At 44.8% G+C, this 72,089-nt stretch overlaps 2 protein-coding genes across 2 annotated transcripts; both read right to left on the bottom strand.

Annotated features, from left to right (window-relative positions):
• Positions 1-22,480: 22,480 nt before the first annotated feature.
• Positions 22,481-33,587, bottom strand: LOC123078939 (zinc finger protein BRUTUS). The gene is made up of 14 exons (XM_044501595.1): positions 33,146-33,587; positions 31,952-32,161; positions 29,903-30,097; positions 29,465-29,820; positions 28,625-28,850; positions 28,372-28,540; positions 27,034-28,275; positions 26,332-26,503; positions 26,032-26,253; positions 25,337-25,474; positions 24,044-24,278; positions 23,893-23,952; positions 23,049-23,120; positions 22,481-22,974 (listed from the first exon to the last, which is right to left on the bottom strand). Exons 1-14 carry the CDS (start codon positions 33,425-33,427, stop codon positions 22,840-22,842), a joined length of 3,714 nt encoding a protein of 1,237 aa, XP_044357530.1. The 5' UTR covers positions 33,428-33,587; the 3' UTR covers positions 22,481-22,839.
• An 18,327-nt stretch (positions 33,588-51,914) lies between these two features.
• Positions 51,915-60,389, bottom strand: LOC123076306 (uncharacterized). Its single transcript, XM_044498627.1, has 6 exons — positions 60,351-60,389; positions 54,780-55,001; positions 53,606-53,666; positions 53,381-53,499; positions 52,540-52,589; positions 51,915-51,991 (listed from the first exon to the last, which is right to left on the bottom strand). Exons 1-6 carry the CDS (start codon positions 60,387-60,389, stop codon positions 51,949-51,951), a joined length of 534 nt encoding a protein of 177 aa, XP_044354562.1. The 3' UTR covers positions 51,915-51,948.
• Positions 60,390-72,089: the final 11,700 nt, after the last annotated feature.

Below are 72,089 nucleotides of genomic sequence, written 5' to 3'. Positions count from 1 at the left end.
GTGCTGGACCACTTCAGCGGCTTCTGAGCGTCAAACGACGGCTCCGCTGCTGTAATCCCACGCGCCCACTGCTTGAGCTGGCGGTGAGAGGTATGCAGCGAAGCGCCGCCATCGACGCACATGGCCTCTGTAGCCTTCTGGAACCCTTGCCCACCAGACTCGTCGTCCTCGTCGTGGTCATCGTCTTCTTGTTTCTTGTCGCGGCCCCAGGCGGGCCTCTCTTGCTGGCTGTCCTTGCCGGGGCGGCCTCCTCGGCCGCCACGCTTCTTGCCGGATCCCTCAGCACCGTCCTGGTCCTTCTCCTTGTCCCACCTCTCATACTTAGCCTTTTGCTTCTCAGCAAGCAGCTCGACTTCTCGGCAGTTCTGGAGGTCGTGGCCCTTGGTGCGGTGGATCTTGCAGTATTGCTTGCCGGAGCTCCCTGGCTTGTCGGTAGCCACCAAGGCCCGGCAGGCGGCGCACCCGGCAATCTCCTTGTCGGGAGCGCCTTCCTTGACCTTCTTGCCGGTACCGGTGTCGTCAGATCCCTCAACGGCAAGCACGGCCTTGCCCTTGCATTTCCTGTTGCGACGCCGGCCCTTCTTCGTCGGGGTAGCGGCATCCTCATCGGTAGAGTCGGTTTCCGCGCCGGCGTCTTCGCCGGGGTACTTCCTTCCCTCTTCAGCCCGGGCGCATCTATTGGCCAGAACGTAGAGCTCGGCCACATCGTTAACCTTGGTCATCGCCAGCTCCTCGCGCATCTTGCGATTGCGCACGTTCTGGTGGAACGCGCTAATCACAGCGGCGGGATGAACGTCGGGGATGTTGTAATGCACCCGGCTGAATCTCTGGATGTACTTGCGCAGGGTCTCCCCTTCCTTCTGGAGAATGATATGCAGATCACTGGCCTGGCCATGAGCTTGGTGGCCTCCTGTGAAGGCGCCAACGAAATCATGGCACAGATCCGACCAAGAAGAAATGGAATCCACCGGCAAGTGCATCAACCAAGACATCACATTGGTCTTGAGCGCCAGCGGGAAATAGTTGGCAAGCACCTTGTCGTCGTGAGCCCCAGCAGCCTGCATCGTGATGGTGTAGATGTTGAGGAACTCGGACGGATGGGTCTTGCCAGTGTACTTCTCGCCGACGTCGGGCTTGAACGTGCGGTGGGACGGCCACTAGAACTGCCGCAGCTCACGGGTAAAGGCCGGGCATCCCACCTCATAAGGTAGGCCGCCGGAGCCCCCCGATGCGGGGTGATCCATAGCGGGTCCCGCCCTCTTGTCCGACTGGCGACGTGTTTCATGCCGGCGCTCGACGGTGGTTCGAGCGTCTTCGTGAGCTCGTTCCCGAAGGACCTGGCGCTGGTCGCGGAGGGTCCGCAGGTCGGACGACGCTGTGGAGATGTTATCACAAGCGTCGTCACGACGGGCCGACGCCCGCGGCGGCTGGCGAGGAGGAGGAGAGTGCACTGTGGCCGCAACTCCCCCGGTCCTCCCAGCGTCAGCATGCGGTGGCTCGGTGGAGTGCCGACCCGAGGGTCCCGCCGGTCGCGGATCGTCTTTGTTGGCGACGGCAACGAGGCTCCGGATGGTGGCCCTCCACTCGTCAAGCTTCTCCGCGGCAGGAGGGAAGTCGAGGAGCAGCTGCGCGCACGCCAAAGCTTCTGTCGGCGTGGGCGGCGGAGGCAGCTGCGTGGATCGCGGCGCGCTTCGACTTCTAACTACGTTAGAAGGAGCTCCATTACGACCCAGCGGCTGCGTGCCATTTTCGCCAATGCTTCGGCGGGCGTGCTGAACCCCTTCATCATGCGGACGACGCATGGGGCTCTTCCCACGGCGGTGCCCAGGGTCACCAACGCGATGACGCTGCTCGACGCGCACACCATGGGAAGAGCGCGCAGTGGTCGCCGGTGTGGGCGTCCTGGAGGTCGCTGCGCCACCCGAAGATGGCACAACGACACCCCTGGAGGGCCCCGCGCCGCCTGCGGGGGGCCCAGCTCCGTCTTTGGATCCAGCGACGTGTAGCCGGTCGTCTGGTGCGCGAACGACACCGCTCGCCAGGCTCTGACTACCAGGGCGATGCTGGTGCTCGCGGACCGCGGCCCGGGTCCTGTCTGCGACCGGTCCACTGCCCGCCCACACTGGCACGGGTCGTTCGGCTCCCAACGAGCCGACCGCCGTGGCCGTCTTCTTCTTAGGAGCCATGGCGATGAAGAACTGCTAGGCTAACTACTAGACCAGATTCTCACATTTGCGCCCCCTACCTGGCGTGCCAAAGATGCCGGTGTGGAATGACACCTATGGGATCACAAGAATCCCTACTACGGTTGCCGGGGCGCGGGGTTGCGAGAAGAGCAGGGCTAGTAGACGGCACAAGGATCGTTTACCCAGGTTCGGGCCGCGAGGATGCGTAAAACCCTAGTCCTGCTTTGGTGGGTGTATTTCAGAGAGTTCTTGAGCTCTCGAACTAGCTGTGGTCAGTGCGTGGTTCAAAAGAGCCGAATCCCTCTCCAGTATGCCATGGGCCTCCTTCTATAGTCGAAAGGGGCTGCCACAATGGCACACAGGAGGTGGAAAGGTGCACAGTGCCCTGAGCTTATCACTCGTATTACAGGACAAGACGCATTTAATGCGTAGCTTAGGTGTCCCCTTGCTTTATCGGGGACGGGGGCGAGGCCCATCCCGTCCATCGCCGCTCCTCCTTGTTTCGACACGCGCCTTGGCCAGCGATGCGTGCGGCGCCATGTAGGCAGGCAGGCAGCTGAGGTGGCGCGGTGGTGGAGCCTTCACGAAGATCTGCATGCCGCCACGCAGGCGCTCGATGAGTTGGCCTGGGGGCTGCATGTTGCCACGCAGGTGCCCGCCCAGCTGGTTGGGCTGGCAGCTGCATGTGAACGCCGGTGGAAGCTTGGTTGGCGTGGGCCTGGCGATGGCCCTGCTGGCGTCCTTGCTGAGGGCCTTGCCGGGTGGCCCGGCAAGGGTCTTGCCATGGCGCGCTGTCGTCCCCGGCAAGGGCCTTGCCGGGGGTCTGGTGGCCTTCCTCGGCAAGGATGTTACCGAGGATAGTCGTCTTCTAATCCTCATCTGATCTTGAATATGTCTTCACAAAGATCTGCATGCCACCACAGAGGTGCCTTCCCGAGCCCTGGCCCCACGTGGATGATGGCGTTGGGGACCGTGGGCTCAAGGGTGGCTCGCTCTGTTGGTGTGGGGTGGGCTGCCTCGGCAAGGGTCTTGCCGGGGCTGCTGAGGCTGCCCCGGCAAGGGTCTTGCCGGGGGAGCCTGCTTCTTCCCTCTGCTCCTTGTGGTCTCGGCCTTGGTGTTGCTCTGATTATCTTGGGCTTCGGTCTTACCTTGGCTCACCTCCCTGTTCTGCTTGGTGTGACCGTGGGCGCGGCTCCGACTGCCCGTGCACAGGTAAAGGGGTACAAAAGCGTGCCCCTCTTTTTGTACACCGACATTTCTCTAATGTGAATTCTCAAACCACTAAGCACAAGATCAGCCAAATCTCTCTCGGTTATCACCAAACTATAGCACTGGTTTTTGTATCTCTAAATCTCCTGACGTAATCGGAGACCGATTCATCATGCTTTTGTCTAACCAATGTAAGATGTGACAAATTAACCTCATTATCACCACTATAAAAATGATCATGAAACTTTTGTTCCAAGTGAAACCATGTAGTAATAGAACCAGGTGGTAACGCGGAAAACCATGAGAAAGCAGTGCCAGTTAAAGATAAAGGAAAATAACATACTATCCACTCATCGCGTGAACTTGCCTCACCTAATTGTGCCAAGTACTGACTAACATGCTCCCAGGTGGTTTTCGTGCACTCTCCATTAAATAACAAAATCTGGAATTTTATATCCCAGAGGGCATTGAATTGCATCAAAGTATTCTGGATATGGCTTTTGGTAAATACGGTTCCTTGGTAACTCAACTCCAAAATTCTCTCGGAGCATCTTAGCCATCTCCCCTCTAAGATTAGCTAGACCATCATCCACAGTGGACGATGAAGCTTGTGGCAGTAGCATAGGAGGAGTAGGGTTAGTAGTTGCAGGTGTGAATTGTGGCATGTATGCCGAATTGTAATTCGGTAGTGATCTAACAGTGTTTGCTCTTGTAGGTAGGGTTTGGTTCAGCGTCACCACCGAACTTGGCATACTCATGATAGGATTAATGGGTGCAGCAACAATTTGATTTGTGGGGCTAGGATAAAAATTCATCGGCACGGGAGGCGCCGATGAAATAGGTAAAGTTAGACTAGGGATTTCTGCGGTAACAGGCACACCAACATTACCACTAGACGATTGAGGCATACTATTTTTAGCATTACTATTTTCCAAGAAAATTTGGTATAAGAGATTATTGCTATCAGTAATGTGACTATCAATTTCAGCCCATACCTTGGGAGAGAAGGTATTACTCACAGAGGGTTTAACCTGTTCATCATGAAGAGGAGGAAACTTGATTTCTCCAACCGGAGTGATATTGCCTTGGCGATCCTTCTCGAACTTAGCAAGGAACTCCTACATCTCCTTCTCTTCAAGCGCCTTCTTGTACTCCTCATAAGCTTGGCGATGTTCCTCCGATAACTCCTCAAAATTGGGCTTGATTATGTTATCGGCATTGATTTCCGAGGGCTTGGGAATCTTGCCGTTGCCAGACATGATGGATGATGATGATTGATCTTCATTCCCTAGCGGAGTCGCCAAAAAGTGTGTTCGCACATGAACATGCCACGTGTACCCTCGACGCTGGGGTGGTGCACCGCAGCTCACGTCGAAGCAGTCTCACCAGAAGCGCGATTCGCAAGTCGACCGGCGGGAGCTTTTGAGGACCTGAAACCCTACACTCCCGAGAGGGACCCCGTCGGGGAATGCGGCGGCTATGGGCTGCCCTAGGTCGGTCAAGCCGCCCCTAGAGCCTCGCGGTTCGCAGCTCTCCAACACGAAGAATGACGAAGAACGAGGGACAAGACGTAGATGAAAAAGCTATAGATGTGTTTGCGATTGTGTGTTGTTATTCAATCAGCCGTCACCCCTTAGGTATATAAGAGGCGGATGGACTTCCCGTGCAAGGAAAGGTTACAATTCACGTTCAAAACCCTAGTTTGGGTCCAACTCGGAATCAAACTTTCCTAAACGGTTCGGTTTACAACCTGGCTGCACCTTGCGGGTTATGTTTGAGGCAGTAAACGACCTCGGATGGAAACGAGCCCAAAAGCAATCTTGACCTTTCGACGAGACGAACAACTTTCGTGTTGAACGTTTTTTGATCAGAGGCCATCTTGAGGGGGTTTGCGGCTGTTTTCCAAAGTCTGCGGCAGAAAAATTCAAAACCCAGACAAACATACCCGGAGTGTCCGGTTATCCTCGGAGAAATCAAAAACTCGGATGATCATTCCCGGAGTGTCCGGACATCTTGATGCACCCGCGCATTTTCGGCTCTAACTTTTGCATACGAACTCTGATTGAGACGCTTTTTATATTAGAATCAACCGGTTCGACGAGACGCACAACTTTCATGTTGAAACTGTTTCCATTTGAGGAAATTTTAATTGAGTTTCAAGCTATTCTTTAATCTGGTGTCAACATGAGCATCTCTGAACTTGTCATAACTTTTGCATCCGAGCTCCGTTTTAGACCATCTTCATATCCATCTTGATCTTCTCGAAGAGAGCCATCCCATGATGACCTCCAATCATAAGTTTGAATTCATCTTGACATAGCTTAAAGCAACTTCTACCATTGTACCACTTTTGAGCGTCAACACACATCTTACTAAATTGAATGATATAGCCACCCTATTTGCTCATGAGGAAAAAATTTGTTGTTACTATATTCTCAAATTGTTTCCTTTCTTGTTAAAGGGTGATGCTAAGTTATGGTTTAATTCTCTTGCTCCTGTTTGTGTGCGTAGTCCCCAGGATATGATATACTACTTCTCTCAAAAATATTTCTCCGCTCATAAGAAACAAGCTGCCCCAAGGGAAATATTTAACTTTGTGCAAATTGAAGAAGAGAGTCTCCCACAAGATTGGGGGAGGCTTCTCCGATTACTTAATGCTTTGCCTGGTCATCCTCTCAAGAAAAATGAAATACTTGATATCTTTTATAATGGACTAACCGATGCTTCCAGAGACCACCTGGATAGTTGTGCTGGTTGTGTTTTCGGGGAAAGAACAGTTGAGCAAGCTGAATTTCTGTTGAATAATATATTGAGTAATGATAATAATGGGACCCTTCCTGAATCAACTCCTAAACCAACTTCGAAGAGAAGGGGTATTCTATTTCTCATTCTTGAAGATATGCAAGAGGCAAAGAAATCTATCAAAGAAAAAGGTTATTAAAGCTGAAGATGTTAAGAATCTACCACCTATTGAAGAAATACATGGTCTTGATAACCTGACACAGGTAGTAGAGGTAAACTCTCTCCATAGATTTGATGAAGGTGATATTCCTCATAATAAGTCTGCTAGTCAATGCTTAGATGAGTTTGATAATTTTATTGTTAAACAAGAAAACTTCAATGCTTATGTTAGTAGACAATTGAAACGTAATGCTTACATGCTTGACCACTTGGGTGATTATATGAGTAGAACTGTTAATGATCTTAAGCATATTAGTAAACATGCTTCCATGGTTACAACTCAAGTAGAACAAGTACAGGCACAAGATGATTTGCTTAATGAGTTGAATAGTAAGAATAATGATAATGTTGTTAGGGTTATGACTAGAGGTGGTAAAATGACCCAGGAACCTTTGTATCCTGAGGGCCATTCTAAGAGAGTTGAGCAAGTTTCTGAGAGAATTAATACTGATGCACCTAGTCCTAGTAATAAAAAGAAAAAATAAAACTGATAGGACTTTGCATGCTAGTGAACCTGCTATAGACACACCTGAGAATCCCAATGATATTTCTATTTCTGATGCTGAGACACAATCTGGTGATGAACATGAACCTAGTAATAATGTTAATAATGATGTTCATGTTGATGCTCAACCTAGTAATGATAATGATGTAGAGATTGAACCTGTTGTTGATCTTGATAACCCACAATCAAAGAATCAATGTTATGATAAGAGAGACTTCGTTGCTATTAAACATGGTAAAGAAAGAGAACCATGGGTTCAGAAACTCATACCCTTTCCTCCTAAGCCATCCAAGAAAAGGGATGATGAGGATTTTGAGCGCTTTGCTGAAATGATTAGACCTATCTTTTTGCGTATGCGTTTGACTGATATGCTTAAAATGCCTCCTTATGCAAAGTATATGAAAGATATTGTTACAAATAAAAGAAAGATACCAGAAGCTGAAATTTCCACCATGTTTGCTAATTATACTTTTAAGGGTGGAATACCAAAGTAACTTGGAGATCCAGGAGTACCAACTATACCATGCTCCATTAAAAGAAACTATGTTAGAAATGCTTTATGTGATCTTGGAGCCGGTGTTAGTGTTATGCCTTTCTTATCATAGACTTGAATTGAATAAGTTGACACCTACTAAAATTTCTTTGCAAATGGCTGATAAATCAACTGCTATACCCATCGGTATTTGTGAGGATGTGCCTGTAGTGGTTGCAAACGTTACTATCTTAACGGACTTTGTTATTCTTGATATTCCCGAGAAGGACAGTATGTCGATCATCCTTGATAGACCCTTTTTGAATACTGCAGGGGCTATTATTGATTGCAACAAAGGCAATGTCACTCTTCATGTTAATGGTAATGAGCCTACGGTACACTTTCCGAAGAAACAACCTCAAGTTCATAGTATCAATTCTATTGGAAAAGTTTCAAATATTACTATTGGACGTTTTGAATTCCCTCTTCCTACTGTTAAAAAGAAATATGATATTCTTATTGTTGGGTAAATGCATATCCCCGTTGAGGTAACCTAGTGTTATTCGAAAATTCTCCGATTTCATGTCATTCGAAAAAGTTTGTTAATAAGACTTGATCAACCTTGTTAATGGATTCCTTTTGATGAGCATGAGATGGATGAATTTAGAAGGCACAACTCTCTGTACCCATCTTTTACTTTCTGTTATTTAGATTAAATAAAGCAAAAATAGTATTTTATGTCTGTTTTCTGAATTAAAAATGTCCCAAAAATAAAAGTTCTCCAAATGCCCTGAAAATTTAGTATGATTTTTTATAGAATATTTGACAATTTCTGGCACTGAACACAAACCAGGGGCCTCACCAACTGGCCACAAGGGTGGAGGATGCGCCCTAACCTCCCTGGGCATGCCCCCGTCCTTGTGGGCCCCATGTGGGTCCCCTCCACTTATTCCAGCACCCATCCACTTCGTCTTCCTCCAGAAAAATTCACTCCATAGCTCAAACTCGTGTTCTTGCTCATTTTGCTGCCATTTTCGATCTCCTTGCTCAAAGCTCCACTCACAAAACTTCTTTGGGGGATTGTTCTTCGGTATGTGACTCCTCCAATGGTCCAATTAGTTTTTGGTCTAGTGCTTTATTTATTGCAAATTTTTGCTGCTGTGGTGACCTTGTTCTTGAGCTTGCATGTCAAATTTATATGGTCCAAAGTAGTTTTGATGCATGATATAGCCTCTAGGCACTTGTAGGAGTAGTTGCTATCAATTTTGTTGAGTTTGGTACACTTTTATTTTGAGTCACTAAAAATTTCAGAAATTTTTCAGAGGAAGAAAAATGTCTAGGAGAATGTACCAAGGTGGTTCTTCGAGGAAGCAAGCACCGAGGCTCACGATACGCGAACCGGACCTTGAACCACCAAGGGAAGCTCAAGTGCGGCCTTGTGAATGGCCGTTGGATGAATTTATGGTTCGTGCAGGTTTCAAGGATGAGTTCTATACATACGTACAAAATGCCGGCCTTGAAGACTTCTTGTCAGACAAGTGCCTACAATATTATTATCTCACCGATTCCTTTGTGCGGAGGTTTGAGTTTTCATCTAAGCGCAATACTCACACTGTCATGTTTGATCTCTATGATGAATCTTATACCATGGACCTAGAAGACTTTTGTGATGCATGCAAAATTCCACAATGGGGTATTCTTAGTGAGCCTCACAAATCTGAATGGAATGATTTCCTTGCTAGCATCACCGTGGGGGAAACTAGAAATATCACACAAGCCACCATAGGGAACATTCACTTTCCTGCTATACATTATTTTGCTCTCTTTATAGGAAGATGCATTAATAGTAAACATGATCATAGCCACCTTTGCGTTCCAGATCTTAGTGTCATCAAGTGTGCGGTGTTAGGTGATAAGTGATATAGCTTGGGGGCTATTATTGCGAGGAGGTTACATCTTAATGCTAAATATGGAGATTTATTTGGTGGGATTTATGCAACTCGTTTAGCTAATTATTTGGGTGTACCCATAAGATGGTATGATATTGAGTTGCCACCTGCTATTTTGGATTATGATGCTATGGTACGCTACCAGTTTCTTAAGAGGAACGAACATTTCCTCCAGTGCCGACTAATCTTTGATAGACGGCGCGCCGTCCATGTTACTCTTCCTGCTCCTGCCTTCTTTAACTTTCAAGTAAACGGGAGATATTTTATAACTAGAGAGGAGGCAAACGAGTATGAGAGAATAGCGGAGGCTTCTCGCCTCCATGCTGCGGCCCTTCAGGCAGTAGCTGACGCATCTCAGTACAACCCCGACTACAACTTTGGATATCCACCAGGCTAGCCGTGGCCATGGACCAACTTAGGTCAAAAGCCTAAGCTTGGGGGATTACGTATTTCTCACCGACATTACATTCATGTTCATACATTCATTTCAGTTGTCGGTGTTCATACTTTTTCATTGTATTATCCATGTTAGTTTATTTCTTTTTCCCGCTTTCTTCTTGTGTGTTTGAAAAACCTTAAGAAAAACCAAAAAAAATAGTTGTAGTTAGTTTACCTTCTATGCATGCTTAGTTGTAATATTAAAAGAAAACCCAAAAAGATTTCCCGTTCTTCTTTTGCTTGTTGGGAGCTTGTGTGTTTCTTTGAATTTCTTTTCTTTTCTTTGGGGGTCGAGAGGAGAAGACCACGATGAAAACGTTGAGTGGCTCCCATATGCATTATTGTTGATCTAACAAAAGAGTCCATATTACCTTGTCTTCTCCTTTGAATAAATGTGGCAGATTCCAGATTAGTCCAATGCACACGCACTATTATTATTATCCACACCGTTCGGTCGTGCAAGTGAAATGCAATAATGACGATATATCATGAAATGATTGAGATGAGGAAAAGCTTGTATGAAATCGACCTATCTTGTTTTGTAAATATGATTAGTTCATCGTTCCTGATTCATCCTATTATGAATGAAACATGTTTGCAATGACAATTAGAGATTATAGTTACTCATGCCATGCTTAATTAGCTAGGAGTTTATAATGGTTTACCTTGCGTGCCAACATGCTTTTAAAATGGTTGTGATGTAGTATGATAGGATGGTATCGTCCTTTGAATGATTCGAGTGGCTTGACTTGGCACATGTTCACGCCTGTAGTTGAAACAAAATCAACATAGCCTCCACGGTATTTATGTTCATGGTGATTTATATCCTACTCGTGCTTGCACTCAATGTTGGTTACTCTTAATGCATGTTTATGACTGTTGTCGCTCTCTAGTTGGTCGCTTCCCAGTCTCTTTCTAGCCTTCACTTGTACTAAGCGGGAATACTGCTTGTGCATCCACTCCCATAAACCCAATGTTGTTCCATATGAGTCCACCATACCTTCCTATATGCGGTATTTACCTGCCGTTCCAAGTAAATTTGCAAGTGCCAAACTCTAAACCTTCAAATGATAATCTGTTTTGTATGCTCGAATCGCTCATGTACCAACTAGGGCTGTCAACATCTTCCATGCTAGGTGGGTTATTCTCACGGTGAGTGGACTCCGCTCATCATTCACGAGAAAATGGCTGGTAACCGGGATGCCCAGTCCCATGCTCAAATCAAAATATAATTGCAAACAAAACTCCCCCAGGATTGTTGTTAGTTGGACGGTACTCGTTGTTTCGGACCAGCCATGGAGTGTGCTTGTTGGTAATGGGGGGTATAAACTTTACCATTCTGTTTGGGAACCGCCTATAATGTATGTAGCATGGAAGATACCGAGATCTCTTACTTGTTATGTTGACAATGAAAGCATGCCGCTCAAAATATTATTTATCTTTGTTTAAAAAACTCGAGCTCTGGCACCTTTGCAAATCCCTGCTTCCCTCTGAGAAGGGCCTATCTATTTAATTTTATTGCTGAGTCATCATCCTCTTATAAAAAGCACTAGTTAGAGAGCACCACTGTCATTTGTATGCTTTGTTATTAATTTATATTGAGTATGACTGTGACTGGATCTCTTTTACCATGAATTACAATGTCTAGTCAGTCCTTGATCTTCAGGGGTGCTCTGCATTTATGTTTTGCGGTCTCAGAAAGGGCTAGCGAGATACCATCTTGTTATATCATATCATGATTGTTTTGAGAAAGTGTTGTCATCCGAGATTTATTATTATTGCTCGCTAGTTGATTATGCCATTGATATGAGTAAATGTGAGACCTAAACGTTATTGTGAATATGGTTAGTTCATAATCTTTGCTGAAAACTTGAATGCTGGCTTTACATATTTGCCACAACAAGATCAAATAGAGTTTGTAAAAGTTTTTCTTTATCACTTTCAGTTTGTCAACTGAATTGCTTGAGGACAAGCAATGGGTTAAGCTTGGGGGAGTTGATACGTCTCCATCGTATCTACTTTTCCAAACTCTTTTGCCCTTGTTTTGGACTCTAACTTGCATGATTTGAATGAAACTAACCCGGAATGATGTTGTTTTGAGCAGAATTGCCATGGTGTTATTTTTGTGCAGAAATAAAAGTTCTCGGAATGACCTGAAACTTCACGAAGATCAGTTTTGGAATTAATAAAAAATATTGGCGAAAGAATCAACCGAAGGGAGCCCACACCCTGGTCACAAGGGTGGGGGGTGCCCACCCCCTATGGTGCGCCCTCTGTCCTTGTGGGCCCCCTGGACCTCCACCGGCCTCAACTCCAACTCCATATATTCACGTTCGGGGAGAAAAAAATGAGAGAGAAGGATTTGTCGCGTTTTACGATACGGAGCCGCCGCCAAGCCATGTTCTTCCTCGGGAGGGCAGATCTGGAGTCCGTTCGGGGCTCCGAAGAGGGGAGTACGTCGCCATCGTCATCATCAACCATCCTCCATCACCAATTTTATGATGCTCACCGCCGTGCGTGAGTAATCCCATCGTAGGCTTGCTGGACGGTGATGGGTTGGATGAGATTTACCATGTAATCGAGTTAGTTTTGTTAGGGTTTGATCCCTAGTATCCACTATGTTCTAAGACTGATGTTGCTATGACTTTTCTATGCCTAATGCTTGTCACTAGGGCCCGAGTGCCATGATTTCAGATATGAACCTATTATGTTTTCATGAATATATTTGTGTTCTTGATCCTATCTTGCAAGTTATAGTCACCTACTACGTGTTATGATCCGGCAACCCCGGAGTGACAATAGTCGGGACACTTCTCGGTGATGACCGTAGTTTGAGGAGTTCATGTATTCACTAAGTGTTAATGCTTTGGTCTGGTACTCTATTAAAAGGAGGCCTTAATATCCCTTAGTTTCCAATAGGACCCCGCTGCCACGGGAGGGTATGACAAAATATGGCATGCAAGTTCTTTTCCATAAGCACATATGACTATATTCGGAATACATGCCTACATTATAGTGATGAATTGGAGCTAGTTCTGTGTCACCCTATGTTATAACTGTTGCATGATGAATGCTATCCGACATAATTATCCATCATTGATCCATTGCCTACGAGCTCGTTTCATATTGATCTTTGCTAAGTTACTTTTCCGTTGATACTGTTATGATTGCTACAAAACTGCTACTGTCACTTTTGCCACCGTTACCGTTACTTCCATACTACTTTGCTACTAAATACTTTGCTGCAGATATTAAGTCTTTCAGGTGTGGTTGAATTGACAACTCAGTTGCTAATACTTGAGAATATTCTTTGGCTCCCCTTGTGTCGAATCAATAAATTTGGGTTGAATACTCTACCCTCGAAAACTGTTGCGATCCCCTATACTTGTGGGTTATCAGTTTCATATCCGCTCCCTCAACCCAGACCGACAGAGCCAACGCCAAGTCTTCATCACCAGTGCCCATCGATCGAGCTTAGTCTTGAGAGTCGTTAGGACTATTTCTTCATTTTGGTATATTTATGCCAAAGGGGGGAGGGGTCATAGATCTAGACTAGCTTCAAGGCGATTTTTGGGAGCGTTTGAGTGAGTTACATATTGCTTGCTACTTTATTTGGTTCTTGTGTGATGTAAACGCTTATGTCCTATGTGTGATCTTAACTCATATGCTACTGCACTTATGCTACTTGTTTATGCTCTAGTGCATCTTTTGTGGTCACTGACATATTCTTTTGGTTGTCTGTGCATTTCTTTTCATTCATATCTCTTATATGCACTCCACCAAGATCCATGAGTTATAGAAGATTTTTCTCATGTACCTAATGGATTGTGCATTTGAATTCAAACACAAATCTTAAATAATGCACAAATTTAGGGGGGGCTCTTTTATACACATGCTTCTTAAAGCATCATTTTATCATGATTATATATTTTGTCCAAGCTTTGATTTATGTTGTTAGAAATTACCAAAAATGGTGAGATTGAAAGTGCATCTAATCCCCTTGCTAAATTTTGCTAATTAATGGCAACATATCTCAAGGAACTAATGCCTAATATAATATTATTTCAGGAAGTTCCTTGTGTGTGCAACAAAGGAATTGAAGGTGGCCCCTACAAAATTACATGAAGCCAAGTGTTGGTCAAGCTTGAGGATTCTTCATTTTTAGTTTAGTGATCCAAGATCACATTGAGTCCATAGGCATGTCCATACTATCAAAAATGGTTGAGGATGTTGTGATGAGTTTCTTTCTCCATGTGCTTAAAGATCAATCTTCAAAACCCTCAAGTTCCTCCACTGTATCCACCTAAGCTTTCACACTTTCAGAACTTTCGAGCTCTTCCGGTCTGAATTGTCGAACAGTTCACCGTATATTGCAATGCCCCTTTTCATTCCGAGCTGCCAAGAATTCCATTCGGAATCATTGAAGCGTCTGGCAAACCTTCTGCTTTCACGTCAGAATTTCTGAAGCCATCCGATCAGAATTTCTGAAGTGACAACATAGAGTGTGCCACTGTTGAAGTATTCCATTCGGAGCCTCCAAATGCTCTTTGGTCAAACCTTTCAAACTAGCTAAAATTTGCCTCTTTATTCACGTCGGTGCTTCAGAGATGATCACTTTAGAGCCTCCGAGTTGTGTAATAAAGTTGATAACAGTCAGATTTCTGGTCCCTCATATTTATACTTCCACCTATCCCATGTGTTTGATCGAACCAAACTCCACTCTCATCATATGTTCTCAGAGACAACTCTACCTCCTTGTACCGATTTCAAAGGGCTTTCTACTCCAACCATCCAAGCCAGTCCTTTGAGATCAAACCCCCTCTTGCTTTCCACTACTTCTCCAATGCAAAAGCCAAATAATTGAGAGAGTATGAGTGTTGAGGAGATTATCTTTTGAAACACAAGAGCAAGGATTCATCGCCAAGAAACATCTATCTTATTGATTTTAGAGAGTGTGCACCTCAGTTAGGAGCTTGGAAGTCTTCAAGTTCGTGAAGAATCCAAGAAGTTTGTAAGAGCTCATAGATCGTCTACTTCACAAAGATCTACCCTTAATGAGGCTAGTCCTTCGTGGCGTACGCCATGGTGGAATAGGTTGTTTGCTCCTTCATGGACCTTCCATGGGTGAGAGTCCTTGGTGGACCGTCTCTTAGTGGGATCTCTCAACTGTGACCCTTATGATCTTAGGTTCTTCGTGAATTGAAGCGTTCATCAACATGGATTTAAGATAGAGCCAACTATCCAAACCATGGAAAAAATTCACTGAGCCGACCCGTGTTTGCATATCTCTAACTCTACCTTGTTATTTTCGCTTGCATATCTTTGTTTTCCGTTGCTCACACTATTGTAGACTTGCATGTGTAAGGTGCTTGATAGATTGCAAAAAAAGCCTAAAATTTCCTAGAAAACTAAAACATGGGAAAAGAGTCCCTTTTGGCTTAGTAGTCTATTCACCCCCACCCGACATACTTATTCAATCCTACAACATCATGTAGGTTGTGGGCAACCAAGTTGCATTTAGGGAAACTTAATAGCCCGTGGAACTTAAAATTGTTAAAGAAATGAAATAAAAATTGTAGTTGCCTATTCATCCTGTTGAGACTTCTCACGATGGGTAGTACCATAGACAAGTATCATAGTGCATGATACCACTTTAGTTACTCCATTGTCATAGACTATTTATCTTTGACAAAATAACAAGGTTAAGACCTCTAAAAGTGGGTAGTATCATAGTGCATGATACCACTTTAGTTACTACCTAATCATTTGCATAGTATCATAATGTCGCCTTATTTAGTAATTTGTAGATTCAAAATGTGAAGTTGCGTAGTACAAGATTTAAGTCGCGTTAAATTTTTGTAGTTTTGTGTGGTTATCATGGCATGGTACCATGGTCACCTCTCTCATTATTAATTGTAGTGCCACAACATTTTTTTCCTTAGGTCCAATGTATGAATTATGAAATCTTATGACACTTGATACTTCACTCGGACAGGTCTAAGCTTGAAGTGGTAAAGGTAAATATCGGTCCACTAGGGATGAAGAAGTGGTGTATAATTCATGGCGGGATGCTAGTCACCGTTAGAGAGGTATGCGTACCACAAGGTGCAATGCATGATAATCATAGCTAGTTGTTTAAACTTTTGCCGAGTTGACTCTACTTTGATAATGTGCCATGTAGGACTAAACGAAACACTCCAAGTACATAATGATTACACACGTCATGAAATACATGGTGATAAATGATGAAAAAAATGAGACAATTGCATTTTTCCCCTAGTTGGAACCCGCCCACGGGTTTTGCCCTTACTTTTCGACTATGCTCAGTTTTGCCCTTAGATTTTCCCCCGAGGTCGCCGAATGCCCTTTGACCATTTGACCAATACTTTGAAAATTCGTAACAAATTCATATGAACTCAGAAAAATGCAAATAAGATATCAAAATTTTCAGATAAACATTACCTTTACACGCATGTCATTTGCATTCAGGACAAAAGCACCGTTTAAACTACCCAAGGTTATTAATCTTATTAACATAATTAAAAATAAAAAGGTATGAACAATAGACTTTTCATGAATAAAAATTACATGCAAATGTAGGTGATGTTTTCTGAACATCCTGATATCTTATTTGCATTTTTTTGAGTTCATATCAATTTGTTATGAATGTTCAAACAACTTTGACCATTATTTTGAAACTTCATTACAAGTTGATATGAACTCGAAAAAAATGCAAATAAGATATCAGGATGTTCAGAAAACATCAGCTACATCTGCATGTAATTTTTATCCATGAAAATGTATTGTTTATACCTTGTTATTTTTACTAATGTTAATAACATTAATAACCTCCAGTAGTTTAAACGGTACTTTTTTCCTGAATGCAAATAAAATGCACATAAAGGTAATGTTTATCTGAACATTTTGATATCTTATTTGCATTTTTCTGAGTTCATATGAATTTGTTACGAATTTTCAAAGTATTGGTCAAATGGTCGAAGGGCATTTGGGCGACCTCGCAGGCAAATCTAAGGGCAAAACTGAGCAGAGTCAAAAAGTAAGGGCAAAACCCGTGGGTAGGTTCCAATTAGGGGCAAAGATGCATTTGTCCCAATAAAAATTCAATCAAACCATCATATCATCATTGTTGACCAAGCAATTTACTATGAAAATGTTTATGGTGTAGTGCCATAGTTAATTCGTAACTAATGATAATTTGCAGAGTTTATAATTTGCAAAATCTAAGAGAGAAATTAATTACACAATTAAATCTAAATTGGCAATGGTCTAACTAGATCGGTGAGGCATTTGGGTTCGATGGAGTTTTAGGGTTGAATAGATGTAATAAGATCTTGGGATTTCTATTTCTATGCCTCTCATTGCTTAGTCCTCCTCAGTTTTGCCCCAACCAACTCTTTTTGCTCGCTTTTCCCCTCCATCGTGCCACCCACCCTCACCAATGCCCAAACGGGGGTTTGTCGTTGGTCAAGGGAGTTGACTGTTAACTGCTGCTGTTATTGATAAGTGGGACACACCGTGCCACGTGGTGCTCTCAAATCGACCGTGTGCATGCCCGCATGCATGAGTAGTCACATCGTGGTCACGTCCGCGTTTTCACACAAGGGGAGTACGCACCGTACGGTTTCCATACGAGGAGTCATGTCGTCGGCGTACCCGTCATGCGCCTATTAAGGTATTTTATAGTCGTGCGCGGCGCACTGGCGTTCACCCACTCATGTCCCAATCCCCTTTGTTCCCCTTCTCTTCCCTCGCCGGCCCACAGCCTTCTCCATCGTGCGCCTCCACCAAACCCTAGTTGTCTCCCCTTCCGCAGCCGCAACAATGGCCAGCCACGATGGTGGGATGGGAAGCAACAGTCGGGGGGCGACGTCGCGCGGTGTTCATTCCCGGCATGCCTCGCACCCTCAGGGTCGACGAAGCATTGCTCCTCGCCCGCTGCGGTGTCATGGTCTCGCCGGACATGCGCCTGTCAGCCGGATGGCACCTGAGCGTCGGGGGGATCGGTGGAGCCTATCCCCAGCGTCGGCACGCCGGCCCTATCGCGCGCAATATGCACGTTTTAGTAAAGCATGCCACCGGAGGAGCAGTCCAAACCGCGCTATGCGCCTAGCGGCCAGCGGTGGCCACAAATCCTTGGGGAGGTCAATGTCGCCCGCATCCAGCGCCACGACGGAGGCCACTGCCTGCCCTTGTACAACAACATCGATGAGAGGTACGTCTTCTGGGAAGGGCGTACCTTCCCCGATGTCATGGTCGTGTGTCGTGCGCAGCTCAACCTCGAGGAGGACGACCGGATTTTGCTGCCGCGGTCCACGTCTGCGGGAGGCTGTAGCAGTGCCAGCAGCAGTGAGGACCTTTGTGTTCCGAAGCTGGAGCCGGGGACGGGGATGAGCTCCCGCCGTGGCGGCGGCGGCCTGTGCATCCTGAAGCTGGAGCCAAGGATGAGCTCCTGCAACGGCCCCCTGCTAGTCCCAAAGCCTGAGCCTGGGACGACCTCGCGTGTCCTCCTACTCATGCCCAAGCCCGAGCCTGGGACAGGCTCTGGTGGCCCCCTGCTCGTGTTGAAGCCAAAGCCGGAGCTGGAGCTGGCGCTGCTGGCGGAGTACGGGGGGCAGTAGCCGGTGAGCCCGACGACCCTGCGGACCTGACGTGGCTCCTCTAGGCGTTGTGTGAATCAACGAAAGGGCTGCAGTGCTACCCCGATGACCCGGTCGACACGTCGGGGCTGCAACAGGCGGTTGTCGCCTCGGTGGCTGATGTCACCGTCGACCTCATGAGTGACGACGACGACTGCAAGAAGGAGGACGATGAGGACATCTTCGGCGGCGGCAGCGGCTGTGACATGGACGACGATGATCGGTAGCGGCCTCTGTTGAAAAAGGCAGTGCCTAGAAGACGCTTAGGCACGCTTAGGTGATAGGCGATGGCTTAACGCCTCGCCTAGGGCATAAGCGGAAGTCTAGGCAGGGCAAGAAAATGAAATTCTACCCCAAGCGAGAAATCATGCGATATTATACTAATATGCCAAACGTGGCATATTTCAATGGCGGTAGCTTGTAGTTAACTTATTTATATGCCCTGAATTAATATAATACACATATAATAACATAGATACACCCCGGTAGTAAAATCTATATTACTGCCTAGGCCGCGCCAAGGGCGCTTAAGCACCGCCTAGGCACTAGGCGAAGGCCAACCGCCTCACTTACGCCTACCACTTTTTCCAACCACTAGCGGCAGCAGTAGGTTAGGTTTATGAACTAGCGTTATTTTTTCAATAGCTGTGTAGCGTTTATGTTTGTAATAATTGTCATCTTTAAATGAAATTTGTGCATGTTTCAATGAACAATTTCTACCCTGTTGGAATGTCCAATTTTTTTTCCCTGTTTGCATGTCTATGACAAGTGTTGACCCACATTTTATTATTATTTTTAGAATAATTGGTTGTTTTCAAACAAGAAGTGCCAAATTTTCACCAAAACAATCCAAAAGTAGCTTTATGATTTTTTTTCCTAGAAAGTATTGCAAGGCTCAATGCAAAGGGATTTGAATTTTCAAGGCTTTTTCATTTTCTTTGACTTTTTTTCAAAATGGGGTCAAACTTGCAATGCTGACCATTCATACCAAATGGGTTGGAATTTAAACTTTGGTTGTCCCAAGTTCATGCACCACCAACATTAGAGCATAAAATGACTTTTGTCAATTCTCAGGACCAGACTACATCACACAAGTTCGAATTTGGGCAAATTCTGATAATTGACTAGAAGTCCACTAAATGGATGAAATATAGAAATAATGCTCTGACATTAATGACACTTGGTCAGTGGGCATCCAATGTGGCCTACCTTTGATGAAAAATGAAAGGGCCCAATTCTCAAAATTATTGGAGGCACTTCATTCACAAAAAATGCCATTTCTACGACTTGGAAAATGGAAAACTATTTTGAAAACAATAATTCATAATCTCTATGGCAACATTGTAAACAATGGTAATACCCATAGTTGTGCCAAATTTGGGCATGTTATCATGAAATATGCCATGGGTGTGGCCATGGCCATGGGCATATGCCTTGAAATCCATGCAAGTTCCTACTAGATTGGCCATTTTATGAAGGTTTTTTTTTAACTTGTTGTTTTGTAAGTTAATGATTTTTCCCAGAAAGTATTGCACATAAGAAGGCTGAATACAAAGGCATTTGAATTTTCAAGGCTTTTTCATTTTCTTTGATTTTATTTCAAAATAGGGTCAAACTTGCAATGTTGACCATTCAAAACAAATGGGTTGGAATTTGAACTTTGGTTGTCCCAAGTTCATGCACCACCAACGTTACAGCATAAAATTAATTTTTTTGTCAATTTTCAGGACCAAACTACATCCCACTTATAGTTCAAATTTGGGCAAATTCTAATAATTGACTAGAAATCCACTAAATGGATGGAATATAGCAATAATGCTCTGAATTATTGAAACTTTGTTAGTGGGCATCCAATGTGGCCTACTTTTGATGGAAAATGAGAGGGCCTGATTCTCAAAATTATTTGAGGCACTTCATTCACAAAAAATTTCATTTCTGGGACTTGGAAAATGGAAAAATATTTTTTTTTAAAAAAATAATTAATAATTCATATAGCAACATTGTAAAAATGGTAATATCCATAGTTGTGCCAAATTTGGGCATGTTATCATGGAATAGGCCATGGATGTGGCCATTGCCATGAGCATATGCCTTGAAATCCATGCAATTTTTTTGTGAAGTTTTTTTCAAACGTGTTGTATTGCAAGTTTATGATTTTTCACAGAAAGTATTGCACATAAGAAGGCTGAATGCAAACGGGTTTGAATTTTCAAGGCTTTTTCAATTTTTTTGATTTTTTTTCAAAACTGGGTCAAACTTGCAATGTTGTCCATTCATACCAAATGGGTTGGAATTTGAATTTTGGTTGTTCCAAGTTCATGAACCAACAACATTAGAGCATAAAATGAATTTTGTCAATTTTCAGAACCAAACTACATCACACTTGTAGTTTAAATTTGGACAAATTCTGATAATTGCCTAGAAGTCCACTAAGTGGTGGAATATAGCAATAATGCTCTGAAATTATTGAAACTTGGTCAGTGGGCATCCAGTGTGGCCTACTTTTGATGAAAAGTTAAAGGGCCCAATTCTCAAAATTGTTTGAGACACTTCATTCACAAAAAATGTCATTTCTGGGACTTGGAAAATAGATTTTTTTTTAATTCATAATTCCTCTGGCAACATTGTAAACAGTGTTAATACCCATAGTTGTACCAAATTTGGGCATGTTCTCATGGAATATGCCATGGCAATGGGCATATGCCTTGAAATCCATGCAAGTTCCTACTAGATTGGCCATTTTATGAAGGTTTTCTTTTCAAACTTGTTGTATTGTAAGTTTATGATTTTTTCCGAGAAAGTATTGCACATAAGAAGGCTAAATGCAAAGGGATTTGAATTTTCAAGGTTTTTTCCATTTTCTTTGATTCTCTCAAAATGGGGTCAAACTTGCAATGCTGACCATTCATACCAAACGGGTTGGAATTTGAACTTTGGTTGTCCCAAGTTCATGCACCGCCAACATTGGAGCATAAAATGATTTTTGTCAATTTTCAGGAAAAAAAAACTACATCACACTTGTAGTTCAAATTTGGGCAAATTCAGATAATTGACTAGAAGTATCCTAAATGGATGGAATATAGCAATAATGCTCTCAAATGATTTGAAACTTGGTCAGCGGGCATCCAATGTGGCCTACTTTTGATGAAAAATGAAAGGGCCCAATTCTCAAAATTATTTGAGGCACTTCATTCACAAAAAATGTCATTTCTAGGACTTGAAAATGGAAAATTATTTTTAAAAAATAAATAAATCATAATTCCTATGGCAACATAATAGCCATAATTATGCCTAATTTGGGCATGTTATCAAGCAATTTCAAATACTAGATGATAAAACATTCAGACCCCGGCAGTATACCGAACTACTGATAATCGTTGGTTAAAAAACACATGTAGACACACTAGGTCTGGCGCTAGCGTTGCTCTATAAGCGGGTGGTCTCGAGTTTGAGTACCCTTCTTGGCATAATAGGAAGCATCTTTTTTATCGCCCATTTTGCTCTGGGTCCACGTACGACCGTGCAGCCGCTAACAGTGGGTGTCCCACTCGTTAGTAAATTAGCCCACGCACATCCCAGAAAAAACTTAGCCCACATACAACGTTGCGGCTGACAAATGGGCTTGTAGGGCGTGTTCCACACGTCAGTAACTTAGCCCATGTACAAACACGACAGATAGGCCCGTAGGTGGTGTCCTACGTGTCAATAACTGAGCCCACCTACAACCGTTTTGCCGCTGACAGGCGGTGTCCCACGCGTCAATAACCATGCCATGTAACAGTCAAAGCATTTGACCCAACGACAAACCCCTGTTTGGGCTTTTGTAAGGGCAGGCCGCGCGTAGAGGCCAAAAATGAGGACTACAAATGAGCATGGCAAAACTGAGGGCTAAGCAATGAGGGGCATGAAAATAGAAATCCCTAAGATCTTATATTATGGGACGGGCGGAGTATTCTTTATATTTGTATACAGTCAATCATCTTTAGAAAGATGGAATAAAAAGGAAATTTGCTTAGGCAGGATTCTCACCCATCCAAGCAACCGAAATTGAAATATTTTGAAGAGAAGGTTAAAATGATACACATTTCAAATAGCTATGTATATTTTTACATGAAATAGCTGTGTATATTATGAACGTAAGAATCTTGCTCGAAAATGGTCTTTCGGAACCGTTGAACACAGAAGGCAGGACTGTCGGTATTTGTGTACAGGTACACTTGTATACTGTATACTTTGGCATGGATGCTAAGCCTTTAGTGCAGGCAGGATGCACCTGACAGGATGAAGGTCAGGCTCATGTCCATTTTTACAGATTATAGCACCAGACCTAGTAAATTGCACGCTATGCTTGACAAAAATGACTGGCTATGGGATGAAAAAATATGGTAGCTATTCTACACAAGGTTCTGTAAGACTATATTTACAAAAGACAAAAACTAAAAAAGAAAGAATATTCCCCTCGCTAGTTCGGGGTAGAACAATCTGCCGTATCAGTTTTGATAACTCTGGTATTGTAAGAACCACAGGAGCCGCATTTGTGGTACAGCCAATGAAACTGAGATCTCCCTTTTCTTTCACAGTCATTACAAAGAATGTCCTGCATGAATAGTGCAACAGAACATAAATACAACAGCATATGAAAATAATGAAACAAGAACAGAACGTGAATACCTGACACCTATCGCGGTATTCCTCCGGAAGCTCTTCAGCAGCCAACAACGCATCAAGCATGCCAAAGTACACCTGTACATAGACAAATGGAGAAATAAATATTAGTTCAGTAAGAATCATGTACGTGCTTACAAAATTTAGACAAGCAGCTCACAACCCACACTCCAAGGAATAACTAACCACAGAAGAACATCAGGATGTCCATACTATTCTGAGACTACCATGGTAACTTTAAAGTATTGGATAAAATAGTTTCACGGCAGCTAACTGATTGGAAGCTAGATCTCAAACAAGTCAAAACGAAACTGGCAGTTTTCAATTGGCATCTCATATAATGGCAACAATTTAAAATGCTTCCTCTTCTTTTTTCAGATACCAATACCACTGAAGTTTGTCTACCATTACATTCAGTCACTCAACATGACTCGAGCAAAATGTCCAGACTGTGTATTCCCCAAATACCAAAACAGTCTTCATTTTGCATTTTAGGAACGAGTTTAAATAACAAAACCACAAGTAAATTCACCCTCAGGCGTCAGGAATCAGCATTGTATTGTCCCTGGAGAATAATCATACAATACAACTGAAGAGATAAAACATTTGATTGTGTACTCTCGAATGGAGGTACAGGCTTCCGGTATCAAAGTAATGAAAAATGTGTCTGTTTCAAGCTTTATGAAACATCACTTATCAGCTAGTGGAATGCCCTCTAGATGAAGAGCAAAATAGGAGAAATAATAGTTTTCACTAAGACATGAAAACACTCATGGGACTCAAGATGAAGATTAACTTCATTGACATAAATGCAAAGATTTGCAATGCCGTAAAAAGTAATGCAGCTTACCGCCATATCTCCCAAGGATTTGCAGCAGATAGGACAAGTGTAGTGACTGCAAGTGTATGCCTGGGGTTGACAATTGTCAGAAGCATTTGTGACAGCCAGTAGCCAGACATATATTATCAGAAAAACAAATTATTATTTTACTTGCTAATACCTGAAAGCAAGCTGAATGCATGAAGTGACCACAAGGAAGAGCTCTAACTGCCGCGCTTGATGTGAATAGGAAGTCACAGCAGATTGGACAGTTTGTCTCTAGCCCCTTCTCCCGACATTTGTGTTCTGTTAGTTTCATTCCAAGGCAGCAATTGCACTTCATGCAATGGAAGAAATCAACACCAAGACCTTTACCAAGACGACACAGATTACAAAACGGACAATGGTACACAGTCCTGTAAAATATCCCAGCATTAGTAGGGGCCCAATTGCTTGCCATGGAAACCCAATTGCTTGCCATGGAAACGCTATTTCAATGTCCAATGTAAACTATCACACAGCATGGCCACTTGGGAAACCAACAGGTTCTAGCTTGTGTTATTGCATTTGAACAACTGAGCACAGCGTTGGCGAAAATAACCCAAGGTGACATCCAAATATCTAAAAGTTGAGCAAACGCGGCATTGTTTCTTCTTAAGTAAGGGTCTGTTAATGCAATTTTCATGATGAAGCCAATTAGTAAGTATACCTTGTGGAAATCAAAAGCTAGGAGAAACAAACAAAAGTATCTCATTCTCTGACAACTTACAAAAAGTGTGGAAGATTAAAGCAATCATGGACGTCGAATCCCTCAGAGTCATTTCTCCTAACACTGGCCAACTTTTAGCTTAAATTCAAAAGGTAGTACATTCGACAGACTATTTTATTTACCGATGATGACTATTCATTGGTGAATGGAACTGGTTTGCACTAATTGTTCCCTTAAAAGTAATCATGGACATTGAATCCCTCGCTGTCGTTTCTCCTAACACTAATCAACTTTTAGCTTAAATTCAAAAGGTAGTACATTCGACAGATTATTTTGTTTGTTTACCGATGATGACTATCAATTGGTGAACGGAACTGGTTTGCATTAATTATTTCCTGTTGTAAATATCTTATAAAACTAACGACAGTAATGCTGGTTATGCTGCTCTATCAGACGTACAAAACTTTACTCAGATTTGCATGTGGGCTAGATTATTACTGACTACAGATACATACAAGTCTTTTTATATGTACATCCGGTATGTATCAGATATAAATAATGTCAATGGCAGTTTTTGATGTAATCTAATCCGAATTTGAATTTAAATTTGGACGTGGAGGTGGCTACATATCAAAAAAATACATAGAAACTAACACGTAAACAATAATTTGGGACAGTTGTTCGATGGCCCAAAAAATTCGAAATCCCAGTGCCAATTATATAGCAGAGAAAGTATGACCTTTCAATGACGTTGGCTAATGTTACCTTTCGTCATCAAAAAATTTGCAGATATTACAGTAATACTTTGCCATGGATAGTCCATTGCAAGATGGAGTTTGGCAATTCGGACCGACAGGTTGAACCTTCAGGCATAGCATGCACATCATCTCCTGTGTTGCTTTCCTACAGGCAGAAGTAATGTTGGCACATTTACATTTTGATATGATTGCAACCGTCTAGAAAAAAGAACATACACTAGGGAAGTCATTTCTTTCTTTTCAACAACACAAGAAACTATACTCACTAGTCCTCATTTTTATATATTATAGATTGGTGAAGCACTGCCACAGAATTCTGAACGGTAATAGCGATAAATAGAAAGGTCAAGGAACAGAAAACGTATCAACTCAGACAGAACTGATGCGTATTTGTTCATCTGAGCAATGCAACCACATATGAACAAGCAAAGCCAACAAAGCAAGAAAAGGGATAAATAAGAAATCAATTGAAATATGAATGAAATAACCAATCACAAAATGTAGGAACTTTATGCTTTTTATATGAAGACAAAAAACTGCATGTATATCTGTTTCTTACGTATCTTTTTTTTTACTAGAGCTGATTAGCAGTTTGAAATTGGGTTTACAGAAAACAAAAAGCAAAGCACTCTAGTATGATCAAACAATAGAAATACCCTTCAGGGTAACAAGATAAGTGTTTTTGCATAATACAGAATTCACCTTTCCATTGTATGGTCGCTAACTTTATCATGGCAGAATCTGCATGTAAAGAGCTTGTTACAGCAAGCAGCAACAAGCTTACAGTTCCGTTTGTAGTGCTCACAACCGAATATTTGCTTCTCCTGGTCACGATAAGAAGAACAACATCCAGGTATACCGGCACCTTCACTACACTCTTCTGATCTTGGATCCGGTAGCTTTTGCTGAGCAGCTATCCAGCGGCTAAGGTACACATGTGTCAATAAAATTCTATTAATATATTTCTTAACAATTTATTCATTGAAATATCAAGATGACAACCTGGTCATGAGATTTTGGATTAGATAGGCCTTTCGCCTTGGATCAAGTGTTGGATCCCGTGAAACCTTTCGAACCTCTGCCTCAAGTTCACTCTGGTTCATTCGAAATATGTCCTTCCAGCCAGGCTTGAACATCTGGTCATTCTGGTCAAGCTTGTCTTGTGAATGACTGTCTGTAAATGGCAAATTATAGTTGTCAAAGAAAGAATCATTGGAAAGGAAGGAACCCATTGTAGAACTAGTTCTGATCAAGGTTTTTGAGTCGCGACTTGGCGAGTCGCCGCGAGCCCTGCGGCTCAGCGTATAGTCGACGAAAGTCGCTGTATAGTCGCCATAAGTCACTGTATAGTCGCGAGTCGCCCTGATTTTTGGAAAACGACTTGGCGATTAGTCGGCGACTATACAGCGACGCAAAAACCATGGTTCTGATACCGGGAATAAGGGTCAAACATGCATCAAAATGTGTCATCTTGTATTAGAATAACACCGGTTAGGCAACAAACTATTTTCTAAGTATTCTGATAATACTGCAGTTTTTTCAACTACTACCTCCGTCTCGGTTTATTGGTCACCTTCCTATTTTGTGCCAAAATTTTGACCATAGATTAGACTAACAAACATGGTATTAACACATGGGGCGCACTGCAGTTGAAAACATTGTTAATTGTAGAGGGCAAAGCCATAAGAGACCAACAGCACAAACCTTCCGGAATGGGGGATGTCTCTGACGAAGAATCAGATGGTGTTGGAACTCCCTTCCACCACTCATTTAGCCACTCACCGAACATTGTGTTCTTAGTTGCTTGCTTCCATGTATCCAGCATCTTGTTCTGTTCTTCTTGATTAAGCGCTGATGTAACCCAGGGTAGCATTGATTGGAGAACCTCAGCACCTGTTGTACCAATTATACGACCTACAAGCTTATCCTGTTCCTCGACCGAAAAATGTTTATCAAACAATGGCCACAGCTCAAGTTCTTCTCTGTGGACATGATTAGACAAGGCGACCCGGATAGACTTGCACATTCCTTGAAGCTTCGTAGCAAGCTCATTGTACTTTCTAGTCGAATCAATCACATTAGATGAATTCAAATAGTGTTTCTCTGCTTCATTCGCTTCAGTATGTGGCTGGTTCAAGCTCTCATGTAGCTGTGAAAGCTCACAGAGAACATTAGATATATCTTCAAACAATTGCTCTTCCTGCTTGTGGTCAAGAGTGTATGAATGGCTCACATTGTGCAATGGCTCTCGTGATTCTAAAGCAGGAAAGACAATTTCATCCTCAGCATTGCTGTGCGCCCTATAAAGACCCCACAATAAACGAAATCTTCCAATGAACTGGCGAAGGCAGGATTCATCACCATCGATGAGCTTTCCAGATTCAACATCTAAGTACTCCAAATCCTTGCGAATCGCCTTGTGAAATTTGAATATGGTATCAATTGGTCTTGAAATGCCATCAGAACAAGACAATGCTGTATCTGTGTCCCATGAAAAAAGGCTTGAATATAATGAGGGCGCAGAAGAATTGTATGACAGGGAGAGAAAGGACTTTGCAGAAGCCAGTGAACCGATGCCAAGATTGCTGGTGTCTACTCTCAACCCAGGAATACAACAAGGTTTTTTGCTACATGGACGTGCTACAGTGTCAGTAATTTGAGAGCAGTGACTTCCATTAGTACCAGGAACAGATTCTGCATCATTTCCTCGCTTGCCTGGCCTAGAACCATTTTCATTTTCCAGATGAAGAGCAACATCTGCACTGGTACGTGAAGCACATGGGCAGAATGATTGACATTTTTTCAGCTCTTCTACATCATCCAACAGGCATCTTGCTGCTCCTGATGTTAAGCATATATATTCTCCAGAATTGGATTTATCCTCTGAGCGAGCCTTGCATGCCCAACCAGAGAAAAGAGTGACCAATGCGGTGTCACATAATGGTGCTGTTTCACATGAATCTTTCAGCAAACATTGAATTCCCAATGAAAACTTCAAAACATAAAGACAGGAACTTAAAATAATCAGAGTAAGGAGATGACCTGCCAAGCGCATATTCTGAAGAAAAGAAGATGCCTCCTCATCGCTCAGTTTTGACACCAACCATGGTAGAACACGTTCCAATAGCTTCAATGGCATGACACAAAGACTTCTGTATAGAAGTTCCCTTTGCTTCTCAGGAGAGAAAAGAACCCTAGCTTGGGGAAGCACCTAGGTAAATTAAACCAAAGATGACATTCTAACAGACAAAGCAATAATTCTAGTGGCCCAGAAACATCACTATGAAGTACTAACCTTGGTTTCTTCGTTACAGAAGTGTTTCTCAATTGCCTCCATGATCTGATCAGCATGTGAACACAATTCAGAGTAAAACTCTGCTGCAGTTGATTTTGCTCCTGCCATTTGGATTTGCTGAATTAAGCATCTAAAATTGTTAAATCGACGTTCTTCTTCAGCATGCTCCAGCACGAAGGACAGCTCACTATTGACTGCAGGAAATACAACCTGATCCTCGGCGATACTGTAGATAATAATAAAAAATGCAACAGGTGAAATTAAAGAAGGTACATAGTCTACTTTCAGAACGTTCTGTTTTACCGGTGAAAGGTGTCAAAAAAGAACCAGGAGAAAACAAGTTCTAGTACACAACAAGGTGTGACTAGCAGGACACCAGTACATGCACAGAAAAATATACCTTTATGTACAACAAAACAATAATACATATGTGCAGAACTCTTCTCAGTTAAACTGTTCCTAAATTTTAGGAGAATTAGCACGTTTGTTATACTGCTTGCTCAAGTGTTTGTAATCACCCGTACCATGCTAGGATAAAGAAAATAAAACTCATGTGTGTAGCAAAAGTGCAAAAGCCATCAGTGCACCACAATGTCAAAAATAGTGCATAAGCCACATAACTGCCCAAGCAACAAGCAGGGTATGTTAAACAAGGCAGACAGTGTAACACTAAAAATGATGAATGGGAGTGCCAATTATGTATATTATTAATAACAAACAAATGGTATACTAAATGTCAACTTGCATAGAAAAGCAGCATTGAAAAGGAGTGTATATACCATAGTTGCACAATAAAATCTTAAATTAAAGTGTGAACAATTGAAGATTAAAACTACATACCTGTGGAAGATGCACACATCTGCAATAAACTGAAGTCTCGCATTGAAGGCTGATATATCAGCAAAATCTCCAGACTGCTGCATCCTTCTTGTCTCCTCTGCTATATCATTTAGTTCTTTACGGATAGCATTATGCCAATATAAAATCTCATCTATGGGGTGCCTGTCAGCCTGACCAACATTAGATTCTGTATGCTTTATATGCCCGACTTTAGACTGTTCAAGTGGATAAATAAGTTTCTCCGCTTGAATAACAAAGGAAGCATCCTTGCAACAATGACTTCTTTCCAAATTATCACTGACAACACTCTGTGCCACTTCTCTTGTTGCTTTCCCTTCGATCCAAGTGAATACAACCTTCACAAATTTTAAAACTCAAATTTAACAGGACACCAAGCAAGTTATTGCCAGAAACTGTAAAGAGGCGCAATTGTGAGACCTGTTTAAGAAGTTTCTCTTCAGGAACTATTTTAAATAAACAGTTACGAATATCCTGATGCTCGTCAGATGAAACAGAAGTTGAGAGCCACGGAAGGAACTCCGCCAGCATATTCACAGGAATGTTGCATAAGAACTGCCACACTAAATCCGACTGCTCTTCGTATGAAAATTTCTTGGTAAGCAACGGGAAGACCTAGAAAATCAGATGATCAGACACCAATAGATATGAAATATGATCAATCACGAACACCAAATATCTTGAGTAATCACACCATCTAGATATGATTTTAGAATGCAGACACCACAACAAATACATGACCATGCAAAGCGCGTAATCCAAAAAAAATAAAATTGCCACATTTTCTGAACTCCCAAAGATCTAGTTCATGCAAGTTAATATCGCAACCCAGCTGTCCCACTTGTTTGTCTGGATTATATTAGTCAAACAAACAATTAGTCCAAGCTTCTGATCAATGATGGGAAGCCTCTTTAGAGTGCAACAGCAAGGGATACAAGAACAGACACACAATTTTATATTTACTAAGTGGAGGCTCCCTTCAAGCCACCACACATTTGCCAACATCATCAGAATTAGAGTAAATTGCACTTTACACCAGGTAGATTTCCACTTGTGTCACCTTGCAGCAGTCCCCTGCATAATAATATTACACTTTGCACTTGGTCTCATATGTCATTTTTGGAAAAATCAGGGGGGGGGGGGGGGGAGCATAGGTTTGTGTTGTGGGACACACATGGATTTTGGCTTTAAAGTTAGATGTATATGCACCTAAAAAACTGAGACAGAAGACAAAGATAGGTAAATAATTGTATATATGTACCCTACAGTGCAGATCAAAATTCAAAACAAAGTGAAAATCCCAATTTAGAGATAGATGTATATACAAAATACTCCTAGTTTCATCATGAAAAGAACAAGGCTCCTAGTTAAGAATAATTTCAAAAATATCAAACATTAAAGCATACATGTGACCATGCAAGATAAAATGAGTAATTGATGCCAATCATAATGGTAGGATCAAATTTAAAATGTAATTGAATTTACAACTGCCATTTATTTCAGAAAGTAATATAATAAAATCCAAATCATTATGTATTACTCCCTCTGTCTCATAATATAAGATTTTTGGCAAGCTATGAAAGATTTACTAATCAGAGGCTTGCCATTAATTTACAACAGCCGGATTTCATATCACAAGATGAGGAATATTCGCTTGACGAATTAAGAGTTGTAGTAGAAAAAAGGCAATCAGATATGTGTGAAGTGTAATCAGATAGAAAAATGCACATCAATCAAATATCCTTAGAGACTCCCCTTTACGTTAAGAGGTATTTATATGCAGCCCGTGTAGGTGCATAGGTCGATAACTAGCTTATTTAAATGGGATCCACATATAAGCTAAACACTTCTGATCAGAACATGCAGTCCGGGATTTCAAAAATGCAGAATAAGAGTAATACAGTCCAAGATGCCTGCATGACACCGAGAGCTGTGTGACCCTTTAATCAGAATACAGAAACTGGCGTACGAACCCTTGGTAATGACTTAAGAAAACAATGACGATAGAGTAGCAACTAGAAGACAACATATGTCCCACTACCATCACTTCTCTGTTTCCACCTATCCTTACTGAGTATACCATAGAATCTCTCAAAATACTTAAAAGTAAAAGTTTGCCAGCTTGATTTGCCATCCTATAACTGTTAGCACTGTCATAAAGGAGATCGTGAGCATTCAAATGTTGTAAAAAGGGGCAAGAAAGTTGGACAGCCTAGTAATAAGATGCTTTTGTTAAGGACTTCTCGACACAATTACAACAAATGAGCACCTTCATAAAATGCCTAATAAGAGCATGAACAGACATTAAGAACAACTTTTGAATGGTGACATTGTCATAGAATCCACTTGCCCTAGAACAAAATTGGTTCAAACATAAGAGACTGAGCAGCATACTGTTTTCCTTATCTAGTTGGATATGAACTGCTTAATATGATAAGAGGCCGTTTAAAAAGGAAATATGCTACTGACCTGTTCTTCTTCCTTGGACATATGCTGGGTGAGGCACGTTTGTATGGCTCCTGTGCAGGATGCAAGTTCCCTCCGAAGAGCATCGTCATTTTGTATATCAAGTTGTAATAAAGCAAGAAGCTGGGTAAAGAGGTCATTTTCGCCTTTGTGCTCTAGAGAATACGTTCCAGCGACATTCTTGACTCGAATATCAAGTGCTGGAAAGATAACCTGCAATAGTCAAAACAAAAAAGTATGAGCATGTTTTAGTACAAAAAATACGATATGAAGAACTCATAACTAATCTGCGCAATATTTCTAAAAAGCAAAGCATAAACAATGAAGCATTAGAAAGATAGATTGCCAAAATAGATTTGAACAAGCAGCTATGACAGCTCTTCCCATGAAGAAAATGGTCAAGGTAAAAGAAGTTTACAACAGCACTAATGTTTTTGTGCTTCAAAACAGAACTTCTATTTTTGCAGCATTTGAGGGAAAATAGGACATCAAGGTGCATTTACTTGTCAGTTAGATTCTCTGCCACTAAACAATAGTGATGATCTATTATCATTCTGCAGGGTAACAAGATTTAAGCACAAAAGTCTTGAAGGACCTGACCTCCATTAGACCCTGACTCTAACAGATTGAAACTAAGAAAGCTCTATCCGACTCGATCCGTTAAAGTACGTTGTGCTCTAATGAAAGTGGGAAAACATCACCATGGAAGCAAGAAAGAGAAGGCCTCACATGATGATGTCAATATCAAAATTACCATTGTGGTTTCAATTGAACGGAGGCTTTTGTATCACGGCTTATACAACTTGGGCATCACCTCCTTATGTCAACATCAGAAGCCAGAAGGGCAAAAAGTGTGACCAATTATTCATGTGAGCATAGGCTGATTCAGCCAAACAACCTTATACTGTCCACTGCTGCATCAAAAGCTACCCGAAGAAGATTCAACATCATGGTATGGAGTCCACCGGATTCAGATCCTAACAGTGGTCGAACGATTCAATCCCAATCCCGCCCAGCTCCTTCAGACCGAAGGGAACAATTCCGCAACTCTAAACCCAAAACAACACCAATATTCGTACGCGCCCACGCATCTCCATAGCCCATACCCAAATTCACAACCGGCTACAGGGGGATAAAACAGAGGAAAACGAAATGCCTCAAAGAAAACGGAGCTCTGCAGAGGGGCAGCGGCCGTACCGCGTCCTCGGCGTCGCAGTGGTGCTTGTAGATGTTGACGAAGAAGCGGCAGCGCTCGGCCAGTGCCCCCACGTCGCCGGCGCGCTCCGTGGCGAGGCGCACGGCGGCGCCGTGCAGCCCCTCGAGCTCGGCGCGGATCGCCTTGTGGAAGTAGAGGAATATCAGCATCGGCGCCTCGGCCGCCGACCCCGCGGCCGCCTCCGCCGCCGCCGGCGGGGGCGGCGACAGCGGCATCACCGCGGCGAGCGTCCCCTCGCCGGCCATGGGCGTGGGCGTCGCCATCCGCTGCCTACGGCGAGCCCGACGACTCCGCCACGGCTCTGAGCGCGCGCGCCTAGGGTGTTCGTGCTCGCTTCGGTTGGCTTCGTCTCAGCCTGTGGAGAGGGAAGAGGAATGGATTTGGCGTCGCGTTGGCTTCTGCGGGGGTCTCTTTCGCTCGCCGTGCTCAATTTATTTTTATTTCCCCTCTTCTTGTCCTCTGTGTGGTTATTTTTCTACTAGGAGAAGACTAGGTTGAGGAGACGCTCCTGTTCTTGTAGTTGTTTTGAAAGTATTCTCGGTGTTTGATTAGGCCTTCTAGGATGACATGCTGAAATTATTATTTTCGCCTTCTTGTCCTCTGTGTGATTATTTTCTATACCTAGATTGAGGACACGTTGTTTTTGTCCCAAAATATTTGAGTATTTGGTTAGGTATTCTGGGATAGAAAAACTGCAACTATATTATACTTCCCCCCTCCCATAATATAAGACTAGTGTGTAAAACGCTCTTACATTATGGGACCAAGGGGGTACTAGATTGAAGCATGAAAAAATCAGGAAGTATGAAATAGAATGAACCCACTTGGAAGGGACTATTTTCATGGATTTGTGCCATTTGTCCTTGGGGAATGAACGTGTGAAAAACACAATGTGGGTTATAGCATTGATCAAGCATGAGCAGAACGAGGCGTGTTATTTTGGTCAAAATATATAATTTCATATTGCTAGACAATAAGAATGCTCCATAAGCGAACAATCTAATTGATCAAGGTATGAACAGTCACCGAGACTTTGGAAATTTTGTTTGGTTAGCATATGGAGTGATCATCTAACTTCAGATAAATTGTGAATCCACAAGCACCATGTGACATAGCAAAGTAATGGTACTCGAGCAACAAGCACGCACGCTTTTTAGATTGAAAATTATACCGAAAGATAAGATACCGATGAAATCTATGACTTCTTCCCGAGAATAGAGAAGATTAACTCCTTTGGCAACATCTAGAAATTCCATAAGCTAGTCACAAATCCATACCATATGACCAACAAGAACAATTTTCATGAAAGCCCGGTGATTTTGCTTGGAGTTCAGATCTACTTTTTGAAATTAGCCTGGGGGAGAGGTGGACTGTATGCGAACCGTGATGGATTTGGGAGTGTCGCCGCGGCGCGACGCACGTCGAGGGCCTTGGCGGCCTCTCGCGCTGCTTGCTCTTTCGTGCCCAACGCGTTGTTCTCGCCGCCCATTGCCTCGCCGCAAGAGACGTGGGGAGAGAAAGGGAGATGGGTGGCGCAGTGGTGGACCTATGGCAGTGTGGGTGCCTTCTTGCGTGTGCGGGGGGTGCGATGTGGAAGGGCTAGATCTGGGGGCAGTGCGGGTGCCTTACTCTTTTGTATCAGTGCGGTGTATCTCGAAGACAACAAACACGCCGCAAATCGACAAGCCGCACCCGGACTTTGAACACACGAGACCATTGTTTGGGGGGTTGGCCTACAGAGCCCACAAGCCGGACGGGGCCCACCACGCGGATGTTGCCCTGAGCGCTCCATTCCTGTAAAGCATAGTGTCTTTAAGGACAGTGCCCTTGTGTGAATACTTCATTACTTAAGCAATCTCTTGAGCAACTTGGTTTGTTCTCTTTTTCATATGATTAAACGTTGCATTTAGAACCGATAACAACTTCAATGCTTCCTATTCTCCCCGTTTCTTTCTCTCTCTCCTGCTCGTGCGTTCCTTGCCCTTTCCACCTACTCTGCCACCTCCTCTTCTCTCTCTCGGCTTCGTCGGCTGGATAGGAGAGGGAGAGGAGATTGGCCCCCCTCTCCACCATGTCTATATAGCCTCTGAGTTGGTGTCTATAGTTTTTCTTGGCTTGTATCTAGCTAGATCTTGGAGGAGACTTTCGGTGATGAGGAGTGGTGGTCTTAGATTCGTTTTCGTACCTCTGCTTCAGCACCGTCTTCCTCGGCTACTGCTCCATGAAAGTTGGATTTGAAGCCTCTACGACCAATTACTTCTCGGATGTAGTCGGATTTGGTCGCCTTCCTTTTCTCTTCTTTGGAGTTGTAGGAGATGACTGTCGGCGGTCCTTTTTTCCAATTTTCTTCTAGGTCCCAATAATAATTCATGCTGAATACTCTTAGTCATTCCGTTGCCGAGTCTTCCAGTGGAGCATATTATTTATCTTCATCTCCGGTTATCTTCTTGCACTCTCCATGTCGTTGCCCGGTGGATAACACAAGTTGGTTGGAAGCTGGTACATGTTTTATTCCCAATCTCTGGTGATGTATACTTTGAACTACAGCGATGTTATTATTGTTTTTCTCATGCGTTAGAGTGGCGTTGGTTTTTCCCAGTGGCTTCTCCTCTAGCCACTATTTGTTCTCTTCAACCTCCTTTAGAGGCCCGCCTTGCGGGTTTTCGGCGAGGTGGTCAAGTAGAGCGACGGTTGATGGCGTTCTTTCTTCCTCATGGCGGCGTTTCCCGCATCTCCTCTTCCCCTCGATCTTGCTATCGTGATGGTAGCGACTTTGGACAAGGAGATGTCATTTTGGTCCCGTACTTTGATGGTCAACGTGGCGGTCCGAAGTGGTGAGAGATGGAGGTCCAGATCGGCAAGTAGCACGACCTCAGTGGCTGTTTTGGGAAGGCCTTGGTGCATGTTGTGACATTTCGGTGACAGATTGCTTCAAGACATACGCCATCGCGTATGCGGGCCGAAGGGCGGCCAGATCTATTCCTCCTGGCCATGGAACCTAATGGGAGGCGGCATTTCTTCATCACCAAACCTGCGACATGGTGTCTTGGAGGTCTTGTCGTCCCAGTGGTGTTGTCCCCGGTACCGATGAGGTTATTCTGGTGGAGAAGAAGCTTTGGTCTCGATTGCGTTTTCCATCTTGGTTCCGGGGTCATTTTTGTAAAAGTCAGGATCCAGTTTGTTATTTCCTTGTAGCCATTGGTCATGTTGTAATATGTTGTGTACTTGCTATGTTTAGTTAATGCTGCTCCGGGGTCCTTCTGAACTCTTCTTTTCGCCATAAAAAACTTCAATGCTTCTTTGACGAGATAGTCAACATATGAAACACGAATCGAGAGTAAGTGTTTGAAATGCACGTATTATGATACGCATGCGGAAGAAGATTTTAAACCTATGGAATATTTACTCTTTTAAACAATTTCTGTATATTCCATATATTTGGTAAAGATTTTATGAGTTAACAAATATTTTTGCTAATTTTCAAGTTGGTTTTATTTTTATATCCGTATGGTTAGACAAATATCGTAGCAAATCTGCATGATAATGCATTTGCGTTTTTATGCATTTTTTGCTCCGGGAGATCGGTATGTGTTCCTAACTTGATAATATTTGATTAGATTTGTAGGTAATATTTACTTCAAGGCTCGAGTAATTTTTTTTGTATGGATTTAAATCGACATTTTGTAACAACATTTATTCCTTGAAACAATATGCCCAATCTCAGGTGGTATATGTGAATGATGCTACCTTATGTTGTAGGTATAGATGTCAATCTAAAGCGCTTTCCTAAATAGAGAGGTGAATTGTAGCACAAACCAATATTTTTTGCATATGAATTTGTTTTGATGAAATGTACATAACTTTTTGGGAAAAGCTAGAGATTATGAAATTGCTTAATTAGTATGGCACGCTCGGTCCCTTCCTAAAATACAGTGTAAGGCACATTATTATGAGTGTGATCATCATTTTAAAACTTCGACATCTAATGTGCACGAGAGTATATGGATTAGTCATATAAGATTTTCATTGTATCAAAATATTCCTATATTCATTTACCTTTTACTAGGTTAGCCATAGTATAAGTAAACGTTGTACATTGGAGACCGAATAGTAAAGCACACTTTATATTGAAAAGGATGGAGTAGTATGTCGGATCTCGGGTTCCGGCAAAACTCTCAAGGTTCGAACACTGGGGTGCGCACGAAGATCTCCCCCCTACCGATCCACGTCCTAGCTTCGCTAAGATCTCAAGGGCTAACTCGACGAACTCGCAACACAAAGAACACAAGATTTATACTGGTTCGGGCCACCGTTGTGGTGTAATACCCTACTCCAGTGTGGTGGTGGTGGATTGCCTCTTGGGCTGAGGATGAACAGTACAAGGGGAAGAACAGCCTCCTGAGGTTGAGGTGTTCTTGTGTTTGGTGTGTGTGTGGGGTGAGGATTCGATGTCTCCTGCTGTGGTGGCTAGCCCTATTTATAGTGGCTCTGGTCCTCTCCCCAAATATTGAGCGGAAAGGGAGCCAACAACGGCCAATTTGAAAGGGGACAACTAGTACAACTTATCCTGACAAAAACAGTCTTCGCCTGCAAAAGGTTCTGGTGGTGATGCCGCCTTGGGCTCCATGGTGACTTCCGTCTTGCCGTCCGGCTGGTCTTGGTCTCGTTGCACTGATATGGAAACCTTTGCTTGACGCCTCGGTACTCCGCGCCTGCGCTTGCCTCCTTAGCACCAAAGAGGAAACAAGGACACTGTGCGCGCTGGCGCCCGCCTGATCTTGATCGTCATGGCTCACGTCACGAGAACCTCGCGAGATTTGCCTCGCCTTGATCTCTCCGTCCCTCGTGAGCCAGCCTGGCGACGCCACTCCTGAGGAGGTCTTGTGTCGTCCGCCTCGCGAGGCTTGGCCCCTCGCGAGGGTCTTGAATGCCTTGTTGATGAAGATGGGTCGTACGATCCTGCTAGCAGAGCCATGCCGTGGGCCGCAGGCAGGCAAGTCTGGGGACTCCCGTTCCCAGAACGTCGACAGTAGCCCCCGGGCCCAAGGCGCGCTCGGGCTTGGCTTCGAGGCGAAGCCAAAGGTCAAGTGCGGAGCGCCGCGGGCCCCAATAGTCTGCGGCCTTGGTCGACGCGTGGCGGTTGATTGGACGTGGGTGTCTCCGCTTCCCCACGCTGCCTCGGTAACTGCCCGACTTGACAAGTCCCTGCGACATGCAAGGAGAAACCATCATTACATGTGATCGTGGGGGGCGCTGGTTGGCCTTCTCCTGCTATAAATGAGGAGGGGGGCAGAGCCCCCGTCGCCCATCTCTTTCCGTTCCGCCCGCTTCTTCTTCCTCTGCTCCACCGTTGACACCGATGGCGCCCATCCGAAGGTTTTCTGCTGCGGAGAAAGGAAAGACTCCCCTCAACGGGCCGGTACCGCTCCCGCCGAAGAAGAGGCCGGGCCACCGCCGCGACGCGGCGGCGATGCAGGTGGTGACGAGGCCTTGGTGCGAGCGGCCTCCTCCTGGGTATCCGTTACCCATGTACGCCCAAGCCGGGGGCTCAGGAGGGAGATGCGACGAGCGTCGGCGCGCGCGCCGTGGCCATGGTCGACGTGTCGTCGCGGCGCGCGGCGCCGCCCCTGGAGTCCATGCCACGGACTCCTCGCGCGAGCTTGTGCTGTGGGCGGCGATGCCCCCGAGCATTTGGATTCGCTTCCCGCGGTTCTTCTCCGACGTGATGCCGCCGAGGGGGGCCCCTCGAGCTCTGGTTGCAGCATGCTGACTGCGACGCTCCGGCGACCGGAGCAGAGGTTGAAATGATCTACTCCGGCAAGATCTTCATGACCCGCGGCTGAGGTGAGGTCGCGCGGGTTTGCCGCGCGGAGGGCGCCCACGCGATCCACTTCAATTATGACGGCGCCTCCACGCTGTCCTTCAAGGTCTTCGATGCGGAGGGCCGCCGCCTGGAGTGCTGCCCTAGAGGGGGCGCCAGGACGATGCGCGCCCGCCTGCGGCTCCTCCAGCAGCAGCGACTATTGGGAGTCCAGCGGTTCTCCTGAGCTCTACGAGACTCTGGAGACGAGCGACGACAGCTACGTGCCCCCAAGCTCCCACCGCGCCCGGAGCAAGGCTGCGGCGTCCAGCCGCCGCCGTCGCTGATCTGGATGGGGTTGGCGCCGGCCTCCCGTGGCCCACTGTTGATGATGACGTCGGCCGCGGGGGAGTGTAGATAGGATTCTCCTAAGTTCTCGTCTTTTGTTGCCTGCGAGGAATCGAGAAGTAACCCGCGGGGGCGTGTAAAGGGTCTGTAGTGTCTTTTGTTGATATTACCCTTATTATGGAAATTTGCGAACGCATGTCCTGTTTAGGCTCGGTCTCCCCTTTCCAACCTCGCGACGGCTTGTTGCTCTACGCTGACAGGTCCCGGTCCCCAGGCAAGCTGCAGTCGTCGCTGGTATGCCAGGTCGCGTGCCGTGGTCAAGGCCAGGAGGTGAGCGGCCCGAGGTCCAGTAAGACCTCCTGAGACGCGATGCTCAGGAGGTCCCCTTTAGCGCTCAAGCAGCTGTGGTAAGGTAAGAAAGGGAGGCGGCGTTGCCGCAACAGGGCTGCGGCGAGTATGACCCCTAGCTCCAACGATTAGCCGATCTGAGCGCGGGACTTATCTTGACGATTCAGGGTTGATTCCTCGTGATGCGCCAGGTTCGTGCGTAGGCGTCCGCAGCGTAGCTAGGTCAGGCCCATACGAGCCTCCCCTCTTCCCCACGTTCTCCTTTGTGCCCTACTACCTCTGGTCCCGGCCCTCGGGCGAGCTCAGCCGCCGCTGGTATGCCAGGTCGTGTGCCGTGGTCAAGGCCAGGGGGGTGAGAGCCGGAGAGCCAGTAAGAGCTCCTGAGTCGTGATGCTCAGGAGCCCCCCTTTCAACGCGCATGCGGATTGCATGGGGGAAAAGGGAGCTCGCGGTGCCGCCTGCCGTCATCCTCAGGAGATTCCTGCAAGCCAGCACAAGGAAAGACACAGTTTGCCATTATGGTTGCCGGGCGGCCACTGATTGCTTTGCCAGAGAATGGAGGCACTGAGGGCCCGGTGAGGTGGCGCGTGTGCCTAGGGCTCGGCCGCTCAGATTTGTCGACGTTGCAGGGACGGACCCGTGCACAAGCGCCGTGCCAGCATGAGTAGCCCCTGTGGGAGGTGAGAGTCAAACATGTGATAGTCATAGGTAGATTAAGCATGGAAATCATACTGGCTTAAGTAAATGCAGGGAAGATACATGCCACTGGGTCAGGCCCGAGCGACTTGGGGATGATGCAGCCCGAGGGGCTCCCCCAGCAAGGTAAGCTAAAGACATGAAAAGGGATACATGCCACAGGGACGGACCCACGTGGCCTGGGAATGATGCAACCTTGAGGGCGCTCCCAGCTAAACAAACTTGGAAAATTTCACCTGATTCTGTTGATGAAGGAGAGTTGGGGTAGCTGAAGGTACGCGGCGAAGGGGTCGCTCCTCATGAGCCACCGGGGCCCTGAGCCTCGGGAGGCTCTGGGGGTCTGGGCGGTTCCTTGAGGACCGTCTCCATCTCCGTCAGGACGGCGTGGCGCCTGGCCTCCTGAGTCGCCAGGGCGCGCCGCAGGTTGCGCTGATAGGCGGACGCCACGCTCGGCAGGCCAAAAGTCATGCGAACGTAGCTGTGCGGTGGGCCCTCGCAGCGTCCCACGCGCGAAGGCCAGAAGAGCTCCTGAGATGCGGCCCTGTTGAGCCCTGGGACGTCGATGAAGACGTGCAACCCGGCATCCTCGCCTGGATGGGGAGCTGCGCCTGGTGAGCGGCGGCCGCCGCGCATGGCCCTTGCGTCTTGCAGTTCCTGAGTGGTCTTGGTGATGAACTCCTGAGCGGTGGGCGCTCCTCGCCCTGTGTTCTCCTGATGGAAACGTGCCGCGAAGCATGCCTCCAAGTGGTGCCCAAGCGCCTCCCTCGTGATGTTGGCAAAGTCTGAGGCCCTCCAGAAGAGAGCCCCCGAGCCCTGCCCGAGGAGGGAGGCGCCCCAGGTGCGGGCGCCGATCCTGACGAGGCGCCGCTTGCCTGAGGCCCTGCGCGGTGCAGCTGCTTCTTCTTCTTCGGGTTGGCCTCAGGAGGGCAGTCGCCCTTGCTATCGGGGTCGTCGATTGCTGCAGCTTGGAAGGCACGCTCGAGGGAGCACACCGCGTCTCTTTCTTCGCACGGGACTGTGATGATTCCGCCGCTTCTTGGCATCTTGAGGACATTGTAGCTGTGATGGGTCACCGCCATGAACTTGGTCAGGGCTGGGTACCCGAGGATCGCATTATATGGCAGGCGGATGTGGGCGACGTTGAAGTCGATGAGCTCGGTGCGGTAGTTGTCGCGCTGTCCGAAGGTGACAGGAAGGCGGATATGCCCGATCGGGGTGGTGGAGCCGTCGGTCACTCCTGAGAAAGGCTTGGTGGGCTAAAGCTGATCATACGGCACTTGGAGATTGTCAAACATGTCGACGGACAGGACATTGAGCCATGCGCTACCATCGATGAGGGTCTTGGTAACTTGCACGGTGCTGATGACTGGTGAACAAAGCATCGGGAGGGCGCCAGCGGTAGCCGCGCACTTGAGCTGATCTGCCGAGCTGAACGTGATGGGGCACTTGGACCATGTGAGCGGGCGCATGGCCTCGAGCTTGGGGAGGACTGCATTCACTTCACGGACAAACTGTTTGAAGATAGGCTGTGAGGCCGGGGCTTGAGCTCCGCCCAGGATGCAGGCGATAGCACGCGGCTCCTGGAAGCCCCCAACCCCCTCATCTTGATGGTGGTCGTCATTAATTCCTTCTCGGTGGTGGCAGTAGTGGAGGAAGACCGGCGTTGCCCTGAGGACCATCCTCACGAGGCTGATCCTTCCAGGTGCCCTCGCGAGGCTGATCCTGCCAGCGGTCCTCACGAGGCCGGTCGCGCCACTCCTGGCGCGGGCCATGGTCATCCCAGCGTCCGCCACCACGTCCTCCTCCTCGGCCGTAGCCCCGGTCGTTGCGCTCGGGGCGTCGACCGAAGCGTCCTTCTCGAATGGCTCTAAGCTCCTGACAGTCGCTGGTGTTGTAGCTATGCAGGTTATGGAAGGCGCAGAACGGTCGACTGCTCTTGGATGACTCGGGCTGGTCCCTGCCGCGCTTCGTGTCCGGCTCCGCCGCGAGCACGGCTGCTCCCTTGCGCTTCACGTCCTTGGCCTTGGCTTTCTTCTCCTCCGGGTCCGCAGCCGGGAGCTCGAGGAGGGAGAGGCGCCCCTCCTCAGCTCCTGCGCACTTGGTCGCCAGGTTGAACAGCTCCAGAGACGTGCATAGCTCCTCGTGGATGGCGAGCTCCTCCTTCATCTTGATGTCGCGGACGCCATCAGAGAACGCGGAGATGATGGACTCGTCCGTCACCTTGGGGATCTTGAGGCGAACGTTGTTGAAGCGCTGGATGTACTTCTGGAGGGTCTCTCCTGGTTGTTGCTTGACGCGGCGTAGGTCACCCGCGGCTGGTGGACGGTCGCGAGTGCCCTGAAAGTTGGCAACGAAACGGTCGCGCATCTCGTCCCAGGAGGAGATCGAGCCTGGAGGCAGGTTCAGGAGCCAGGAGCGGGTGCCATCCTTGAGAGCCATGGGGAACCAGTTCGCCATGACTTTCTCGTCGCCGTTGGCCGCCTCGATGCTCAGCTCGTAGAGCTGCAGGAACTCTGCGGGGTCGGGGGTGTCGTCGTAGCGAGGAGGCAGATCCGGCTTGAACTTGCCCGGCCAGGCGACGCTACGCAGCTCAGGGGTGAAGGCGCGGCAGCCTACCGCGGTCACCGGGACTCGGCGTTGGTGGAGAACTTGTTCTTGATGGGGTCCCCGCACCGCCACCGCAGGCGGCACGCGGTCTTGCCGTGGTGGTGCAGGGAGCGCGGGGGCGTTTTCTCGTGGCCGAGGGACTTCTTGGCAACTTCTTTCTTCTTGCGCGGGCGCCGGACGCGGCAGGTCGCGCCGTGGGGCCGCGTGCCTTGGCGCCAAGACTCCGTCTTGGGGGCAGAGGTGGTGGAGGCGCTCCATGGGCCACGGCGCCCGTGGCTGGCGGGGGCGAGGCAGCGAGAGGGACGGCGTAGGGGAGCCCCCTGCGCCGCTGACAAGCTCGGCGATGCGGTCGAGCCAGTCCTCGTAGAGGTCGTCGACGGGGCGGTAGCGCAGGAGCTCGCGCGCCATGCATAGAGCGGCCTGCGCGTCCACGGGAGCGCGACGAGCGTGGGATGACGAACCGGCCGGGGTCAGCGATGGAGTGGCGGTGCGGCCGTCCCACCGCACCGAGGGGTGCAGCGAGGATGCTTGCTGCTCGTTCCCCGTCGGGCCGGTGGCGGCGTTGGCGGCAGGCGACAGAGAACGACGGGGCGCGCGTCCGCCATGGGGACAGAGCCGTCTGAGCAACGTGGGCGGCGAGGGCAGCCCGGCGCTCAGCGCGAGCGCGGCGCGCATCCGCCATGGAGACGATGAAGCAACTGGACGCGGAGCAACGGAAGGGAAGTTTCGGCGCACCCCTACCTGGCGTGTCAAATGTCGGATCTCGGGTTCCGGCAAAACCCTCAAGGTTCGAACACTGGGGTGCGCACGAAAATCTCCCCCCTACCGATCCACGTCCTAGCTTCGCTAAGATTTCAAGGGCTAACTCGACGAACTCACAACACAAAAAACACAAGATTTATACTGGTTCGATGCCTCTTGCTGTGGTGGCTAGCCCTATTTATAGTGGCTCTGGTCCTCTCCCCAAATATTGAGCGGGAAGGGAGCCAACAATGGCCAATTTGAAAGGGGACAACTAGTACATCTTATCCTGACAAAAGCAGTCTTCACCTGCAAAAGGCTCTGGTGGTGACGCCGCCTTGGGCTCCGTGGTGACCTCCATCTTGCCGTCCGGCTGGTCTTGGTCTCGTTGCACTGATATGGAAACCTTTGCTTGACGCCTCGGTACTCCGCGCCTGCGTTTGCCTCCTTAGCACCAAAGAGAAAACAAGGACACTGTGCGCGCTGACGCCCGCCTGGCGCCCGCCTGATCTTGATCGTCATGGCTCACGTTACGAGAACCTCGCGAGGTTTGCCTCGCCTTGATCTCTCCGCCCCTCGCGAGCCAGCCTGGCGAGGCCGCTCCTGAGGAGGCCTTGTGTCGTCCGCCTCGCGAGGCTTGGCCCCTCGCGAGGGACTTGAATGCCTTGATGAAGATGGGCCGTACGGAGCTGCTAGCAGAGCCACGCCGTGGGCCACAGGCAGGCAAGTCTTGGGACCCCCGTTCCTAGAACGCCGACATAGTATATTATTTTGTGAAAACATTTATATTTTTATCTACGTTTCAGTATCACCAACGTACATCTTTTTGGTCTCTTCCGGTCATAGAGGAGTGTTAGCACACCAATAATCCAACCAATATGTTTCTGTAAATTATTGTTGTTGTATCAGATTATGTGAACCTCCTTTGGCTTGAAAAATATTACTTTGTTTTACAGATAATTTATGAATAATAAGTTAAGACCTCCTTTTGTGTTTACAAGGCCTACACGCATTTTTTTAGTCCATTTGACTAAATAATAATAATTATGTCATAATAATATATCACTATCTATAGCAATAAATAAAGACCCAAAGGGGGTGGATTCAATAAATCTCGACCATCAAACCATGTTAATCGAACAACCTATATGTTTCAGTGGTGAGCACTCGACATGTTAGCGTGCAATTAACATCGTACCAAATATGAACATCTACACTATCCACTTAATTAACACGTAATTGATATCCTATCTAGTATCGATGTGTAACTAATTTTCTCTTTAATATCAATGTGCATTCCACATATGCATTTACCAGTTCATGTTAAAACATGTTTCCCATGCTGTCTTTTTTTATGGCACGCAACTCATAAAAATTATTTGGTTTAACTGGTTTTGTTTTCTTGAAAAGGAGGGTTTTCCCCTGGCCTTTGCAATGGACGATGCACACAACCATTTGGTCTAACTTGTTGTAAAATAATTCTCAAATGTGTGTGTGCTTGTAAACCTAAAAGAATGGAGAGATGAGTTTTAGCTCAGTTTTCTCACATTAACTGAACAACTCTCTTCTTCTAATATGAAATGACAGAGCTCCTGCCCTTGCCTCGGCAAGCATTTCAAGAAAAATAACGCAGGGAGAGATGAAGGAATGAATTAGCCAAGCCGTTATATTAAGATTGTGTGGTAGATTAGCAGGGGCCGGATGAATGCACAAATCAGAACTGCATACCAGAACACAAAAGGCAATCCAATTTCTCCATGTCCCTCTCAGTCCAACTCTAGTTAATCTTATCGCCAACCTCCTCCTCTACAACTACAACCTTATCGCCAACTTCAGCGGTCATTTTTGGCATGGACACTTGGCGGAAAAGAAAGCAAGGCCACCATATGTGTGCAGCTGCCAAGAAGGAAAAGCTATAGCCAGGGAAAGGGAGTGGAATGCGGTTGCTTCTTCCACCTGAAAAGAAAAGGCGCTTTTGAGCTAGCAACAGTCTCGGGGTACGGGGGTGGTTGCTGCGGCGTGCGGGGAGAGTGATGCGCGCATTCTCGTCGGCACCGGAGTGCGAGGAGAGAGTACGTGATGGAGATCAGTGGTTGCTGCGGCGTGCGCGACCACCAAAATCTAGCCGGAGTTTGCGCGGTCGTGGAGTAGTTTATTGGGTCGAAGAACGGGCGCGCCGAAGCCTCGCCGCTTTCGATACAGAGCAATGCGTTGCATGCGCGCGCGCGTGGGGAGCCTGAGAAAGAGCACGCTGGTTTGAATTTCGGTGGGCATCTTGGATGGTTTCCGTGGGTAGTGTGGTGTTGCTTGCCATCGTGTGTGATTCCGGGGGCTGATTAGACCGGTTGATTGACACGCGCGCTTAACAAGCCACACCTGCATCTTCCAAGAGACAAGCCAAATTTGATACGGCATGCATCTTGCTAATTGAGAAGGCACTAAGTTGGGTATGCGAAGTAGCTAGCTTACGTGAGTGAGGAAACACGATGAGGTGCACTCTTCGTTCTAGAGATGATCAGCGTGCCAATCTAGCACTCTGGCGCGACAGAGGCTAGTAGGATCTGAGTGTGTCTCTGGATCGATCCTTGTGTCGGACATGTGCAGGGTGGTGGGAGGCAAAATGCTTGCCCCTGGTCAAACGGAAGTGATATCGCCGTCAACCAATCCAATATATGCATGGCTACGCAGATAACATTATCTTTTCTTTCTATCTTCCACTCCTGCGGTCCTATCTTGTTAGTGTAGTACTTATTTTCTTCGATCTAGTAGATCCGAAGAGATATTGTTAGTTGTTACTTTCTCCATCCGGGTTTATCGGCCCCCTTCGTATTTTAGGTTGATGCCTGATAATCTATATTAACTAATAAAATATAATGCATATGTTAGTAAAGCATACATTTAAGGATTTGTATTCAAAAGAGGATTCACACGGTATATTTTTTTTGTCATGTATTATATATTTTATTAGTTAAATTTATGGTCAAAATTTAACCATATATATAAAGACGCTCAATAAGCCCGGACGGAAGGAGTACATACCTTTTTCTCACGGAAGGAGAAAGCTTTGTAATTAATTACGCAACATCGTGATTTCAATCATTGAGCAGCTAATGCTCAACACACTAACACAAGGTAGGTATTTTACATGATACACTAACAATTAAGCGTTTATGTTGTACCAATGAGCACTAATGCTCAAGTAAAAACCAAATTACTTTTCTAATTAAGCATCTTGCACTATACATCGCCTAACTAGTACTACCTCCGTCCTGAAATTAATTGTTGCTGACATTATTGTATTTAGACGTGTTTTAATGTGTAGATTCACTCATTCCGGCGACAGTTAATTCCGGACGGAGGGAGTACATGTTAGTGGAAGAACTATATATGTCTAATCGATGGTTTACCGTGCAAAATTCTCTCTACTAGCTATCGGCCCTAGGCACAAGCGGTAATTTTATCTCACTTCGGCTTTTAAAGGAAAAAAGGGGGCTATTTATGACTAGGTCAATGGAGTTGCATTTGCCAAACTGAAGTTGCACTTTTAAGAAATTGAATCAAACATGAGAAACTCAACGTAGGACCAACAAAATCCAAAAATAAATAAAATGCCTACTCACATGCGACCCTTGGGGTTGCGAAAAAATGTGTCAAGTGTAAGGTCATCACTAATATACTCGCATGTATTAATCAAAGTTGTCAAGTCATGTGGAAGCTGATAACCAATTGTTTTCCTTGTCGCTTTTGTGGGTAATGGAGGCGTTAACCAGGAATGTCCATATCATGGTGATTCATGCGGGTTATAGCTAGCTGACAAACACAAAGAGCATTACCACTCCATGGCAAGAGAAATGAAACATTTTGTGTTGTCCTTGTGATGATGATACAAGGATGCATGTTTGTTTGTTGTGTGTCGTTGCTTGCATCGGCTCCCTTTACATTCCCTTCTTCTTCTTCTTCTTCTTCTTCTTCTTCTTCTTCTTCTTCTTCTTCTTCTTGTTCTTCTTCTTGGTGTTATCTTTTGTGGTTGTGTGCATCCCCAATATATTGACCAGGTACTATATAGTGTTATTGCAAAAGCCGGTGTAATTCATATCATCTAGGTATTGATATATTAGCTTCTGTAAAAACAAAAGGAAATTTGTATCTAGATACGGCAACAGCTCGTACACAAATGCACACACCCAATAAGTTTTGCCCTGGTAGCTTGTCAAGTTGAGCATGTATCATGCTGCTTTTAATTAGGACACATCCTTGAATACTATTACATTTGGCGTCTGTTGTTGCAACGATTTGTTAATGTGCCAGCTCTTTTCTGCTAATTACATGCTCAACATTATTTTGAAACAAGGCTATATTGTAGTGTTATATAATTTCGATTTCTTAATGAGTTACAGTGACGCTATCTTAGCAATGACACATAATATACATGATGATGGAATAGAGAGAAACGGGAAATGAGAGAAATTGCCTTCTCTTACCGAAGAGCTAATATCTTAGTTTAAAAAAATGAGACACTCTCTCCATTGTACGAGATGTCTTCTTCTATTTTTTTAAAATTTTAGTTTTAATCACCCAATAATTTCAAGATCAGGTAAACATTTAGCGCTAGAGATAACCCATTGTATACCATGTCGTTTGTGGGAATATAACATGCTTTTATCCCTAATAACGTGAAATATATGTAAGGAGACCGCTTTTATCAACTAGTGTATATGTCGTTGGCTAGTGCTCAACTTTGAAACCTAAAATGTGTGGAAGAAGATAATCATCTTTCCTTAATGTGTGCTTTCATCTTGCTTGAAGACTTCTGTTTTGAATCAGAAACCCACGTTTCCACTAATACCATTTCCCCGAGTTTTGCAAGTAAAAAAATTTTTTGGCTTGTCCTTTAACAGTTTTGTGTGCCGTGTTGGACCAGATAGGTTGGCAAGTGCCATCATACAAAGGCATATATTTTTTTTTGCGGATAGAAAAATGTATTACTCAAGTAGTAGAAATGCTACGGTCTGCAATACAAAGGCATATGCATGGCAGCATTCTTAAAATAAAACACTAATTAAACCCATTTTGATAGTTGGAGTGGGTTAGGTTTCAAAATGTCAAACTTGTAATATATTGTATTTTATGTATTTATACTGTAGTTTTCATCATCTCTAGTAGTAATAGTATCACTACCGGCTTAAGTAAGTTTTGTACTTGGAGGACCACCGTACCGTACTCGCTCTTGCATTTAGTCAACTCGGTAGCCGGCCAAAAGAAATAAAACTCGGTAGCCGGCGGTCCGGGTGCACGGCAAATCGCGGATCCACCTCAGCATGCTCAACGCAAAAATTGCGTGTACAACCTGTGCCTGTCCGTGGCCATATTGTTTTCGCCCAAGGAAACGGGAGCTGCGAGGAGGCCTGGAGCGGGCGGGCGCGTGGCCGTACGGTCCCGGCACGAGCCGGCGCGTAGCCCAGCTGCGGCAGACCACGCGACCCCGGGCCCGCCAGCCAGTCACGCCCTACCAGACAAGCAGTGGACCCGCTGTGATCTCTGATTGCGACCCATCCAGTAAACTGCTGCCAAGTTTTCCAACCACCGCTAGCCCTAGCGAGACTGCGACCCGTCGGGGATGACCGAACAGCATACGGTTTTGTGCACTTCCTTTTTGTTTTACCTAACCCAGATGCATCCTTCGTTGTCCTCTAGTACATGCGAGGCACCATTGTTGCGCGGGCATGCACACACATTCAACGTAAGTTATCCCACAATAATTGCAGTACAATTGTTGCAAGTTATATACTTCCTCCGTCTAGGCGAGTAAGTCACCTTACGAAAACCAGATATTTTCAAAAATCTTAGGCGCAATACATTAAATTCCTTCCTCGTTTCTCTCCTAGCCTCGTACTGCTGCCCACTAAAACCATCAAGAGGAGGCGCCCGCAAGGAAAGGACCACTGCATGCATCGTGGCTGTGTGTTGATTAGGCAAGAGATTAAAACGATTTTGCATGCAGTACATACGCACGCGCATGGACAACTCAAACAGCAGCTAATAACTAGCGAGTCAATGCTGGTTTTCCTTCCGTTTAAAACAATGCTGTGATTGGAGGTTTCTTGGTCGAGGTGCTCCTCCTCGTCCAATCTCCAGCCACCTAGGTTGCGCTGCTCTTCCTAATATGACTTACCCACCTAGACGGAGGGAGTACTCCCTCCGTTTCTAAATATTTGTCTTTTTAGAGATTTCAAATGAACTATTACATACGGATGTTTATAGACATATTTTAAAGTGTAGATTCACTCATTTTACTTTGTATGTAGTCACTTGTTGAAATATCTAGAAAGACAAATATTTAGGAATGGAGGGAGTATATGTTTATTTAGTTGCAACGGATGCTTGACGGAGTCGAATAATAAAATGATGCAACCATGCAATCCTCACACTTCGATCTACCTTAGTCATGCGTATCTGCTAACGAAAGAATGACCATGTGCCTCGTTTGACGCAGAGGCAGAAAGTAGTGCTCCTTTTTGAAAAAAAAAAATCTGCTAACGAGAGGGAGTGGAACAAAGGAAACAATTGGGTATTGTTAACATGTCCTTAAGCCCAGCAGACAAGTGGCATATGGAATGCGAAATCGCGACTAGAATGTTCATTTATTATTAATCGTGGCACGTCAAGCTGTGGACATGCGATTATTTCCGATTGAATTGGAGCCACGGGTTCAGGTGGACTATACATGAATGAACGAAGTAAAGCACAGCCACATATTAGATCTGGTCACCATTTTGTACCAGTTGACATAATTGCACCCTTGCATGAGAACCATACCATACTGCTTCCTCCGTTCCTAAATAGTATAAGTCTTTCTGGAGATTTCAATATAAACCATGTACAAATGTATATAGACATATTTTAAAATATATATTCACTCATTTTGCCATTTTGCTTCGTATGTACTCCCTCCGTTTGAAACGGAGGGAGTAGTTCATATTGAAATCTCTAGGAAGACATATTTAGGAACGGGGGGAGTACGTTCCATGGTTGCACGTAATTAAGGGGTGTGAATTTGGTTTTCTTCCAAGTATGGTGGACTAGTTGCTTACTCCATATTCTGATTCTGAATCGAGAAATACACAGAGAGTTCAATGCGCAAGACATGCGTGCCACTGATCCGTGCGAACGGCTGAGTTAAACTTCATGTGCGTGGTGCATGATCTCACCATCTGTACAGAGCCAGTCAGTAGTTCGAACTAAAGGAGTCCTGACTCGAAGCGCTCTCAAGAGGCATGTGAGAGGGCAGAGGTGGACGAAGTTGATCAAGACATTCGTCGTATTTCTTTCAGTAGGCAGCAAGCATTTCACTTGAGCTGACAGTTATGGCAGCCTCTCCCGTCTCCATGAGACGAACACCACCACCACTGACTGGTTCACAACCATTCCAATAATACCTACCTCCATGGCATTTCGCATGATAAGATTGCGAACTACCCTAACTGCCCCCCAGTTAACTGGGCCGTGTGTTCTCTGTTTTTAGCTACTCCGTTCTAGTCATCCAGAGGATTCTCGCTTAAAATAACCTCATCTGAAGGCAGGATAACAGGAGATCACGTCACAAGATTATCAATTGCCAGGGTATATTTCAGCGTTCAGATTAGGTATGTCGGCCTCTTCAAACTTAGCATCAGCAATATGTGAGTGAATCTCAACTCTTCCCTTCCTTGGCTTTCTTAATTCCATCCTAATTCTCTGGATGTACAGAGGTTCAAGATAACCTTCAGCTTCTGATCTGGACGCTTCAGGGAGATCATAGTAAGAACAGAAGAATAGCTAAGCCATCATGCAAGTGGCCCACAAGGGGACAAACTTATAATTTGCGGTAAAAGCAGCAACGGCAGCATGTCATAATCGTACACAACATTTGAGACAGGATTTTTCAATGCCTTCCCTGTCTCGCTAAGCAGGCTGTTCTATAACCTGCGGGGCATGGGCCTCAAGTGCCCAATAAGAGATCTGGACAGGTACTTAAAACAAAAGGAACATAGGAATATCTAGCTACATAACCTGCATAAGGCATCAGACAGAAAACTGCAAACCAGGAAATTTGCTTCCTAGGTCTTGTGGGTTTTTGCCCACCTATTCTGCCTGCTGACAGAAAGATGAATACATCCAACTAGGTCATCAAGAAGGCATAAAGATTTTTTTGCCGTTTACATGGAGGGTTGCTTTGCTCTGAGAATTTAAATGATCTTCAGAAATTCACATGTTTGCTTTCCTCTCCCACCGTTCTTTAACATCAAGCCTGAAAATATGACATACGGGTGATAAGAGCGAGAGCCAATCGTTTCATTTCACACAAAAAGTGGTGGCAAGCTGGCACGTTAGCATTTGCCAGAGGTGGCCATAAGAAATGTCACACCTTGCTGGCTTACCACAGCTCCATTAGAACCATGGTAAAAGAAAGAGAAAAACTCGTCCTTTGAATCAGATTTCCTTAGTTTTCTCACAAGAGTTTATCTCATGTCCATCAGATTAAGTCGACCATAAAAAATCTCAAAATAACCTGTAGATAGCCTATTGGTAATTTGCAGTTTGAATCATTATTGCCCACTTTGTTCACAGCAAGTCAAATGGTGTCTTCTTTGTCAGATTCAGTCGTACAATGTATATGAACTTCTTGAATGATTTAAGGTGAAATTTAAGGGAATTCAGTGTTAATGAAGTTTTCCGATGAAGATGAACATGAACTGCCCGAATAGCAACTAAGTAGAGAGTAGCATGAGACTGCATGAGATAGTGGAAAACATAAGCTGTCACATAGTATGATACAGTACAGTGATGAAATAGTACCCCCAATGCAACTTCCTTTTGTTCCTCAAGGGCAGGGACGGTGCAAGATTCTGCAAATATGTGGGAATAAATCATCAAGCTATTTTTATGACAATGATATTTGTGAATTCCGTTAATTAATTAATGGGCTTGAAGAAACGATGATATGGCATCAAATCAATGATCTTGAATATATGAAGTATAATAAATGTCTTAAAGATGTAAATGTATCTCGTATGACAACCGAACAGCAACAAAGTTAACTCAATCTGGTATCAATGTAGACAAAGGGACACATCAACTTTTGATCCTATCGAGTCAATGTACATTCAACAGACAAAGACACAAAAGGTATTATAATTGCAATTATATTGCATTTTAAACCTATTTGGTAAACACTATGTAAGAAATAGACAGATGCCAACACCAAACAGGCACTTCTAGATAAAACCAATAAGAATCTAGATCATTAAATTTATGTTCATTTCGTGGCGAGACACTTTCTTCATCAGCCCATGACACCTACTCTGAACTAAAACCAGAACAATTATTTTGGAACGAAGGGAGTATTAACAAAAATAAGAAAACAACGTATATTTTGCTGCAACAACTGCAGAAATCGAGGTATAGCAGTTTGTTCCATTACCTGAGAAAATTTCAAGACCTAAAGACCAATTGAAATACGTTACCGGGACTTGAGAAATAAAAATTCTGCAGTAAATAGCTTTATTTCTACAGATAACCCTTTTCCTGTAACTAATTTTCTGTGCTACGATTAAAGGCCCAAGCAAAAGCAACAATCTTCACGAATTTAGATGAAAATAAGATAGCCAAGCATTTTCATAAGTATAACCAGACATACCGCTTGGGCTCCTGTAGTTGATGTTGTATGCTGTACATCTATTGCGGCACTATCAATTGATTTATCCTTATTATTAAATTTAGAATCATTGGCTACATTTGTATTCGCCCCAGTTCTTCCTACAAATTTCAAATACAACGAACAAATAGCTTAAAGATCTCCTGCAAAAAAGAAAAGAAAAAGAAACTGAACACAAGGTAATCGCAGATACATAAAGAGAGATACCTTTAGGTTTTCCTTTGGATTTTGTTTTTTCCTTTATTTGTAGCCATTTCTTGTGCAATTCCTGTAACATGAAAGATCAAACAATTTAGTTCGTATTTCTCAAAGCAAAAACAATACTATAGAGTTGGTAACTTCAGAAAAAAGGATAGAAACACTCTGAACAAACGTTTGGAAATTTGCCGTTTAATTCAGGGTTGAGATTCTTAAGGATGAGAAATTATGCTTTTCAACTGGAACTTCTCAAATGAAATTGTTGAGACCAGCATCTCATTAACAATCTATGTAATATGTATGGCACAAGAGAAAAAAATGACCCAAACAAAAACATCACATCCAGTTTAGCACAATATCTTTTCTATAATCTAACCCAAACTCTAGCAACAACAGGTTTCAAATAGGCATTTCACAGAAGTGCTAATATTATATTTCTCTCTCTTTTTTTGCCGTGTTTTCTCATTTATTACACTCATCAATGTACAACAGTGCAAGTACAGTATGCAGGATTCCTAACTAAAGCATAATATTGTGGCCTCTATGTTTTGACCAGAAATTTTGCAAGTTTTTTTTCCTTTAACTTCAACTAGTGCTAAACACAAAAACTGCACTCTTAACAATATCTGGGAGATTTATTGTCTTCAAATTTTGACGCCGAGCGGTCAATGGCTCGGCTAAAAACCTCTGGAAAACAACTGGATTTTGGATGCCTGTTCTGTTCCTCTATTGAAACACTTCCGTGTCCGGTCGTGTGGTCAAAAAGGCGAGCACTTCAACTATCAGAATTCAGAAGCTGAAGATATGTCTATGCTGGAAACAAATCAAACTATTCCTAACAATTTTCTATAAAAAGATCTGGATAAATTGGTTCATGGCAACGATGAGGGCAGCATAAGAAGAAAACACAACATGTCACCCCTAGACAAAGGTGCTACCGCCATTCTGTATGACTATGACATTGACATTAAAGCCTACAGCTTGAACATTTTCCTCCAGTAATTGAGGAGCAGGGAGGGAGGGAGGGACCAATTTTGCCCTGCCCTAGTGTGCCCTTCCAAAGTACAGTACTAATATGCTTCCTATAACGGTTAGAAAGAAGCATCCACCTGTGGGGAATCATGAACCTCACAAGATTCGCACTGAACATTCGAGAAATCTACTGTAAGTAAGAGAAGAAAACCTTAAACTTGTCGAGCTGATCTTGGGACAGCTTGGAGGGCTTGAATTCCGGATCGAGGAGCCTACTGGATGCGAGCGCATCCTCCTTTCCCTTCGCCTCGTCGCCTTCGTCAGCATCTCCTCCGCCTCCGCACCCCATCTCTTGCTTTGCCTTTTTCTTTCTTTCTTTCTCTCTTTCTTTTTCTGTCTTCCTTGCTTGTGTTGTCGCTTCCTGGGCTCGTACCTAAGAGATAGGCTGGGCCTGATCTTGGCCCAAAGGTTCGTATGGTGGTCGGGCCTGATATCACCTTCTTCTGCTTGTATGGTCGGGTCCGATCTTGGCCCAATGTTTGTGGATTTTGAACCCCTCAAAAAAAAACTCAAAATAATAATAAATCCCCTCTCTGTATGTTTTTTCTTCCTCTCGGCGACGCACGACGGTGTTGTTGAGAAATCCACTTCCCCACCCTCGAACTCCGGCATGACAAGTTCGCGATGATCCACGGGCTGGCCTTGTCTCGGAGGAATAGGGGTAGGGTATCCCGCCCGGCGGAAGTTTCCTTCTTGGTCTAGGGTTCAAGATGGCCGGAAGCACGTCAAGATCCGGTGCTACGGATGATGATGCGGCCATGATGAAAAAGTTGGTGCTCTCGGAGGAGGACCCCGATGACGTGGTAATTGAAGAGGAAGATGCGATCTCGGAGGATTCCACTAGATGGATGGCAATTACCAGGGTTCATATGGAGAAGCCCTATAGTCAGTACTGGTTCTACAGAAATACGAGGGCCGCGTGGGATCTGACAAAGGAGATGAAGATTCGTCCACTTAATGATAATTTATACACGCTAAAATTCTCTTGGTTAAGCATTTGGGAACAAGTTATGGAAGGACCTTGGACCTTCCGGGGAAACGCGGTGATTCTGCCACCACATGATGGATTCTTGAAACCCTCGCCTTTCGCTTTGGATACAATAGAGATATTTGTTTAGATACAAGATCTTCTAGATGGCTACTATCCTCTGCACAAGTCTCTAGCACGGAAGGTAGGGGAGTTTGTGTACACTGAGCCAAAGTCGCAGGATTTTGAGGGAAATTCTTTAGGGTAAGGGTGAACATCAATGTTAATAAACCTCGCTTGCCCTCAAGCGAATGTTGAGCTCAATAATCATGACCACATGTTTATAGAGAGAGGTGTCGATAAACAAAATACAAACAAAGCATCATGCTCATTATTATAACAACAATTATTCCTCATAACACTTCTCATGATCAATTAATAATTCATTCACATGCTAAAGTATAAACAATAAACTTTCTTGAAAACTAATAAACTATGTTCTCAGTCACTGAGACAATTACTATTCACCAGGAAGAGTATATGTAAGAGCTTTTGGTTTAGCAAATTCAACATACTCAACTATCATATAGTCTTCCATGATTGCTGACACTCAAAGCATATTTTCAAAACAAACTTTTCAGTCAGACACAAAGGAAGATGGGGGTTTAATGTTTCACCTCCCAACTTATTTACCTCAAGGATAATATCAACAATAATAACTCATGATTACCTATATCCAACAGGATATATGTGCCTGGATCGTTACCTACCACATGAAGCTTGCTAAGTGGAGAATAATTGAGGGCGGAATAAGAATGAATACTATTGACTTTTGCATAGAAGTAAAAGTTAAAAAGTAAAAGATATGCCCTTCGCAGAGGAAAGTAGAGATTGTCATGCACTTTTTTAATTTGGATGCGCAAGCTCTTAATGCAAATGAATGTTACTTTATATTGCCCCTTCTGATAGCAACCTTTATTATGCAGTCCATCATTTTAATTGCCACTACTGTAGGATGGTCCAAACACGACACTACGATCAAAGACCCCTTCGATGAAACTGTGTGCGATGCCATAATCGCAAACGGTGGTGTAAAAAAACCCATCAAAAAAGGTGCAAAACGTTTGCGATGGCGGATGCATCAAACACGGTTCAGATTTTAGTTGCGTGTGCGATGTAGGGCATACGGTTCAGTTCAATTAACTGTTTGGATGAGGAGGAACAAAACAAACGGGCATCCAGATGAAGGTGTGTGCGATATACAACATACGATTCACTAGGATGAACTGTGTGTGATTAGGCAACACAATGGAAACGGTTCAACTGAATTTCAGTTATATATATATATAACTGAAATAAACATTCAATTACATAAGTGACTATACAGATCATTCGCACATACCTCAATAAACAATTGCATGCATTCTGAAGTAGGAGAAACGATCGTCTAGTCTCTTGTGACGCTCCCGCTACTGCTATGTGGCTCGATCCCTCGTTTGGGTCAGGAAGAAGACAGTTCCTCACGTCAATGATCCGCCTGTACATCTCGTAGCTTGTGTACGCGTCCATGGCCGCGTACTTGACATGTTGTTCATCCAGTCTCTCATGCCACACACTGTGCCAGGCGTTCTTGTCCTTATTGCTCTTATTCTTCATCTTCATGTAGTAGGGGTCGATGATGGCCGAGGCGAGGTCAACTAGGGAGTTCAATTTCTTTTTGTCACTATCCCAGACCTTCTGGTGACGCTGGATGTTGACAAGATTCAGGCATTTCAAGCCCGAAACCTTGAGCGCTTTTAGATCGTTGGTGGTGTCCACCACAGCAAAACTGCAGTCAGAGCTGTTGATAAACCTGGAGAAACGCTCGAAAGGTGTTGTGGCCAGGTGGTAGTGGTAGACGAGGACGTCATGTCGCACGCACAACTGGGTGATGGCAACCTTCTGATCATGCCCGGCATGACCCATGGTGTACTCGAGGTCGAAGCAGACCACTTGGTACTTGTCCTCGGCAAGGAACTGCTCCATAGTTTGGATGGAGCTCTCCACCGAGACCGGAGCGTTCGTGTACACCACCGAGAGAGCCTTCCCCCTCACGTGGGTGTCCACGACGTGTTGCGTGGTGAACTGTCCGCCGTTGTCGTCGTCGGCCGCTGGGAGTGCCATTGGAGCCACGGGGAGCTCCATTGGAAGCGCTGGATGTCCTCTCTGTATGTGTCCTCGTGGGTGTGCTTATTGTGTCGTGTGAGACGAGAGATGAAGGTAAATGGCTACAGGAATAAAAGGGGGTCGGGCGGCGTGGATTCTCGACGTATCCGCATGACAGTTTTTGCACCGGGTAACTGCATCGTTGCGCCGCGCCTGGCGCAACCGCATGCACACAAACGTGCGTGATCGTGCGCCGGCCCCAAACACTGGCAACACGCGTGGAGGGACGAGGGCAGAGCACCCGAAGGGACGCGAGAGCAGAGCGCGCGCGGCGGGACGTGAGTAGAGTGCGCCGCGGCTGCCTGAACCGCAAGCAACCACACGCATAGAGCAGTTGAACACGCAGGAAATGGTCACCTACAAGCCGGCCGACAGTTGCGTCGCTGCGTAGAGAGCGGTCGTGTGCTACCACCTCCACTACAAAAAAAAGACACATCCATGATTGAGGGAGTCTTGGACTAAGGGGTCCTCGGGCGTCCGGCCTGTTATTCATTGGGCCGGATTGATGGGCTGTGAAGGTATGAAGGCCGAAGACTATACCCGTGTCCGGACTGGACTCTCCTTGGCGTGGAAGGCAAGCTAGGCGACCAACTATGAATATTCCTTCTTATGTAACCGACTCCATGTAACCCTAGATCTCTCCGGTGTCTATATAAACCAGAGAGAGTAGTCCGGATAGGCAGATACTCATTACCATAGTCATACAGGCTAGACTTCTAGGGTTTAGCCATTACGATCTCGTGGTAGATCAACTCTTGTAACACTCATATTCATCAAGATCAATCAAGCAGGAAGTAGGGTATTACCTCCATAAAGAGGGCCCGAACCTGGGTAAACATCGTGCCCCCCGTCTCCTGTTACCATCGATCCTAGACGCACAGTTCGGGACCCCCTACCCGAGTTCCGCCAGTTTTGACACCGACATTGGTGCTTTCATTGAGAGTTCCACTGTGCCGTCGACAAGAGGCTTGATGGCCCCTTCAATCGTCGATAATGACGCTGTCCAAGGAGGAACCTTCCTCCTCGGACAGATTTTTGTGTTCGGCGGCTTCTACTGCGGGCCAACTCGCTTGGCCGTCTCGAGAAGATCGATAGCGATGCCCCTGGCCACCAGGTCAGATTTGGAAGCTTGAACTACGTTGCGGATACCCGTGGAGACTTGATCTTCAATGGGTTTGAAACCGCAGCGATCGCTCCCCCTCGTCCCGATGAACATGACTTATATCTGTTATCGGATTACATCGAGGAGGTGGATCCTGTTGCTGCAACGGCCTCAGAACCGAAGCAGATCGTGCCCTCCGACGCCACAAAGTCCGTGGCGTTGCAGCCACACACGGACTCGACATCCTGCAATGCTTGCGTCAATGGAACTCCGGACTCGTCTCCGGCTATACGTTCCGGACCAGGTACGCCTGCGGACACCAAGCTGGATCGGTTATCGCGCCGTAGACATCTTCCAGCATTCACCTTTGGGTGACGTGCTAAACTCTTTAAAGAACTTGTCCTTGGAGGAGGACTCACAGCCGAACTATGTTCGGTTCGAGCTAGAGGCGGATGACGAGGAATTTTGCTTCCCACCCGCCACCCACTTCATAGCCACTGTCGATGACTTAACCGACGTGCTTGACTATGGCTCCGAAGACATCGACGGCATGGACGATGATGCCGACAAGGAGCAAGGCCAAGACCCGCCATTTACTGGACGTTGGACGGCCACCTCTTCGTAGGACGTGTACATGGTTGATACACCTAAAGGAACTGGCGACGACAGAGAAGAGCCAGATGCGAATAAAACCTCTGAGACGCGGTCCAAGCACCGGCGGCCCAAAAGCCGCTCCAAGCCCCGTCGCTCAAAGGATGGCAACACTGGCACCGGAGAAAATAGTACTCCGGGCGACACCGAAAACAATGAAGACCCTGTCAGAGCTGCATCCGAACAGGAGGAACACGACAACAGGGAAGATAACCCTGATGAATAGGCCATAGAAGATGACTCGGAGGACGATAGTTACCATCCACCCTCCGAGGGGGAGACAAGCCTCGGCAACGAAGACTTCATCGTGCCTGAGGATCCTCTGGAGCAGGAGCGCTTTAAGCTTCAGCTCATAGCCACTGCAAGAAGCCTGAAAAAGAAACAGCAACAGCTTCAAGCTGAACAAGATCTGCTCGTCGACAGATGGACTGATGTACTGACAGCCGAAGAATACGGCCTCAAGCGCCCAGCCAAGAGCTACCCGAAACGCAGACTGCTACCTCAATTCAATGAGGAGGCGTCGGAGCACATATCTCCCTTGCGTAATGCTGAACGACCAGCACGTGGTCGAGACAGGGCGGCCGACCGGCCACCCCGCGGTCGGGATAAAGCGGCAACTCAGGCCGAACAGCAGCCCGCCCCACCGCCGTGTAAAAATAGGGACGGAAGAGTTCGGGGTCATACGTACGACCTCCGGCAGACCCTGGACAGTAGAGCAGGACACACAAGATCGATCTACGGATCGCGAGGACGTGCCTCGAGGCACGAGGACGGCTACCTATTTGGACGTGACAAACCTGACCATGCCCGAGCCGAATGCCGCAGACGGACTCCATCAGAGCTACGCCACGATGCGGCCCGATACAGAGGCGCCGGACACCCTCTCTGCTTCACAGATGAAGTACTGGATCATGAATTCCCCGAGGGGTTCAAGCCCGTCAACATCGAATCATACGACGGCACAACCGATCCTGCAGTATGGATCGAGGATTTTATTCTCCATATCCATATGGCTCGAGGAGATGACCTCCACGCCATTAAATACTGATGACCCACAAGTATAGGGGATCTATCATAGTCCTTTCGATAAGTAAGAGTGTCGAACCCAACGAGGAGTAGAAGGAAATGATAAGCGGTTTTCAGCAAGGTATTCTCTGCAAGTACTGAAATAAGTGGTAACAGATAGTTTTGTGATAGGATAATTTGTAACGAGCAACAAGTAATAAAAGTAAATAAAGTGCAGCAAGGTGGCCCAATCCCTTTTGTAGCAAAGGACAAGCCTGGACAAACTCTTATATAAGGAAAAGCGCTCCCGAGGACACATGGGAATCATCGTCAAGCTAGTTTTCATCACGTTCATATGATTCGCGTTCGGTACTTTGATAATTTGATATGTGGGTGGACCGGTGCTTGGGTGCTGTTCTTACTTGAACAAGCATCCCACTTATGATTAACCTCTATTGCAAGCATCCGCAACTACAACAAAAGTATTAAGGTAAACCTAACCATAGCATGAAACATATGGATCCAAATCAGCCCCTTACGAAGCAACGCATAAACTAGGGTTTAAGCTTCTGTCACTCTAGCAACCCATCATCTACTTATTACTTCCCAATGCCTTCCTCTAGGCCCAAATAATGGTGAAGTTTTATGTAGTCGACGTTCACATAACACCACTAGAGGCTAGACAACATACATCTCATCAAAATATCGAACGAATACCAAATTCACATGACTACTAATAGCAAGACTTCTCCCATGTCCTCGGGAACAAAAGTAACTACTCACAAAGCATATTCATGTTCATAATCAGAGGGGTATTAATATGCATATAGGATTTGAACATAGGATCTTCCACCAAATAAACCAACTAGCATCAACTACAAGGAGTAATCAACACTACTAGCAACCCACAAGTACCAATCCCGGACTTGGAGACAAGAATTGGATACAAGAGATGAACTAGGGTTTGAGAGGAGATGGTGCTGGTGAAGATGTTGATAGAGATTGCCCTCTCCCGATGAGAGGAACGTTGGTGATGACGATGGCGATGATTTCCCCCTCCCGGAGGGAAGTGTCCCCGGCAGAACAGCTCTGCCGGAGCCCTAGATTGGTTCCGCCTCGTGGCGGCGGAGTCTCGTCCTGAAAGGTTGCTTATGATTTTTCTTCGGGCGAAAGACTTCATATAGCAGAAGATGGCCACCGGAGAGCCAACAGGGGGCCCACGAGGCAGGGGCGCGCCCCCACCCTCGTGGGCAGGTGGTGCCCCCCCCTGACGTATTTCTTCCGCTCAATATTTTTTATTATTTCCAAAAATAACTTTCGTGGAGTTTCAGGACTTTTGGAGTTGTGCAGAATAGGTCTCTAATATTTGCTCCTTTTCCAGCCCAGAATTCCAGCTGCCGGCATTCTCCCTCCTTATGTAAACCTTGTAAAATAAGAGAGAATAGGCATAAGTATTGTGACATAACGTGTAATAACAGCCCATAATGCAATAAATATCGATATAAAAGCATGATGCAAAATGGACGTATCAACTCCCCCAAGCTTAGACCTCGCTTGTCCTCAAGTGGAAGCCGATAACGATAAATATGTCCACATGTTTAGAGGTAGAGGTGTCGATAGAATAAAATACGGACATGAGGCATCATGGTTAATCTTATAACAGCAACATATATGGATATTGTCATATGATTTCTTATGCTCAAGTAATAATCTACTCACAATGCAAAGTATGAATCAAAAACTTTATTGAGAACTAACAAACTATAATCTCAGTCATTGAAGCAATTGCAATTTATCATAACATCAGAAAGAGTCTATGTCAGAGCTTTTTAGCAAGTCCACATACTCAACTATCATTTAGTCTTTCACAATTGCTAACACTCACGCAATACTTGTGGTTACGGAATTTTAATCGGACACAGAGAAACATAGGGGCTTATAGTTTCGCCTCCCAACCTTTTACCTCAAGGGTAATGTCAACAATAATAGTTCATGCTAACTTACATCCAATTAGATATATATATATATATATATATATATATATATATATATATATATATATATATATATATATATATCAGGATCTTTCCAACACCCTGTGCTTGCCAAAGGATAAAATGTAAAAAGGAAAGGTGAAGATCACCATGACTCTTGCATAAGGTAGAAGATAATAGTAACAGATATGCCCTTCGCAGAGGGAAGTAGAGGTTGCCATGCGCTTTTATGGTTGGATGCACAAAATCTTAATGCGAAAGAACGTCACTTTATATTGCCACTTGTGATATGAACCTTTATTATGCAGCCCGTCGCTTTTATTTCTTCCACATCACAAGATCGTACAAAGCTTATTTCCTCCACACCAATCAATCATACATATTTAGAGAGCAATTTTTATTGCTTGCACCGATGACAACTTACTTGAAGGATCTTACTCAATCCATAGGTAGATATGGTGGACTCTCATGGCAAAACTGGTTTAAGGGTTTTTGGAAGCACAAGTAGTATCTCTACTTGGTGCAAAGAATTTGGCTAGCATGAGGGGGAAAGGCAAGCTCAACATGTTGGATGATCCATGACAACATACTTTATCTCGAATATAAGAAAACATAACCCATTACGTTGTCTTCCTTGTCCAACATCAACTCTTTAGCATGTCATATTTTAATGAGTGCTCCCAATCATAAAAGATCTCCAAGATAGTATATTTATATGTGAAACCTCTCTTTCTTTATTACTTCCTATTAATTGCAACGATGACCAAAGCTATGTTTGCCAACTCCCAACAACTTTTAATCATCATACTCTTTCTATGTGAAGTCATTACTCTCAATAAGATCAATATGATATTTTTATTTCTTTTCATTATTTTCTCTTTTCTTTTATTCACTCAAGATCATAGCAAGATAATCAAGCCCTTGACTCAACACTAATCTTTATTATAAGCTCACAGACTCGATTACATAGAGAGATCATAAAGCAAAACTCAAACTAGATCATGCCATAAACTTTATTCTACTAGATCAAGATACTACTAATAGGATCGAACTAAGAAAAACGGTAAAGATAGTAGTGTGATGGTGATACGATACCGGGGCACCTCCCCCAAGCTTGGCAGTTGCCAAGGGGAGTGCCCATACCCATGTGATTATGTCTCCTTTGCTGGTGAAGAAGGTGATGTGATATTCTTGGCGATAATGCCCCTCAGGATACGATTCTCTTCCTCAAGCTTATTGAGTTGCCGCTTGAGATCCATTATCTCCTTACGAAGCTTTCCTGTAACAGCCAAAGCTCCTTGCACCCAAGGGTGTTGCATAGCTGCGGGAGAACAAGTGACACTCTTCTTCATATTTTCATAAGAAAGAAATCTAACATTGGAAGGGATAACCGAGTTTGGGATGGCTGAGCTCTGTAGTTCCCCCATCGTGAACCCAGCTTGGAAGCGAGAAGTGACTTCTTGATCATCCATGGCATCTATCCTCATCAAATCAGCCTCCATCTCTTCCTCCGTTGCTGGCCCAAAGTGGTCAGCATCGCTGGTTGTCCTTGGTCTCGATGCTGGGTGTGACACCCGGCTCTCCCCGACTAACTCTTGAGAAGACATCTTGCTCTAATCTGCAACAGCAACAGCTCGAAACAAGAACAGAGGATAATTGCGTGATACAGGGGTCAAAACCTTCGGGAGATTATATAATGAATTTTTAACAACCAAAATGCGTATCGTGCAAGAAAACGGAGTCCAGAGAGCGCACGAGGTACCCACGAGGTAGGGGGGCACGCCCAGTAGGGTAGGGCGCGCCCTCCACCCTCGTGTCCTTCCCGGACTGCTTATTATTTTTCTATTTTTCTAAATATTCCAAAACGGAGAAATATTGACTTAAAAACTGTTTTGGAGTCGGTTTACTTACCGTACCGCATACCTATTCCTCTTTGGAGTCTGAAACGTTCCGAAAGTGTCCCTTATGTATTCCTCCGGGGTTACGGTTTCAATAACATTAGTTTCAACATTTATAGGATTACCTGAGATATAATGTTTGATTCTTTGACCGTTCACCACCTTCAGATTTGTGCCTTCGAAGTTGTTGATTTTTATGGCACCGGAATGATAGACCTTCTCGATAACGTAAGGGCCTTCCCATTTAGAGAGAAGTTTTCATGCAAAAAATCTTAAACGAGAGTTGTATAGCAATACATAATCACCTACATTAAACTCACGCTTTTGTATCCTTTTGTCATGCCATCTTTTAACTTTTTCTTTAAACAATTTGGCATTTTCATAAGCTTGGGTTCTCCATTCATCAAGTGAGCTAATATCAAATAACCTCTTTTCACCAGCAAGTTTGAAATCATAGTTGAGCTCTTTAATAGCCCAATATGCCTTATGTTCTAGTTCGAGAGGTAAGTGACATGCTTTTCCATAAACCATTTTATACGGAGACATACCCATAGGATTTTTATATGCAGTTCTATAGGCCCATAATGCATCATCAAGTTTCTTGGACCAATTCTTTCTAGACCTATTGACAGTCTTTTGCAAAATTAATTTGAGTTCCCTATTACTCAATTCTAATTGACCACTAGACTGCGGGTGATAAGGAGATGCAATTCTATGATTAACATCATACTTAGCAAGCATTTTATGGAAAGCACCATGAATAAAATGTGAACCACCATCAGTCATTAAATATCTAGGGACTCCAAACCTCAGAAAAATAACTTCTTTAAGCATTTTAATAGAAGTGTTATGATCAGCACTACTAGTTGGAATAGCTTCTACCCACTTAGTAACGTAATCAACGACAACTAAAATATGTGTATATCCATTAGAGGCAGGAAAAGGTCCCATATAATCAAAGCCCCAAACATCAAATGAAAAATTTACGGGCATCCTTGAAGAGAGTAGGCCAATAAAAACCAGATTGCAATACCTTATGTGCAGTTCTATCTCCAACGTGGTGTCCTCCATAAGCCTCGGAGTGACACTTGCGTAGGATCTGTTCCTGTTCATGCTCAGGTACACAACGTCTAATAACACCATCTACTTCTTCTTTATAAAGATGTGGGTCATCCCAAAAGTAATGTCTCAAGTCATAGAAAAACTTTTTCTTTTGCTGGTATGTGAAACTAGGTGGTATAAATTTAGCAACGATGTAATTAGCATAATCAGCATACCACGGGGTACTACGAGAGGCATTTATGACATTTAATTGCTCATCAGGAAAGCTATCATCAATAGGTAGTGGGTCATCAAGAACATTTTCTAACCTAGACAAGTTGTCTGCAATGGGGTTCTCAGCTCCCTTTCTATCAACAATATGCAAATCAAATTCTTGTAGCAAGAGAACCCATCTAATAAGTCTAGGCTTAGCATCTTTCTTTTCCATAAGATATTTAATAGCAGCATGATCCGTGTGAATAGTTACTTTAGAATCTACAATATAAGGTCTGAACTTATCACATGCAAATACAACTGCTAAGAATTCTTTTTCAGTAGTAGCATAATTTCTCTGAGCATTGTCTAGAGTTTTACTAGCATATTGAATAACATTTAATTTCTTATCAACTCTTTGCCCTAGAACAGCACCTACAGCATAATCACTAGCATCACACATAATTTCAAAGGGTAAATTCCAATCAGGTGGCTGAACAATAGGTGCAGAGATCAATGCTTTCTTAAGTATTTCAAATGCTTCTACACAGTCATCATCAAAGACAAATGGTATATCTTTTTGTAATAAATTAGTCAGAGGCCGAGAAATTTTGGAGAAGTCCTTAATGAACCTCCTATAAAATCCGGCGTGACCAAGGAAACTTCTTATACCTTTAATGTCCTTGGGACATGGCATCTTTTCAATAGCATCAACCTTGGCTTTATCAACTTCAATTCCTCTTTCAGAAACTTTATGCCCCAAGACAATACCTTCATTAACCATAAAGTGGCACTTTTCCCAATTCAAGACAAGATTAGTTTCTTCACATCTCTGCAAAACTCGATCAAGGTTGCTCAAGCAATCATCAAAAGAGGATCCATAGACGGAGAAATCATCCATGAAAACCTCACAAATCTTTTCACAAAAGTCAGAGAATATAGCCATCATGCATCTTTGAAAGGTAGCAGGTGCATTACATAAACCAAAAGGCATACGTCTATAGGAAAAAGTACCAAAAGGGCAAGTAAAAGTAGTCTTTGATTGATCATTGGCTGACACAGGTATTTGAGAGAAACCAGAATAACCATCTAGAAAGCAAAAATGTGTATGTTTGCATAATCTTTCTAGCATTTGATCGATAAAAGGTAAGGGGTAATGATCCTTTTTAGTGGCTTTATTTAATTTGCGGATAATTACCATCCTATAACCTGTAATAATTCTTTGCGGGATCGATTCATCTTTATCATTAGGAACGACGGTAATACCTCCTTTCTTAGGGACGCAATGGACAGGACTTACCCACTGACTATCAGCAACGGGATAAATTATACCTGCCTCAAGGAGCTTTAGTATTTCCTTTCTTACCACTTCTTTCATTTTAGGATTCAGCCGTCGTTGATGATCACGAACTGGTTTGGCATCTTCTTCCAAATTTATTTTATGTTGACATAGAGTGGGACAAATGCCCTTAAGATCATCAAGAGTATATCCAATAGCAGCACGGTGCTTCCTCAGAGTTTTCAATAATCTCTCTTCTTCATGCTCTGAAAGGTTAGCACTAATAATAACAGGATATATCTTTTTCTCATCAAGATAAGCATATTTAAGAGTATCAGGCAACAATTTAAGCTCAAACACGGGATCACCCTTGGGTGGAGGAGGATCCCCTAGGATTTCAACAGGCAAATTGTGTTTCAGGATGGGTTCCTGTTTAAAGAATACTTCATCTATTTCCCTTCTTTCATTCATAAACATATCATTTTCATGGTCTAGCAAATATTGTTCTAAGGGATCACTAGGAGGTACGGCAATAGAAGCAAGACCAATAATTTCATCCTTACTAGGTAATTCCTCTTCACGGTGTTGCCTACTAAATTTAGAGAAATTAAACTCATGAGACATATCACCCAAACCAATAGTAACTACATTCTTTTCACAGTCTATTCTAGCATAAACAGTGTTCAAGAAGGGTCTACCAAATATGATGGGACAAAAGCTATCTTGTGGGGAACCAAGAACAAGAAAATCAGCAGGATATTTAGTTTTCCCACACAAGACTTCAACATCTCTAACGATTCCCATTGGTGAAATAGTATCTCTATTGTCAAGTTTAATTGTGACATCAATATCTTCTATCTCAGCAGGTGCAATATCATGCATAATTTCTTTGTATAAGTCATAAGGTATTGCACTAACACTAGCACCCATATCACACAAGCCATGATAACAATGATCTCCTATTTTAACAGAAATAACAGGCACGCCTACCACAGGTCTATGTTTATCTTTAGCACAAGGTTTGGCAATTCTAGTAGTTTCACCGCAGAAATAAATAACATGCACATCAATATTATCAGCCAAGAGATCTTTAACAATAGCAATATTAGGTTCAACTTTAACTTGCTCAGGAGGTGTATAAGTTCTAATATTGCTTTTACGAACCACAGTTGAAGCTTTAGCATGATCCTTTATCCTAACAGGGAAAGGTGGTTTCTCAACATAAGAAGTAGGAACAATAGGACCATTATAAGTGATAGTCTTTTCTTCAACTTTAACAGGTGCAGCTACTTTTACTTCTATGGGAGGATGATATTTAAACCACTTCTCCTTAGGGAGATCAACATAAGTAGCAAAAGATTCACAGAAAGAAGCTACTATCTCAGAGTCAAGTCCATATTTAGTGCTAAATTTACGAAAAACATCGGTATCCATAAAAGATTTAACACAATCGAACTTAGGTGTCATACCTGACTCCTTACCTTCGTCGAGATCCCAATCTTTAGAGTTGCATTTAATTCTATCCAATAAATTACATTTGAATTCAATAGTCTTCATCATAAAAGAGCCAGCACAAGAAGTATCGAGCATGGATTGATTATTACGAGAAAGCCGAGCATAAAAACTTTGAAGAATTATTTCTCTTGAGAGCTCATGATTGGGGCATGAATATAACATTGATTTAAGCCTCCCCCAAGCTTGAGCGATGCTTTCTCCTTCACGAGGCCAAAAATTATATATATAATTGCGATCACGATGAACAAGATGCATAGGATAAAATTTCTGATGAAATTCCAATTTCAATCGTTTGCAGTTCCATGATCCCGTATCATCACATAGCCTATACCATGTCGATGCATCTCCCTTCAAAGATAAAGGGAAGACCTTCTTCTTAACAACATCATCGGGTATACCTGCAAGCTTAAATAATCCACAAACTTCATCCACATAGATTAGGTGCTCATCAGGATGCCTTGTTCCATCTCCTGCAAAAGGATTAGCTAGCAGTTTTTTTAACATACCCGAAGGAACTTCAAAGGGGACATTTTCATTTTCATTTTAATTTGCAATAGGTTCAGTAGGTTGAGGAGCAACTCTTTGCTCTACTGGTCGGGGTGAAGATACCCTGAACAAGCCCCTCAGAGGATTACTTTCCATAATAACAAGTGACAGTAAATTTCAGCACACTATATAAATTTTTCCTTACCAAATTCCACCTACCAAAGGCGCTTCATGCCCCGGCAACGGCGCCAGAAAAGAGTCTTGATGACCCACAAGTATAGGGGATCTATCATAGTCCTTTCGATAAGTAAGAGTGTCGAACCCAACGAGGAGCAGAAGGAAATGATAAGCGGTTTTCAGCAAGGTATTCTCTGCAAGTACTGAAATAAGTGGTAACAGATAGTTTTGTGATAGGATAATTTGTAACGAGCAACAAGTAATAAAAGTAAATAAAGTGCAGCAAGGTGGCCCAATCCCTTTTGTAGCAAAGACAAGCCTGTACAAACTCTTATATAAAGAAAAGCGCTCCCGAGGACACATGGGAATTATCGTCAAGCTAGTTTTCATCACGTTCATATGATTCGCGTTCGGTACTTTGATAATTTGATATGTGGGTGGACCGGTGCTTGGGTGCTGTTCTTACTTGAACAAGCCTCCCACTTATGATTAACCTCTATTGCAAGCATCCGCAACTACAACAAAAGTATTAAGGTAAACCTAACCATAGCATGAAACATATGGATCCAAATCAGCCCCTTACGAAGCAACGCATAAACTAGGGTTTAAGCTTCTGTCACTCTAGCAACCCATCATCTACTTATTACTTCCCAATGCCTTCCTCTAGGCCCAAATAATGGTGAAGTGTTATGTAGTCGACGTTCACATAACACCACTAGAGGCTAGACAACATACATCTCATCAAAATATCGAACGAATACCAAATTCACATGACTACTAATAGCAAGACTTCTCCCATGTCCTCAGGAACAAAAGTAACTACTCACAAAGCATATTCATGTTCATAATCAGAGGGGTATTAATATGCATATAGGATCTGAACATAGGATCTTCCACCAAATAAACCAACTAGCATCAACTACAAGGAGTAATCAACACTACTAGCAACCCACAAGTACCAATCCCGGACTTGGAGACAAGAATTGGATACAAGAGATGAACTAGGGTTTGAGAGGAGATGGTGCTGGTGAAGATGTTGATAGAGATTGCCCTCTCCCGATGAGAGGAACGTTGGTGATGACGATGGCGATGATTTCCCCCTCCCGGAGGGAAGTGTCCCCGACAGAACAGCTCTGCCGGAGCCCTAGATTGGTTCCGCCTCGTGGCGGCGGAGTCTCGTCCTGAAAGGTTGCTTATGATTTTTCTTCGGGCGAAAGACTTCATATAGCAGAAGATGGCCACCGGAGAGCCAACAGGGGGCCCACGAGGCAGGGGCGCGCCCCCACCCTCGTGGGCAGGTGGTGCCCCCCCTGACGTATTTCTTCCGCTCAATATTTTTTATTATTTCCAAAAATAACTTTCGTGGAGTTTCAGGACTTTTGGAGTTGTGCAGAATAGGTCTCTAATATTTGCTCCTTTTCCAGCCCAGAATTCCAGCTGCCGGCATTCTCCCTCCTTATGTAAACCTTGTAAAATAAGAGAGAATAGGCATAAGTATTGTGACATAACGTGTAATAACAGCCCATAATGCAATAAATATCGATATAAAAGCATGATGCAAAATGGACGTATCAAATACCTCCCACTAAAGCTCAAAGGGCCAGCCCAACACTGGCTAAATAGTCTGCGTGAGAACTCCGTCGGCAGCTGGGAGGACTTGGAAGAAGCTTTCCTTGATAACTTCCAAGGAACTTATGTCCGGCCACCTGACGCCGATGACTTAAGCCACATAGTTCAACAACCCGGAGAATCAGCCAGAAAATTCTGGACTAGGTTGCTAACCAAAAAGAACCAGATCGTCGACTGTTCGGATGCCAAAGCCCTAGCGGCCTTTAAGCATAGCATCCGGGATGAATGGCTCACCCGCCACCTCGGCCAGGAAAAGCCGAGGTCCATGGCAGCCCTCACGGCACTTATGACCCGCTTCTGTGCGGGAGAGGATAGTTGGCTGGCTCGCAGTACAAACACAGCCAACAAAACAGGCCCCTCCGAGGCCAAAAATAGCACCGGCAAGCTCCAGCGCAACAGACACAAACGCCGAAGCAATGGCGATAACACCGATGACACTATAGTTCACGCCGGATTCAGTGGCTCCAAGGCCGGCCAGCGAAAGAAGCCCTATAAAAGGAGCAGCGAAGGATCATCCAGCTTGGGCCGCATACTCGATCGCCCTTGCCAGATACATGGCACCCCAGACAAACCGGCCAACCATACTAACAGAGATTGTCGGGTCTTTAAACAAGCCAGCAAGGCAAACAGCAGAAACAAGGAAGGGGAGTCACAAAGCGAGGACGATGACGAGGAGCCCCGGCAGCCGAACACTGGGGGCAAAAGAAATTTGCCCCTCAAGTCAAAACGGTGAACGTGATATACGCTACACACATCCCCAAAAGGGAGCGCAAGCACGCATTTAGGGACGTCTATGCGTTAGAGCCAGTCGCCCCAAAATTCAATCCGTGGTCGTCATTCCCGATCACCTTCGACCGCCGAGATCATCCAACCAGCATCCACCATGGTGGTTCAGCCGCACTGTTCCTCGACCCAATCATCGACTAATTTCACCTGACACTAGTCCTAATGGACGGTGGTAGCAGCCTCAGCCTGCTCTATCAGGATACAATACGTAAAATGAGCATCGACCCCTCACGAGTCAAGCCCACGAAGACTACCTTTAAAGGAGTCATACCAGGCGTAGAGGTCCATTGTATGGGCTCAATAACGCTGGAGGTAGTATTCGGCTCCCGGATAACTTCCGAAGCGAAGAACTAATCTTCGATATCGTCCCATTTCGCAGCGGCTATCACGCCCTGCTCGAACGAACCGCATTCGCTAGATTCAACGCGGTGCCACATTACGCTTATCTCAAGCTCAAGATGCCCGGTCCACGTGGCGTCATTACAGTAAATGGAAGCACGGAACGCTCCCTCT

The sequence above is a fragment of the Triticum aestivum genome, chromosome 3D (assembly GCF_018294505.1).
Source record: "Triticum aestivum cultivar Chinese Spring chromosome 3D, IWGSC CS RefSeq v2.1, whole genome shotgun sequence".
Taxonomy (NCBI): Eukaryota; Viridiplantae; Streptophyta; class Magnoliopsida; order Poales; family Poaceae; genus Triticum; species Triticum aestivum.
Note: the sequence above shows the minus strand (reverse complement) of the source record. Positions and strands in the feature narration are given on the sequence as shown.

What these genes read in the sequence shown, in the direction of transcription:
- LOC123078939 (XM_044501595.1), bottom strand. Translation starts at nt 33,427, where the DNA reads ATGGCGACGCCCACGCCCATGGCCGGCGAGGGGACGCTCGCCGCGGTG. An exon ending in ATCCAAAATCTCATGACCAG is followed by an intron (nt 26,254 to 26,331) that starts GTTGTCATCTTG and finishes TGTGTACCTTAG; the next exon opens with CCGCTGGATAGCTGCTCAGC. An exon ending in AGCGACCATACAATGGAAAG is followed by an intron (nt 25,475 to 26,031) that starts GTGAATTCTGTA and finishes TTCTGCCTGTAG; the next exon opens with GAAAGCAACACAGGAGATGA.
- LOC123076306 (XM_044498627.1), bottom strand. Translation starts at nt 60,389, where the DNA reads ATGGAGTCCGTCTGCGGCATTCGGCTCGGGCATGGTCAG. An exon ending in TTCGGCTCGGGCATGGTCAG is followed by an intron (nt 55,002 to 60,350) that starts GTTTGTCACGTC and finishes CCTATCTCTTAG; the next exon opens with GTACGAGCCCAGGAAGCGAC. An exon ending in ATCCAAAGGAAAACCTAAAG is followed by an intron (nt 53,500 to 53,605) that starts GTATCTCTCTTT and finishes TGAAATTTGTAG; the next exon opens with GAAGAACTGGGGCGAATACA.